This window comes from Panthera leo, chromosome B1, assembly GCF_018350215.1.
Source record: "Panthera leo isolate Ple1 chromosome B1, P.leo_Ple1_pat1.1, whole genome shotgun sequence".
Lineage (NCBI taxonomy): Eukaryota > Metazoa > Chordata > Mammalia > Carnivora > Felidae > Panthera > Panthera leo.
In genome coordinates this window covers 46,092,152-46,164,240 of record NC_056682.1, presented here as the reverse complement: position 1 = coordinate 46,164,240, position 72,089 = coordinate 46,092,152, and the positions used below count along the sequence as shown (strand labels likewise).

At 38.4% G+C, this 72,089-nt stretch overlaps 1 long non-coding RNA gene across 4 annotated transcripts; it reads right to left on the bottom strand.

The window, feature by feature from the left end:
* Nucleotides 1-16,748: 16,748 nt before the first annotated feature.
* On the bottom strand, nucleotides 16,749-44,460 carry LOC122216910. 4 transcript variants are annotated; one of them, XR_006201184.1, is made up of 6 exons: nucleotides 44,123-44,460; nucleotides 38,497-38,710; nucleotides 34,827-35,054; nucleotides 31,005-31,156; nucleotides 25,963-26,085; nucleotides 16,749-17,535 (listed from the first exon to the last, which is right to left on the bottom strand). It is a non-coding gene; the product is annotated as an uncharacterized LOC122216910 (long non-coding RNA). The 4 variants fall into 4 exon arrangements; XR_006201183.1 differs by lacking the exon at nucleotides 31,005-31,156; XR_006201185.1 differs by lacking the exon at nucleotides 34,827-35,054.
* Nucleotides 44,461-72,089: the final 27,629 nt, after the last annotated feature.

Here is a 72,089-nt window from a genome sequence, read left to right as displayed (position 1 = left end):
TGACATGATACTCTATATGGAAAACCCAAAAGATTCCACCAAAAAACTGCTAGAACTGATTCATGAATTCAGCAAAGTGGCAGGATATAAATCAATGCACAGAAATTGGTTGCATTCCTATACACCAACGATGAAGTGACAGAAAAAGAAATCAAGGAATTGACCCCTTTTAGTTGCACAAAAAAAACGTAAAATACCTAGGAATAAATCTAACCAAAGAAGTGAAAAATCTATACACCGAAAATTATAGAAAGCTTATGAAAGAAATTGAAGAAGACACACAAAAAAATGGAAATAGATTGCATACTCCTGGATAGGAAGAACAAATATTGTTAAAACGTCGATACTACCCAAAGCAATCTACATATTCAATGCAATCCCTATCAAAATAACATCAGCATTCTTCACAGAGTTAGAACAAATAATCCTAAAATAGTATGGATCCAGAAAAGACCCCAAATAGCCAAAGCGATCTTGAAAAAGAAAACCAAAGCAGGAGGCATCACAATCCCAGACTTCAAGCTATACTACAAAGCTGTGATCATCAAGGCCATATGGTACTGGCACAAGAACAGACACTCAGATCAATGGGACAGAATAGAGAACCCAGAAATGGACCCACAAATGTATGCCCAACTAGTCTTTGACAAAGTAGGAAAGAATATCCAATGGAAAAATGACAGTCTCTTCAGCAAGTGGTGCTGGGAAAACTGGACAGCGACATGCAGAAGAATGAACCTGGACCACTTTCTTACACCATACACTAAAATAAACTCAAAATGGATGAAAGACCTAAATGTAAGACAGGAAGCCATCAAAATCCTCGAGGAGAAAACAGGCAAAAACTTCTTTGATCTTGGCCGCAGCAACTTCTTAGTCAACGTGTCTCTAGAGGCAAGGGAAATAAAAGCAAAAATGAATTACTGGGACCTCATCAAAATAAAATGCCTCTGCACCGCAAAGGAAGCAATCAGCAAAACCAAAAGGCAACCAACAGAATGGGAGAAGATATTTTCAAATGACCTATCAGATAAAAGGTTAGTATCCAAAATGTATAAAGAACTTATAAACCTCAACACCCCCCAAAAAAATAATCCATTGAAGAAATGGGCAAAAGACACGAATAGACACTTCTCCAAAGAAGACATCCAGATGACCAACAGACACATGAAAAAATGCTTCACATCACTCATCATCAGGGAAATACATATCAAAACCACAATGAGATACCACCCCAGACCTGTCAGAATGGCTAACATTAACAACTCAGGCAACAGCAGATGTTGGCGAGGATGTGGAGAAAGAGCATCTCTTTTGCACTGCTGGTGGCAATGCAAGCCGATGCAGCCACTCTGAAAAACAGTATGGAGGTTCCTCAAAAAAATTAAAATAGAACTACCCTATGACCCAGCAATTGCACCACTAGGCATTTATCCACGGGATACAGGTGTGCTGTTTTGAAGGGACACATGCACCCCCATGTTTATAGCAGCACTATCAACAGTAGCCAAAGTACAGAAAGAGCCCAATGTCCATCGATGGATGAATGGGTAAAGAAGATGTGGTATATATATATATACAATGGAGTATTACTCAGCAATCAAAAAGAATGAAATCTTGCCATTTGCAACTACGTGGATAGAACTGGAGGGTATTATGCTAAGTGATATTAGTCAGGGAAAGACAAAAATCATATGACTTCACTCATATGAGGACTTTAAGAGACAAAACAGATGAACATAAGGGAAGGGCAGCAAAAAGAATATAAAAACAGGGAGGGGGACAAAACAGAAGAGACTCATAAATATGGAGAACAGACTGAGAGTTACTGGAGGGGTTGTGGGAGAGGGGATGGGCTAAATGGGTAAGGGGCACTATGGAATCTACTCCTGAAATCATTGTTTCACTATATGCTCACTAATTTGGATGTAAATTTTTAAAAATAAAAAACAAAATAAAAAAAATAGAAAACTAACATGCAAAAATCTGTTTCATTTCTATAGACTAAACAAATTTTCTGAAAAAGAAAAAAAATGATCTCATTTATAGTACCATTAAAAAATAAAATACTTAAGGACAAATTTAGCTAGAGAGGTGAAAAGTATCTACTATGAAAAGTACAAGGCAATGATAAAGGAAGACAGAAACAAATGGAAAGGTATCCAATGTTCATATATTGGAAGAATTAATATTGTTAAAATGTCAGCACTACTGAAAAACATCTATAGATTCAATACAATCCCTCCCAAGATTCCAACGGCATTTTTACTTCTGTAAAATGATAAAGCAGTCAAGAATACTCAATGGAGAAATGACCGTTTCTTTAATAAATGGTGCTTGGAAAATTGGATATTCACATGCAAAGGAATGAAACTGGACACATATACTACACCACTCATGAAAGTTAACTCAAAATAGATTAAAGAGCTAAATATAAGACCCAAAACTATGATACTTCTAGAAGAAAATATAGGAGCAAATCTCCTTAACACGAGTCTGGGTAATTATTTCCTGAATATGGCACTTAAAGCACAATAAATAAATAAATAAATAAATAAATAATAAATAAATAAGTGAGACTAGATTAAAAAGCTTCTGCACAGCAAAAGAAACCATCAACAAAGAGAAAAGAAAACCTATGAAGTGGGAAAAAATACTTGCAAATCATATATCTGATAAGGGGTTAATATCTGAAATACATAAAGAACTCATACAACTCAATAGCAAAAACCCAAATAACTCAATAAAAAATGGGCAAAGGACTTAAAAAGAAATTTCTCCAAAGAAGATATATGAAAAGCCAACAGTTGCATGAAAAAATGCTCAACATCACTAGTCATTAGGGAAATGCAAGTTAAAACCACAATGAGATATCACTTCATGCCTGTTAGATTTGCCATTGTCAATTAACAAGAGATAACAAATGCTCACATGGATATGGAAAAACGAAAATCTTCGTGCACTTTTGGTGGGATTGTAAATTGATATAGCCACTATGAACATTATGAAATATCCTCAAAAAATTAAAAATAGAACTACCATATGATCCAGCAATTCCACTTCTGGGAATATATCCAAAGGAAACAAAAACACTAATTTGAAAATATATCATATATTAATTATAATTATTATATATTATTATTAATTATTATCTATGCAACTTATTCCAAAGGTAAGTCCTGAAAGAACTTTTAAAAATTATTTTTATTATAGGTTTTTTTGCTTCAGTCATGCATAATTTTCTCTTATCTCTGTAAAGATCTTATATTCTTTAAAAAATTATTCTGCTCTCCACTTTGTCTTTTTTTCTCTGATTGTCCTTTTCCTGTTTGACTTGGTCTTTATCTTTCATGATGATGGTGCTCCTCATATGTTGTGAGATCTTAAATATGAATTAACACCATGGAGTTGGAAAGGATGTCTGTAAGTCAAATTCCCCTTTGTTCAACCTTAAAGTAATCGTACCTTTGACCTCACTTCCCCTCATGGCTGTCTGAGGGATCTGGGGTCTCCAATTCCTGAGGTGTCTCAGTGTTCTCTGCATGGGTCTGCTTGCTGCTTGCTGCTTTCTTTCTCTGTACTCGCCCAGGGTCCAGCTTTCTCCGCAATGCAAAGGCATTTCCCATCAGTGACCATTTTTCATCTTCCAGAAAACTATCGACCTCCCTTTTCTGGTGTCATTTCTCTTCCAAAATTTTTATTTTTGTGGGTTTATGACTTACTGGACTTCAGAAGGGAGAAGACAGTTTACCTTATTTAAGTAGAGGGTGTTATTGTTGTAAAGACTTACAAATATTTGGATTTAAAATCATGAAGTAATTTATTGTTGCAGAAAGATACTCCTCTGAGACTAGTGCTCAATGTTTAAACTTTTGAAGCTTGTAGATAGGGGCAATGTGATCATTCGATTAGTGGCAGAAATTTGCTGTTTGTGGTTTGAAAGGCATAATGGGAAATTTATCTTTAGGACAGTCTCTTCTTTATTCTGTGATAGAATCATTTTGGTTGGGTTTCTTATTCATGTAGTGTTTCATTTTGTTCTGTTTAGGGTAGTTCTACATGATTTTGAAGCAAACAAAGACACAAATGCTTTACTCATTCATTCATTCATTCATTCACAATTCAACCATTCCTTCATCTGTTAATTTTCTTATACAATAGCTATTATCAACCCCCTACTTAATGCCTTGCCTAAACCTCAGAGTAGGAGGCAGACATAATAGCTGTCCACATGTTGTTTTGTCTAACGATGTAAAAAGCTATGTCAAGAGGTTGGAGGATGGGGGTAGCTGTAAAGTAGTTGTTCTTCTCCAAGATTGGTGTCTTGACCAGCAGCATCAGCAACACCTGGGAATTTGTGAGAAATGTCAATTCTCAGGCTCTACCCCAAATAAACTGAATCATTAACTCAGCTGGTTTGAAAAAAGACCTTCAGATGACTCCAATGCACCGGAAGGGGTTAAAACCACTTCTCTTTAAAAAAAAAAGTTTTAATTAAAAAAATAAAGTCAGGTTCTGTATGGGAACCAGAAAATAAAGCTGTGGAGTGTTGTGGTTCTGCAAAAAGGGGAGAGGCCATGGAAGAAAGGGCTCTGAGATAATGGGATTTCCAGTGGTTTATTTATTTTTTTAATTTTTTATTAAAAAAATCTTTTCAGCGTTTATTTATTATTGAGAGACAGAGAGACACAGAGTGTGAGCAGGGGAGGGGGCAGAGAGAGGGGGAGACACAGAATCCAAAGCAGGCTCCAGGTTCCAAGCTGTTAGCACAGAGCCCGATGCGGGGCTCGAACTCACAAACTACAAGATCATGACCTGAGCCGAAGTTGGTTGCCTAACCAACTGAGCCACCTAGGCGCCCCTCCAGTGGTTTATTTTTTAAAATATGTTCATTCTATATTCAGACTTTCTTTTTTAAACAAGGACATGCTACTGTATGTCTTATTGAAGGTTTCCATGATTATTCTTTTGGTTTATTTTATGTATTTTGGAAACCATTTGCTGGATGGATATTGGAGTAAGATTCTTCTATTTTGGTATTTCTGTTAAAACCATAGGCATCCCTGGATGCCAACAGAAGGAGCACATCAGTTGTGAATATTGTCCCTACCACTATAAGCTTTGCTAGTTCCAGGGTAACCTTTGTCAATGCCACACCAGGGCCAATACTGCTCTCAATGTTCCATTGATATTTTATTAAATTCATCCTGTAGCTTTTATTTTTTCCTGGGATGTGAGTGTTAGTTAATAAGAACTGAATTTTCTTAGTAATAACTTAGTATTTTCAACTCTACCTACTCCTTTCAATAATGGCCTAGTATGTATGAATTGATTTTCCCATACCTTCTTTTCCTTTTGGTTATATTTTTATCAGAAGGCTTCTTCTGTGCGCCTATAAATAGATGCCTGGGGGACTTGTCCCCAGTCCTTTATTCATGTTCGGACTGCCTTTATGTTTAGATTAAAGCTGTCATTCTATTACACAGATTACTCAACTGGGTTTGTTAATTACATGCAATGACAGCAGCTACAGTTGATGCTTTTCATTTCTTTTATGCCTGGGGAGGCATTATTGCATAATGGAAAGAGCATTGGATTTCATGTCAGAGCTGGATCTGAAGTCTGATTCCAGCAAAGTCACATGGCTGAAGAAAAAACTTTTACCTCTTTTTGTCACATTTGCAAAATGTTGGTATCACCTTATCTCTAAGGATCTTCCATCGCTAACACCCTGTCATTCTATGATACAGAGGTTCACAATCTGTACATAAACATTTTTTTCTGGGGATTTCAGCCATGAATACCATTCTTATTTGGGAATCAGAAGTATGAGTGGGTTTGGAGGATTGGGAGCATGTTTGAAGGGGGAGATTTAAAGTCAGTTCTTTACCCACCCCCAAGTCCCAAAAGTTTTTCTAGAAATCCATTTCCTAAAAAATTACCAGTATAGAATATCAGGTTCTCACCATTAAGCTCATTGTTACGTGGATGAGTGTGGATTGCCCTGTTGCTTCTCTGGCATATTCGCATACACTTTCAACCATTAAGATTTTCTGAATCAGTACAACTCTCAATTTCCATTCCCTATTCTTGAGATGCAAATGATTTCTCATCATTTATGTCTGTAAACACATTCTTTTTTTTTTTTTTTAACGTGTATTTATTTTTGAGACAGAGAGAGACAGAGCATGAACTGGAGAGGGGCAGAGAGAGAGGGAGACACAGAATCGGAAGCAGGCTCCAGGCTCTGAGCCATCAGCCCAGAGCCTGACGCGGGGCTGGGACTCAACGGACCGCGAGATCATGACCTGAGCTGAAGTCGGACACTTAACCGACTGAGCCACCCAGGAGCCCCTGTAAACACATTCTTAAAAATATTAATTATGTGTATACTTGTCTTATCTCTCATACTACACAGCGGGTCCCATCCTAGAAATTGAGCCTTGATCATTTTGGAAACCCTTGTATTTAACACAATACCTGATACTAAGTATTTACTGAATAAATGGAAGATTCTTTTTTTAGTAAAAAGGTCGTTTGGGTGGTGGTCTGTAGACTGGTGCCTGTCTATGAATTTTTTGTTACCAATCCATAATGAAAAAAGTACAAAAATTGAGAATAAGTGATAGAAATTGTTATAAAAATTTGACATTGCTACATCATCAAAATATGCTGAATAGGGTATATAGTACATTTTGTATATTAACCAAGTATCCTACAGAGTTGCTAAAATAACTTATCATTTTTAGTTGTTTCATGGTAAACTTATGGGGATTCACTGATGGACATTAGCAAATAAAGAAAGATTGATTTCCTCCTTTGCAATCTGTGTGTTTTGTTTTTTTCACCATCTTAGATCTCTAGGATAACGTTGAATATAAATGACAAGATGGGGTATCATTCTCAATCTAGAGAAAAATAATTTAGGTTTTCACCATTCATTATCATGTTATCTATAGGTTTTACCATAAATGTCCTTTATCAGATTAAGGAGCACAAGTCCCTTGTATTCCAAGTTTACTGAGAATTAGTATTATGAATGGGTGTTGAATTTTGCTCTTTGCTTTTCCTTAAAATCATATGGTTGCTCTTTTTTGATTGTCAACATAATGAATCACATTGATTTTTTTTCAAATGTTAAACCAATTTTACATTCCTGGGATTTGCCCCAACTGGTCATGATGCATATATTGCTGGATTTGATTTGCTAAAAAGTACGTTAGGAATTTTTGTATCTGTATTTATGAGGGTTATTGATAGGTAGTTTCTCTTACTGCAGAATCTTAGAATTGGGATAATATTAGGTTTATAATATCAGTTAGGGAGGGTTGACCATCTCCTTCGTTCTACAATAGTTTTTGTAATTGGTGTTATTTCTTCCTTAAATGTTGCATAAAATTCACCAATGAAGCTATCTAGTTTGGAAGTTTTCTTTGTAGAATATTTTAGTCTGTGATTTCAGTTTTAAAAATTAAATGTAGAAGTGTTCATCTGTTTTTCTTTAGTAAACTTTTGGTAGCTTATGTCTTGTACAGAATTTTTTTATATATCATCAATGATACTTCCTTTTTCATAAGGTTATTCATAACAGTCTGTTACATTTTTAACATTTTTAGGACCTATAGTAATGGGTTCTCTTCCACTCCTGATTTTGATTATTAGTGTTATTCTTATTTTCTTGATTAGTCTGGCTAGTGTTCCCAATTGTGCTAATCTTTAAATAAAAACAATGTGATTTGATATGCATTATTGTGTTTATGTTTCCTATTCCATGGATTATGCTATTATTTTTATTATTTCTCTTCTTTGCTACTTGGTATAATTATTTTTGTTTTTTTTTTTGTGGTCGCTCTAGTACTTACAAAATACATCTTTAACGTATCGCAGTTTACTTTCATATCAAATTATGCTACTTCATGTATAATCAAGAACCTTAAAACAGTAAACTTCTATATGCTCCATGTTTTCATCTACATATATTCTAAATCCCATGATATATTATTATTTTTGTTATGCTATCAATTATATTTCAATGGGATTAAAATTTTTTAGAAACTTTTTTTTTCTATTTATCCATATTTCTGGTACTCTATTCCTTTGAGTAGATCCAAATTTACATCTGGTATTATTTTTCCTTTTGCCTGAAGAAATTTCCTTATAATTTTTTGTAGTGTAGATCTGCTAGAGATATATATTTTTCAGCTTATGAGTCTGAAAAGTCTTGATTTCACCTTTCTTTCTGAAAGATGTTTTTTTTCTGAGTATGGAATTCTGGGTAATTTTTTTTTCTTTTAGCTCTTAAAGGTGTTGCTGCATTGTCTTATAGCTTGCAGTTTCTCATGAGAAGTCTGGTAAAATTCTTCTTTTTGTTTCTTTGATTTATTTGTGTGTTTATTTATTTATTTATTAATACCTCTGAAAGACTTTCAGATTTTATATTTATTGTAGGTTTTCAGCAATTTGATTATGAGATACATTGATATGGTCTTTTTTTTTTTAACATTTATTTATTTATTATTGAGAGACAGAGAGAGACATAGTGTGAACAGGAGAGGGGCAGAGAGAGAGGAAGACACAGAATCTGAAACAGACTCCAGGCTCTGAGCTGTCAGCACAGAGCCTGACACTGGGCTCGAACTCACAAACCGCGAGATCATGACCTGAGCTGAAGTCAGACGCTTAACCGACTGAGCCACCCAGGCACCCAATTATGGTCTTGTTTTGTTTATTCTGTTTGGATTTTATTGAGATTTTTGGTTCAGTGGGTTGTAAGTGTTTATCAATTTTGAAAAAAGTGTTAAGCACTATTTTATCAATTTTTTTCCTGCCCTTCCCTTCTGTCCTCCTGAAATTCCAAATACGTATATCTTAGATCCTTTGAAATTGCCCAGCACGTTATTGCTCTTCTATTCATTTTGTTCATTCAGTCGTTTTTCTCCTGTGCTTCATTTTGGATAATTTTTATTGTTATGTCTTCAAATTCACTAACCTTTCCTTTGTAGTATACAAGCCACTGTTAATTACATTCAATGTGTTGGTTTTTTTTTTTTTATCTTTATAAACTCTAGAGATTTCATTTGGGGTTACTTTTACATACTCCATTTCTTTCCACATTATATTCATGTTTTCCTCGACTTTATTGGTCTTCTGAAACATACTTATGATAGCCACTTAGGCATCTTGTCTGCTAACTTCATTATCTATGCCATTTGGCGGTCTGCTTTGGTTGATTGGTTTTCAACTGGTTTTAGGTCATATTCTCATGCTTCTTGGTATACCTAGTAATTTTTATTGGATAATAGATATTTGGATAGATAGATATTTGGGAGCCATATTTTCTTGAATTTCTTTAAATAGTGTACGTTGTTCTGGCACTTGGTTAAGTTACTTAGGAGCAGGTAGATCCTTCTAAAGATTGCTTTTAAGTTTTTTTAGAGTAGCTCCAGAACATCTGTTAGTCTCGGGCTAATTTATATCCACTACTAAGGTGATAGTCATCTGAGCATTTGACCTGATGTTTATTATGTAGTTTTTTAAACTACTTCTGGCTAGTGGGAAGAAAAACTATTCACAGCCCTCTTTGGGAATTCTTTTTTGGTCTCTTTGTTCGGGTGGTTCTTTTTCCATCCTTGGGTAGTTTTCTGTCATTCATGTATAGACCGGTAATGAGCTGAAGATATGGAAGAACCCCTCTATAAACATTTGGATCTCTCTCAACATACAGTCACTTTTGTCGGTACTGCACCTCACACAATTCAGCATTGTTGACCTCCCTTTACTCTGTGTCCTCAACAGAGACTCATGGAAACTTCTAGGCTGTGTTTAGATTTTTCTCCCCTGAGGCTTACAAACTGTCACTGAGCATAAAGTGGGTCAATCATAGAACTCACCTCTCTTTGTTTCACAGTTGTCAGTTCTGTGCTGCCTCTTTAACAAAGCCTGAAAATGCAAAATATATTTTATGTATTTTTTCCAGTTTTCTTGTTGTTTAAGACCAAAGGATAAATATGGCTCTTGTTACCTCACTACAGCCATAAAAGAAATTCTTAAATAAAGTATAGATTTAAAAAGTGTGATATTTTAGAAAAACAAAATAATGACCTTCACCATTATAATAGCTAGTCCTTCACCATAGAATAGCATTGGTCAAAAAACTAAGTTAATGGAAATGTTCTATATTTGCGCTATCCTCTGCAATAACCATTAGCAGACTTGCGACTATTTCAAGACATATCGAGCAGTTGAAATGTGTCTAGTATGTCTCAGGAACAGAATTTTTAATTATATTTAATTCTAACACATTAAATAGTAACATGTGGCTATTGGCTACTCTATAAGAGTCAATTAGAAAAATTATAGGTAGTCTGGTACAGAAAGAATGTCAGCAAAAAGAACAAGGCTAGACCAAAGACAAGCGATGACTGTTTATCTTTTTAGGTAGAAACAAGTTGGGTAATGTGTGCTTATGGTTAATGCTTAAGAAGAAGATAGGACAATTAGAGAAGACATTATGACATAATATAGTCAGAGTAAAATCAACTAACGTTTCCCAAATACTTCGGAGAAGATAATGAAGGACTCATGTTAGCCATTGCTGCTAATATTATTTCCCTAGTGATCTGAGGTTTAGGTGAGAAATTGGAAAATAGATATTACAAATGAGTAGGAATATCTGTCTTAATTTCAGCTTCACTTCCATTTAGCTCTCATAGGAATTTTTAATCCCAAAAAGACAGGATGGTTTATAATGTCTCTGCTATGCCCTAAGGTATACAAGGAGGGATTAGTTGAATTGATCAAGAATAGCACCTCTTCCAGAATGTTAAGAGACCCGACACTTTTTCTAACATAGAGCAGAGAAGACAAGGGGTAGCTGCCATTGAACTTGCCTTCATATTTATCTACTGTCTAGAGTGATCATTCATAATGACTTCAATTTCTGGAAGTCGTTTTACTGATTCTCAAATTTTGAGAGGCGAGCATGTCAGGAACCCTTCTTTGTGCGAAATTCTCATGATAATTGATGGCTTAAAATGTACAGAAATCTTTATAAGTTGTACATGTCTGTAGTCACTTCAGAGTGAAAAGGTCTATTCTTCCCTTTGGATGTTGAATTACATTTGAGTGTCTATATGGAAGTTTTATTTCCAGATTATCATTTCAAGAAAGCCTTTTCATGATCGACCTAATTTTATGGGACAGACCATTAAAGGAAATAGAAGATAAATTACATTGTTTGCCATCTGTACCTACAGTGTAGCATATATAATTCGCTAAAACACACAAACTTCTATTAGTCATTGTCAGGATATCTAACAGCTTCGCTTGCTTATACCTAGCCCATCATAAATTTTAATCAGAAATATGGTGTAGTTGTGTATTTTTAAATACTTGTCTTTAACATAGAACAAGTTGGACAATAGATCAGTTACTGGGTTGTAAGAGAACATTAGAGACTCTAGGGTCATTCAAAGCAGGTCACAAGGGTAATGGTGGTAGGATGAAAACATTGCAATAAATTCATTCACAGAAGGAACATGTAAAAATCACAAGGAGCTCTTAAACCAGGAAAGCTGGGATGGTAGGTTTGGTGGAACTGGGCGGATGTATAGTAGAGATGGAGAATGAGGTCTTTCTCAGATCCCGTGGCACAGTGCCAGGAGCATGAGCTCAGACCGAGGGTCAATTCCTGGCTCTAATTCCTAGCTTTGGGTTACTGATTCTGTGACCTTGGGCTGGCATCTGAAAGATGGAAGCAATACTTTCTATCCCTCACAGTTTTGTAAAGATCAAATGAATTAAAGTTTGTGTAAGCACAGGCCTATAAATTCGGATTAGCGTTCAGATGTGGCTAGTGAGGGAGGGTAACTCATTCTAAGGCAAGGGAGAAACTTAGATGACAAATTTTGTTTACGGACATGACACAAGTGCTGGAGTGGAGATGTGTTGGGAACAATATATTTCCTATCAGAGCCCATCTGAGCCTGTTTGTGAGTCTTAGGAGATGGACCACAGTGAACAAAGAAAAGCCTAGTTTCCCTAGATAGATACTGAGAGTGAATGATGCTTTGTTGTAATGATATGTTGTGCTCATGCCAATGAAGAGTATTTCCCGGTTTTTGGATTCCTACTGGAATATGATGTGATATAGAAAAATATAGCATCTTGATTCATGACAGACACCAATGCATATGTGGCAACACCAAAAAGATGTCATGCTGTGGTGGCTTCACAGTCTGCATCATGTCAGCTGAGTTAGGAGAGATAAGATGATTTTCAATACCTGCAGTAAGAGAAGAGGAAAATGGTGGGGCATCACTCAGCAGCTGTGAATATGTTAATAGCAGAAGTGAGACATCCCACAGGATATCCAGTATTGAGATAGGAGCAGGGATTTTGAGGACATCTGGATTTACCATTATGGTGGGAAAAAGCACTTACTTTCTCCGGTCTCTCGATGTAGGTTGGTGAAGCTTGGAGAATGTGAGGCCATGAAGGGCATAGTAAGGACTACATAGTAAGAACCCAGTAACTGTTATGTCCTTTCTCTTTTCTCTTCTTCCTGGGAACAGAGACACTTACACATGGGTAGTAAAGATGGAGGCAAAGACATATTCTTCTAATTCCTGTTCTGCTGCTTAGGCTGCCCCCAAGATCTCCCTGCAGAGAAGTTGAAGTAGTTACTCTTGTCTGAGAACTTGCCAACTTGAAACAAATCAGCAAGCCAAGCAGAAGAAGTCTGGTAAGAACAGTAATGTGGAATTGGGAGTTTTGAGACTTTAATTCTTCTCCTGTCATTACCTAGTTGTACAACCTTGAGCAAGTTATTGAATCTCTCAGGACTCCATTTTCTTGACTGTAAAAGAGGGCAAAATGATCTCCAAAATCCCTTCTCTCCCTGACATTCTGTGAATTCCTCTGTGTTCTAAATTTTCTGATTCTATCAGGGCCTCCTCAATAAGTGCCAGAGCGAGTGAGCATGAAGGTTATGGTGGTCACAGAAAGCTTCTCAGTTTACATGGGAAATAAATGGAGTACAGGAGTACATTATGGAGACCAGTCTGAATGAAATTGAGTGGTCATTGGGGTATTAGTAAGAAGAGATAAGACTAAAAATATGGGCTGGGGTCCAAAGGTGATCCAGGACCAGCTAGAACTCTCTCTTCACCTTGATTTCCTTTATATTTATCTGAGTTGAGACTAGGGCTTGTCCCAAGGAATCCACTTACCACTGTGAGGCAAAGCAAGCAACAATTGTGTGTTTTACTTCTGTGGAGAGTAGATGGTTAACACTTCTACAGAATGACAATAATGGTCATAATTACCATTTGCTGAGTGCTTGCCTAAGCCAGTCACTAGTCCAAAATGCTTTGCATTCATTTTCTCATTTAATTCTGATAGAACCCTGTGAAGTTGGATTCATTGTATTACCCATTTTACAAATGACAAAACCACAGCTCAGAGATGTTTACTGTCAAAATTCACACAACTGGTAAGTAATGGAGCCAATATTTGAATCTCAGTCTGCTTTGACCCCCAATGCTGGGCTTTTATGTTGACTCCTCCAAGGCAGGGACTGTATAGCAACATGCTGGCTAGGCATACAGGGCAGAGCACATCAAAGTCTTTGGGCAGTTTAATGGTAAATGAATTAATCAAAAATAATTAAACATCGCGAGCATATTAAACACAAAATAAGTAGGACATGGTTGGATCTCCACATGAATTCCTCTTGATGAAGCACTTTCTGCTGTGACAGAAATAAAATAAAGTTTCTCGGTAATTTGAAGCATATACAGCAATTAATTCTACATTTATATGGTCTTTTTTTTAGAACAGTATTTTAATTTTTTAAAGTGCCATTTTAATATCTGTGCTGTAACTGATAATTATTTTGGGAAGGGGGCAGGAGCAAGAGGATTTCAGTAGCAGCACAAATAATTTTTAATGCAACAGCTGCAAGGCTTAAATTGACCATGTGCCAAGAGCCCTATAGTCTGTCAGAGAGAAGAGAGTCTACAGCCAGTGCTTCCCACTTCAAGGTCACTGGTTTGAACCTAATCAAAGTCAAATGTGGCTGAAGATCACCTCTCCTTGATAGCTCCTTGGTGGCCTCAGTAAATGAGATAGTGGACTTATCCAATTTCCTCCTGGGCAACTACCCAGGACTATTTCTGAAAGCTCTTATACAAATAGAAAGACCAACCTTGTCATAGACAACTCATCATTATGTGCCCTCAAGGTCTAGGCCGTGGCTAGTTCTGATTATCATTGTTGTTGCTGTTGTTATTATTATCTATCCACTGAGAGGCATCTAGCAGAATACCAGTGTGGGAAAAAAAATAAAAAATTAAAAACAAGCACATTAGCTCCAGGATGACTAGAGGTGAGGACAGGGACGAGTATGAAGTTCATTACTCCTATTCTACCCTTCTTCTAACCATACTTCAAAGTCCATCTCGAGACTCAGCCCACCCCAAAGCTGTTCAGGAGGACCATGCCCATGAAGCCCCATGAATTCCAACTGCCTCTGCTTGCCTATGGATACTCTTACGGATATTATCATTCATGGCTTCAAGTTATTTTATACTCTCATTTTGGATGCTCTAATGGGAAATAGCAGGCAGGACATTAAAATCTTCCACAAGTTCATTGACTCATGAACCTTGGGTTAATATAAGCTTTCAGATGTCCTAATTTGTGCAACACTAGTTTCCTCCAAGGAGTCCTTCCCTGAATGCTGTCCTAATCTATCAGGCTGCCTACAGCAGCCATACACGACCTGCATCCTTATTCCTAGAATATATAAAGCAACATAGAAGAAGTGGGTACAAATTCTCCCAAGCTACCTCCTGAATGATCTTACCCTGCTTACGCCCTATGATTCTTATGTTTTTTTTTTAGACAAGTAGAATATTAACTAGCTAATTAGCTAATTAGCTTAATATGTAGTGTAATCTCCTGTATACTTTCTCATAATACTACTGTTTTAATCACTTAATTCAGAATAGATGTTTGCTTTTAATTTATTAGGATTTTGGTTTTTCCTATGTTGCAAACTTTCTGTCTTAGATATGAATCCCTGGACCTGTGTGTTCAGTCAATTCCTGTGTTCTACCTGAACCAAAACCAAACAAACAAACAAACAAGCAAACAAACAGTAACAAACAAAAACCTCCCATGCTTCATTGTCTCTCCCATAGGTGACCCTTCAATCTGAAACAACATGTCCTTGTAGGAGGGACCTGGGCCTATGGAATGCAAGGGCAAGACTATCACAGCCATGAATGAGTTCACTTTGCTTAATAAATAAATATGTGTGGGATTGATTGAATTAATCAATGACCCTTCAGTGCTTGTAACCAATCCCCTCCATTCCTTCCCATTTGACTCCCTGGGCCCTGAGGAAATCTAAGGTCACTAAGAACTCCAATCTCACATGGTTACTGATTCAACCACCTGGTCATAGACTCAACTGCCACCTGTCTAACAATTACTTTAGTGATACAAACACAAGCTCTTAGTTGCTTGTATAGTACATATGATTTTGTATCTGTGCACCTGACTATAAGAAATGCCATACTGTTGGGGCACCTGGGTGGCTCAGTCAGTTAAATGTCTGACTATAGCTCAGGTCACGATCTCATGGTTCGTGAGTTAGAGCCTACATCAGGCTTTGGACCGTGGAAACTGCTTCGGATTCTGTGTCTCCCTCTCTCTCTCTCTCTCTCTCTGCCCCTCCCCTGCTCTCTCTCTCTCAGAAAATGAGTAAAACATTAAAAAAAAAAGAAATGTCATACTGTTTAATTTTTCTAAATCAAATTAGTTCCAAATTTGTGCCCATCCTAGTCATGGTTGGGAGAAATTTAAACTCAGTAATACCTTTGGAAACAGGTGGTTTATATGAATACCCAGAAACTGAAGAAATGTTCTCTAGTCTTCAGTCTACTGTGGTCATGTCTGATAGGTTCACTGTTCAAGTCCCTGTGATCCATTCACAATGCACATACCTGTTACTATTCCAGCTTGGGTGCAGGGGGATTAATGCAATTTAGGTCCTAAGTATCTGTTGTCCAACCTCAATAGACATACCAGGCAGGCCTAGGGTGCTGTGAGGGAATTAGCCAAAATTCTGTTTCCTTTCCAGTCTTTATAACTCTCTTCTTTTCCTAGGACCAGACATTCTGTCTTTAACTGTCCAAGTATTTCCTCTCTATTCTTCTTTTTGGGGAAGACCTTGCCAGGTAATGTGACCATGTAGTATGCCATCCAGATCAGGACACTTCTAAGGGTGAAAGGAAGCATTAGTAATAACAACGCTGAGAAAATGGGCATAACTGGTGTGTATGATTATCCTATGTGTAGGCCTTCCTAAGTGAGTCTCTAGAAACATAATGTTGATTTATTTTTTCTAAACTCTCTTTTTTAAATGTTTTTAACCTTTTAATTTATTTTTGAGAGACAGAGACAGAGCATGAGCAGGAGAGGGGCAGAGAGAGAGGGAAACACAGAAACCAAAGCAGGCTCCAGACTCTGAGCTGTCAGCACAGAGCCTGACATGGGGCTTGAACTCACAAACCGAGAGATCATGACCTGAGCCAAAGTGGGCTGCTCAACCGACTGAGCCACCCAGGCACCCCTGGTTTGTTTTTTCTACACTTGATCTTAGCCAAAAGGCCGAGAAGCAATTGATTTATTTTTTCTAGAGGTGCCAACAGAGAAAGTAGATGCAGCATTGGTTAGCCTTTTCTGTCAACTTCTTTTATTATATTTGTGTATTGTAGATCAAAAACCAATCTTCTTTCTGGGAAGGTATTTCTCCCTGGCAGTGTGTGTGTGAAAACACAGAGAGAGACTCTAAATGTCCTCCTGATCACCACAATCTACCAAAACTACCTTAGAGGATATTAGGATAAAATGTCTCAGAACAGATTACCAAATGGGTATAAGCCTAGAACGTCGATTTGTCATGTCCAATGGCTGCCATTTCCCTTTGCTTCATGCTATGAACAGAGAATTAGAGCTTGTGCTGTGCAGTGAAGCCGCTATTTAAATACAAGTCTAGATACAGCTCAGCTGAGGTGCTCCTGTGATTCAGAGCTTTCCGACGCAGGAGATGCAGAAGGCCTCTATCTCCAAAAGCCATTAAGGGACAGTTGCAGGCACTCAAGCTTTCACTTTAACAGCAAAAAACCTCCATCTCAGGAGCTTAAATCCGTCTCCAAGGTGAACCTAGGAAGGTGGCAGAAGTGTAGCTATTATTATAGCAATTTGTTTCCTACAAACAGTAGCCCCCAGGTAGAGAAGTGTGAGTAAACTTGCTTTTTTCCTCCTAGATTATTTTTTTTTCCCGAGTCCCGGTGGTGCCACCTCTGAGTGGGCAGAGCAGCCTTTTCCTGCCCTCCTGTCATACCGAGGACAGCTCAACATCTATTGCTTGCTGCTGGAGCCTAGACTCTCCCCGATGGACAATTAGACATTTTGAGAGCAGAGAAGGTCAATCCTCACTCAAAAGACACAGGAAACCCAATTATCCTACAAAGAGAACAGAAGTAAAAGTCAGCACCCAGATCCCTTTCTTCCACAGGTTTACAGAGGGACACTTTCTGACTCTCTCTGGTGACATTTTTGAGGTGAAGAGTTGGTTCTGTTGCTTTTGTGAATCTAGATTTTATTATTTTCTTAATCTTTTTGGGGTCTGACAGTATGGCTATATTTCTTTTGTTCATAGGCTGAAAAAAATCAGATAGTCTCCCATATTGACTGAGAGATGAAAAATATATTCTGTTTTTGCTTTCAATATCCAGGCCTCCCCCAAATCGTATTTTTCTCAAATTCTTATGTGGGGCTTGCTTACTTTTTTTTTTTTCCTTCTCATCTCTAACAGAGGAAAAAAAAGGTAAAGTACATTAAGAGGAAAGTTTTACTCATTTGTAATTAAATATATTCAAGAGGAATTTTCCACGTTTCAAAGAAAAAATGTTCAATCTGAGCTAGGGGTGGGGGGCAGTGCTGGGCTTTATTTCCCTAGCCTGTAACAAGGAGTATGAAAAATATTGATTTGCTCCTGAGAGATGCTGGAGCAACTTAATTAAAGTTGTTTAAGTACTTTGGAATCTTTTGATGGAAAGGAGCATATAAACGTGTAATGTGCTTTAATTTAATTTGAACTTTTCAGAAACCAGAAGGAAGCCTTGTCACACCCCATCCCATTTCAAAACAATATGCTGACAATGATATCTTTTCAATACCCACGTATATTTGGTTGTGATAAATATAGTCCCTGACCTTTAACAGATGTAAAAGTGAAAACACAGACAAATTGGACATGCTATGATGGCTATCGCCTGTTTTATAGAGCCTCTCAGCATATTGATTAGCCCGAAGACACTTCTGAGAGCTGGTATATGACTCTTAATAAATCCACTCCACTGGGGAGGAGTGTGTGTGCTTCTAAGACCCTACAAAGATAAGTCACAGGAAACAAAGACTAGAATAGTCAATAAACCTAACTTTGTGACAAGAAGCTAGCAGGGAGCTCTTCATGACTTTCATGTGGGGTAGCCAATCTCCCCCACCCCCCCGCTCAGTTGTCTGCACTTTATACAGCACATATGTTTCCCTAATAAGAGGTTCTGAAGGGATCCCCTTAGCTAATGCCTCCGGGAACACACTGGTCTTCTGTCAACAAAGTCAGTACAAAATTCAGCTGGTAAGACCGTGAATTCTATCATCCTTGTCAAGGATCTCACTGACCTACTTTTCCCTCTTACAGCCTCCCTGAGTTCTCTCCCTGGCATGTATCTGCTCAATCAAGTTGTTGTTGAAGTTCTATGTTTTAACCTTTCCCCATGGGACACTTGCCCACATTTCCTTTCATTCCAGGCTTTCTTTCCTGCAAGCCAGGCCCTGACTATGACTTCTTGGTTGGGTGATAGTAGCAAGCTGTGATTGGTGCTTTAGCAAGGGTGGCCTACTTCTTGGGAGACACCCTGTATTATGTGCTATCAGGCAAAAATGGAGTAAGGGATTTGTCAGGGAAAAGGAAGATTTACTTGAGTACCTCTTGACATTGAATTGACCTGGGAGAAGCTATAGTATCTGGAGTTAAACACTGGCCTGGAGACAGAATAAGGGAAGTGAATTCCACCATTAGGAGTCCTTTCCTTCCTTGGCCTCTCTCCTAATGAATGGAAACACCCTTCCGTCCTTCCTTCCTTCCTTCCTTCCTTCCTTCCTTCCTTCCATCCATTTGTTACCATTGTTGTCTAAGCACAACAACCTTTGAATAATTCTTTTTTCTATTTATATATTTTAAATGTAAATTATATATATTTAAGGTGTACAACATGATGATTAGATCTATATATTGAAATGATTGCTATAATCAAGTTAATTAACATATCTCTTTACATAATTACCATGTTTTTTGATGATTAAGCACGAGAAATCTACTCTTCTAGCATATTCCCATTGTTCAAAACAGGATTGGTAACTATAATCGTCACACTTATGTTAGATGTCTAGAATTATTCATCCTACATGCCTGTAACTTTGTATCCTCTGATTAATATCTCTTCCTCCTCCCACCACTCTTCCACTTTGTGCTTCTATGAGTTTGACTTTTTTTTTTTTTTAGATTCCACAAGTGAGATAATACAGCGTTTGCCTTTCTCTGTCTGGTTTATTTCACTTATAATGTCTTCTAGATGCATTCATGTTGTTACAAATGGCAGAATTTCCTTCTTTGTCATGGCTGATTAATATTCCATTGCATATAGGTAGATGTCACATCTTAATGCATTCAACCATTGACAGACACTTGGGTTGTTTCCTTATCTTGGCTACTGTGAGTAATGCTGAATATGGGAATGTAGATATCCCTTCAAGATTCTGATATCATTTCCTTGGGATATATACATAGAATTGGGATGGTTGGCTCATATATAGCTTTAGTTTTAGTTTTTTCAAGACCCTCCATACTGTTTTCTATAGTAGCCACTATGTAAATACCATGTTTTACCAATTTACACTCCCAATTTACATTCCCAATTTACAAAACACCAATGTAAATACCAATTTACATTCCCACCAAGAGTACACAAGGGGTCCTTTTTTTCCATATCCTCACCAATATTTGTTATCTCTAGTCTACTCATAATAGCCATTCTAACAGGCACTGAGTGATATCCTATTATGGTTTTGATTTCAATTTCCCTGATGATTTGTGATGTTGAGCATCTTTTCATATATCTCTTGGTCATATATCTTCTTTTTTTTAAAAAAAAAATAATGTTTATTTTTGAGAGACACAGAGAGACAGAGCATGAGGGGGAAAGGAACAGAGAGAGAGGGAGACACAAAATCCAAAGCAGGCTCCAGGCTCTGAGCTGTCAGCACAGAGCCCAATGCAGGGCTCAAACTCACAAACCACAAGATCATGACCTGAGCTGAAGTTGCTTAACTGACTGAGCCACCCAGGAGCCCCTGTTTGTATGTCTTCTTGTGAAAAATGTCTATTTCCATCCTTTGCTAATTTTGTAATTAAGTATATGTTCTCTTATTATTGAGTTATTTGAGTTTTTTTATATATTTTGGATATTAACCTCTTATCAGATAGATGGTTTACAAATATTTTCTCCCATTTCATGGATTGTATCTTCACTCTGTTGATTATTTTCTATGCTGTGCAGAAACTTTTCAGATTGATACTGTTTTGTCTATTTTTGCTTTTGCCACCTGTGCTTTTGGAGTCATATCCAAAATATCATTGCCCAAATCAATGTCAAGAAGATTTTTCCCTGTTTTCTTTTAACAGTATTACAGTTTCAAGGTCTTATATTTAAGGCTTTAATCCATCTTAATTTGATTTTTATATATGGAGTGAGATAAGTGTCCAATTTTATTCTTCTACATGTGGAAAACCAGTTTTCCCATCACAACTTATTGAAGAGGCTGCCCTTTCTCTATTGTATGTTCTTGGCACCTTTGCCAAAGATCAATTAAACATAAATGTGTGATTTATTTCTGGGATCACTATTCCGTTCCATTGATTTACATGTCTGATTTTATGCCAGTACCATGCTACTTTGGTTACTATAGTTTTGTAGTATATTTTAAAATCAGGTATTGTGAGGTCTCCTACTTTGTTCTTTTTGCTTATGATTGCTTTGGTTACTTGTAGTCTTTGGTGGTTTCATATGAATTTTAGGATGTTTTTTAATTGTGTGAAAAATGCCATTGTAATTTTGATAGCTGCATTGAATAAGTAGATCACTTTAGGTAGAGTGGACATTTTAATAATATTAATTCTTCTGATCTATGAACATGGGATATCCTTTCATTTATTTGTATCTTCTTCAATTTCTTTCATCAGTGTTTTATAGTTTTCAGTATATGGATTTTTCACTTCCTGGTTACATTTATTGTTATGCATTTAATTTTATTTTTGATGCTATTGTAAATAGGATTTTTTTCTTAATTTCTTTTGGAGTAGTGTATTATTATTACATAGCAATACAACTGGTTTTTATATGTTGACTTTGTATGCTGCTATTTACTGATTTTCTTTATGAGTTTTATGAGTTTTTTGTGGACTCTAGGGCTTTTAAAATATAATATCATGTTATCTGCAAATAGAAGAAATTTCTGTTTTTGTTTGTTTGTTTGTTTGTTTGTTTTTGCCTAATTTCTAGGTCCAGGACTTCTATTTTGAATGAAAGTGGTGAGAGTGGTCATGCTTGTCTTATTCCTGACCTGAGAAAAAAAGATTTCAGGTTTTCATTGTTGAATATATTGAGAGCTGTGGGCTTGTCATGTATGGCCTTATTACTTTGAGGTTTGTTCTCTCTATACCCAGTTTGTTGAGAGTTTTTATTATGAAAGGATGTTGAATTTTGTCAAATGCTTTTTCTGCATTTATTGAGATGATCATTATTATGTTCTTTGTCTGTTACCATATTGATGTCATTTATCACATTTCTTGATTTGTACATGTAGAACCATTCTTACATCCCAGGGATAAATCCCATCTGACCATTATATGTGATTCTTTTAATATGCTGTTGAATTTGGCTTGTTGATATTTTGTTGAGAATTTTTTCATCCATGTTCATCAGAGATATTGGCCTATATATGTTTTTCCTTGTAGTGTTCTTGGTGTCTGTCTTTGGTATCAGAGTAATCCTGGCCTTGTAAAATGAGTTTGGGAGTGTTCCTTCATCTCCAATTTTTGTAAGTGTTTGAGAAGGATTGGCATTAATTTTTCTTTAAGAGTTTGGTAGAGTTCACCAGTGAAGCCATGAAGTCTTGGCTTTTTTATATTGGGAGAGCTTTGATTACTGATTCATTCTCCTCACTGGTTGGTTATTCATCTGTTCAGATTTTGTAGTTTTCTTGATTGTGCATTGCTAAGTTGTATGTCTCTAGGAACTTGCAATCTTTGCTCTGTTATTGAATTTGTTGGCATGGCAAATGTTCAGAGTAATCTCTTATGATCCTTTTATTTATTTATTTTTTTGTTGTCATCTATAATGTTTCTTCTTTCACTTATAATTTGATTTATTTGAAACTTCTTTTTTCTTAGTTAAGCTAGCTAAAGAATTGTCCATTTTGATTATCTTTTCAGAAAGCCAACTCATTTTCACTGATTTTTTTCTATTTTTCTAGTCTCCATTTCACTTATTTCTGTTCTGATCTTTATTTCCTTCCTTCTGCTAACATTAGGTTTAGTTTGTTCTTTTTTCCCCCCTAATTTCTTGAGTTATCTGGAATCCTTCATTTAATTAACATAGGCATTTATTGCTATGAATTTCCTTCTTGAAACTGCTTTTGCTGCATCCCATAGGTTTTGGTACATATGTTGTGTTTCACTTTCATTTGTTTCAAGATTTTTAAATTTTCCTTGATTTCTTCTTTTACCTATTGGTTGTTCAGGAGTGTGTTGATTAGTATTTGTAAATTTGTAAATATATTTGTAAATTTTCCAACTTTCCTCCTGTTATTGATTTCTAGTTTCATACCATTGTGGTCAGAAAAAATACTTGATATGATTTCAATCATAAAATTGTTAAGAGTTGTTTTGTGGTCTAACATGTGATCTACTATGGAGAATGTCCCATGTGCATTTGAAAAGAATGTGTATTCTATTGCTGTAGGATGGAATATTTCACATATGTCTGTTAGGTCCAATTCTGCTCTTTCCTCACTGATTTTATTTCTGGATGATGATTCCATTGTTGAAAGTTGGGTATTGAAGTCCCCTACTCTTACTCTATTGCTTCTATTTCTCTCTTCAGTTCTGATTGTATTTGCTTTATGTACTTTGCACTACATATACTGTGTACTTTATATAGGTACTGTATACAGTAGGTGCACATATATTTACAATTATTACATCCTCTGAATGAATTGACCGCTTTGTGATTAATTACATAGCTACATTTTTTGGTCTCTTGTGACAGTTTCTATTTTGTGTGATATAAGCACACCTTCCCTTACTCTCTTTGTTTACCATTTACATGAGATATGTTTTTCTATCCCTTCACTTTCAGCCTGCATGCAGCCAATCTATGTATTTTGTAGAAAATGTTGGGGTGCCTGGGTAGTTCTGTTGGTTAAGCATCCAACTTCGGCTCAGGTCATGATCTCGTGGTTTGTGGATTCGAGCCCCACATCGGGCTCTGTGCTGACAGCTCAGAGCCTGGAGCCTGTTTTGGATTCTGTGTCTCCTCCTTTCTCTCTGCCTCCTCGTCCCTGCCCATGCTCATGCTCTGTCTCTCAATAATAAATAAACATTAAAAAAAAGAAAAAATAAGAAAATGTAATCCATTTACATTTAAAGAAAATATTGATATATGAGGATTTACTCTTGCCATTTAAAAAATTGTTTTCAGACTACTTTGTAGTTCCTGTGTTTCTTTCCTCTTTTCTTCTTTTGTGATTTGATGATTTATTTGTTGTGATATGATTAGATTCCTTCATTTTTTGTATCTACTACAGGTGTCTTTATATTTGTGGTTACCATCAGATGCACTTAAAACATCTTATTATAAAAGTTAATTTTAATCTGATAACAACTTAACTTTGACTACATGCAAAATCTCTACCGTTGAGCTTCTCCTCTTCTCACATTTCATGTTATTGATGTCACCGTTTATATCTTGTATATATATGGTGTCACCATTAGCAAATTATTATAGTTATAGTTATTTTTTATGCTTTTTCCTTTTAACTTTTATGACAGAGTTAAAAGTGATTTATATACCACCAGGACATTCTGGTGGTATATAAAATATTCTGAATTTTACTACATTCTTACTTTTATAGTGAATTTTATACTTCCATGTGTTTTCACATTGGTAGCATTGGTAGCATTTTCACATTGGTAGCACTTGAAGAACTCTGAGAAGCATTTCTTATAAGGCAGTTGTTAGTGGTAATAAACTCCTGCAGGTTTTGTTTGTCTAAGAGAATATTTATCTCTCCTCCATTTTTGAAGGACAACTTTAAATGGTATAGTATTCTTGGTTGGTAGTTTTTTTCCCCCGCTTGCAGCCCTTTGAATATACCATCCTACTTTCTCCTGTCCTGCAAAGCTTCTGTTGGGAAATTCATTGATAGTTTTATGGGGATTACCCTGTATATGATACTATTTTTCTCTTGCTTCTTTTAAAATTCTCTGTCTTTGACTTCTGAGGCTTTATAATGTGTCTCTGTAAAGATCTCTTTATATTTAATCTATTTGGGCTCCTTGGGCTTCATGGATCTGAATGTTCATTTCCCTCCCTCCAGAGAAAGTTTTCTGTTATTTACAAATAAGATTTCTCTTTCTCTGTTTCTTTTGGACTACCATAATGTGTGTGTGTGGGGGTGTGTGGGGGTGTGTATTTAATAGTATTTGTAAAGTTACATAAGCCTGATGCTAAAGCAGACTGGTAGCCTGGGTCTGTGGGAGCCAACCTGGCATCTGGGTCTGTGAGGGCTGACCTGGTGTTCACACAGGCTTGGACTGTGGGGATGGTTCTGGATCTTGGGTCTATTGGTACTGGACTGGAACCTAAGATTATGAGTGCTGACCTGGAGCTTGGAGGAATCCTGGTGTTAGGGTGAACTAGGATCCTACATCTCTGTTATCCAGAATGGAGACTGGGTCTGTGGGAGCTGGCTTTGGCACTGGGGCAGGCTGGGAGCCTGGGATAACAAGGACCAGTTTGGAAGCTGGGGCTACAGGTGCCATTTTGGAGATTGGGCCCATGAGTCTGGCCAGGTTCTGGGGGAGAATGGGGGCCTGGGTCCACTGGAGCTGGTCTGGCACTATGTTGAGCTTGGAGCCTGGAGCTTTGGGTGCTGATTTAAGGCCTGGAACTGTGGGAGCCCTTGGCACTGAGGCATACCTGGAAGCTAGATCCACAGGTCCTCAGACCACAGGGGCTGGCCTGGTGCTGACATTCACAGGAGTGGGTCTGGTTCAGGGTTTGCATTGAAGTAAGGTGCTCATATTACTCTCCTTTTCAAGTGTGGATAGTTACTCAAATTAATATTTCTGCTAGAGGAAGGACACTGGAAACACATATCCTGTGATCTTGCTGACATCAATTTTTTTTTCTACTGCTCTGTAGTCTGGGTTTATACCAACAATGGGTATAATAGTGAAGAGCAGCTTGGGCCAGGCAGAGAGAAAGTGAACAAGGAATTCTTTGGGGTTATTCAAGGTCCAATCTGTCCAGAAGGCTTTCCATAGGGCTTGCTCGGTGGGATGACTTGGTGAGTGATGGGTGGCCTCATCCAGAATCCAAAGGAGGTTAAGACAAAGACCTACAGACAGAAGCTATAGCAGAGAGACCTGCAGGAATACTGCTGAAGCATGGAGAGGCCATAAGGCCCACACAGAGCCAAGGAGAGAGAAGCCACATTTCTATGAGCCACAGAGGTTAAATAAAGGCACTAGAAGAATGTACATACCTCAGCTAGCAGATGGTGCACACCCAGGTGCCCATGGGAAGCCAGAGGTTCCCCTTTTGTCCAATGTCACACAGTTATGAAGGTTCTCCCCATACCACAGATGCCAACTGTAGAGCCAGGGGGCTGGGGAAGAAATGAAAATGTCGAGTAATTATCACAGAGAATATATAGTTGTACCTAGAGAAACTGTTTACATTAGTGGGACTTCGTATATTTTAAATAAAGTTGGACTGAACCAAATCTTTCAGCTCCTGTTACTTATTCATTAGGGGCTGAAATAGAGGTCAAGGAGTTTTGGACAAATGAAGAAAACCTGAGGAAATTTGTTAGTTTGTTACAATGGGAATTTTTCTGTTTTTAATAATAAAGATGAGGCTGTATATAGGTTTCTGGAAAATTCTTTTAAATAAATTAGGATTGAATCTTTTTTTTTTTTTTTTTGAGAAAGAGAGAGAGAGTGCAAGCAGGGGAGAGGGGCAGAGGGAGAGAGAGAACCCCAAGCAGGCTCCATTCCCAGCATGAAGCTCTACATGGGCTTAATACCACAACCATGAGATCATGACCTGAGCCCAAATCAAAGTCAGCTGCTTAACCCACTGAGCCAGCCAATAGCCACATGGTTGAATCCTTTTATGCCTAGCTTGTTTTGAATGTTTACAGAGAATGAGAGTTGAATTAAAAATATATATATGTATATACATATACATATACATATCTTCTATTGTTTTTCTCTTTTATAAGTTTATGTGGTGAGATGTATCATTAGATCGCCTAATGTCAAATTATCCTACATTCCTATGATGAAGACTTTTTCTAAATACCAATGAACTTTGTTTCTTAATGAATTGATCCAAAGCCATCTACTCTTTTCTTCTAGAAGTCCTCAAAGTTGCTATTGGCACACTTTCTTGACTTTAAATGCTGGTAGAATTTGTTTTTCTTTTATATATTTTTGGTCATTTCTAGAAATTTTCAGTAGAAATGAAGCTAGGTATATTTACAGAATCTTGATCAGATCCCATCTATTTTAATACGTAAATAACTCCCCCCCCCAAGTACCTAGTAATATTGGCATTCCAAGAGGCCACACCACGATCATCTAGGTAACTGATATTTATTGATGTGTTTTCTTGCTTATAATTTCTTCCTGGAAAACTCCATCCTTCTCCTTCCCCACCAATACAACAGAAGAGATGGGTCTTCATAACATGATTCACTGACCTCAGCTTTTGTGAGATTATTGCATTTGAGGTAAATAGCTGACCCTTGAGGTTTTTTCCTAATTCTCTTCCTCTTGAAAAATTAATCAGCACTTGGTTCGTGGTTATCTTTGGAGACAGGAGATCAGGTAGACTCTGGGTCCACAATGGCCATTGTTGGGTCATGTATGCTGGTAAGCAAACCAAGCTTCACAGAAAAGAGAAGTCCTAGAAAGCAGTGGAGATGTCCCCCTAACCTATTGTGATCCTTTTGGAATAGGATAAACAGTTCATTATAAAGAACCCTACCTTGGAGTTGCCTGGATGGCTCAGTTGGTTGTCTGATTCTTGATTTCAGCTTAGGACATGATCTCACGGTTTGTAGGTTCGAGCCCTGTGTCAGAGCGTGCTTGGGATTCACTGTCTCCCTTTCTCTTTACCCCTCCCCTGCTCTCTCTGTCTCTCTCAAAATTAAATAAATAAACATTGAAAAAAAAAAGAACCCTACCTTGCCTTTCTTAGATAAGATCTACCTCTGGCTTTCCTCAATGACTCTTTTGTTTTATAAAATCCCAAGTTTTCTCCACTTTCCTTAAGATGTTCCTCATTAATGAGTGTTTTTTCTATGACAATATCCTGAATAAAATCACCTTAGTTGTCCAGTGCATTTTGTCTTTCACATAGAAAAACAGAACAAATGCATGGACAAAAATGCCCCTGCAAGTGATTTGATAAAATCAGGGAGATAAGGAGACAGGGAGAGAAACTTCCTTCATCCTTGACAGCTTCCAGAGTCTTCCAAAGTCCAGTCCTCTTTCCATATTGGGGCCTGTCTGTGTTTTCTGCTTTGGGATCCTGTGATTTCTGTGTCCTTATAACTGGCTTACACTTAAGCCAATTTGAAACAATTTTTGTCTCTTGTGACCAAATCGCCCCTTGCTAAGAATCCATAGCTATGCACATTCCTGGTGCACTGTGTCTGTAAAAATATGAGTGTAACAGGAAAAACAATGAAAACAAAAAAAGGTAGAATAGCTGGATTAAATTCTAATTCTTATGCTTTGTGACAAAAAGTAAAATCAGCCTGGAAAACTGTATTCATTATGTTGTTTTACAATTGTCCCCGTTCCTGACCAATTGTTTATAAAGTACCATGACTCTGTTAATGACAAAGGCTATACCTCTTTATGGTTTTATTTAAAGGGCTTAGAATACACCTAGCACATAATGGCCTCTTAGAAGCCTTGGCAGAGCAATCAGTGACTGAAGTGGTATAAAGGATTATGTGCTCATTTTTGTTGTGCCTTAAGCCACCTACGTGACCTTGAATATGTCGCTTTATATCTCTCAGCTTTTCTACATGTCTGTTCACCTGTAGGGATCAAGACAAATACGAGGTAAAGGACCCCAAACAAACACTTTGAAAACTTAGTGCCATAGAAACATGGGTAAAAATTATTGGCGTAAAAACGTGCCAGGTCTTTAGGCAATTTTTTCTATTATAAGACAAGGAGAACCTTAATCCAATATATAGCCAAACTGGAATTTGGGGAAGAAAATAAGACTTCATATGATGGTCCTAGTTTTCTTGTTCAGCATTGACTATACAGAGGTTTTACTCATGGTAGCAGAGGCTCTCTTTCCATGGAAAAATGCCTGGTCCCACATGTAAATGGCAGCCAATATGAGAGAGGACATTCTTGGGCTGCACCCCTATTTGAGACTTACTAGATATTTGCAGGGCATAGGAATGAATACGTAGGTTGGCTGTTGTATGACATTGTTGGGTCAATAAACAAACACAAATCTGGGGGAAGATTCTGTCAGGAAATACGCTCAGTTCTGATGGACATCGATGCAAACCATTAATTAAAAAAATGTGAACTGTGGCAAGGAAAGGAAGTGAGTACCTTATTTACAAAAAAAAACAAAAACAAAAACCTAAACATTCATTGCTGTTAAAGCCATAATTAAATTTTTCTGCAGAATAGTTCCATTTTCCTCACAGTTAATGTCGTAACTAAATAGAACAATTGCTGTCTCTTGGGATTTAAAATCTGTGAACTATATTAGGCTTACCTTGAGTTAAAAAAAATAAAATGAAAGTCTAAAAAATCGGGAACTTTCAGATGAGCAAAAGAATTTTATTTTACTTGTATGTGGTCTGGTAATTTGATTTTAAAAACAAAGAAATCAGATATTTGGAGAAAAAAGTAGGCAATTATCAGTAGTAAATATATGTACAGACATTTCTATTATTGTGTACTATGGAGCAAATATGTTTGTAAATTGGATTTATCTTGAACCTCATCCACTTACATTTATGTTCCTCTATTTATTGGGTATAGACTGCTTAGGACATGCTGTGCTATATGCCCAGAATACAAAAATATGTAAGGTGTTTAGAGTATGTGAATTCTAGTATACAAATCCGGGTGAATAAGAAATGGAACACTTTTTAAAAAATGCTTATTTATTTTTGAGATAGAGAGAAAGAAAGAGAGAGTGGGGGGGGGCAGAGAGAGGGGGATGGGGCACAGAGGATCTGAAGTGGGCTCTGTGCTGACATCACACAGCCCGATGCGGGGCTCCAACTCACAAACTGCAAGATCATGATCAGAGCTGAAGTCAGACACTTACCCGACTGAGCCACCCAGGTGCCCCAAGAAATGGGCATTTTTAACTATCTCTGAATCAATGTAATTTCTCTCTTGAGTCCTATTCCTGCTATGTCGGTGAGAGGTTCAAGGTCAGCACATCTGGGGTTCCTCATTTTCCTGTACCTGGAGGTCAGGCCGTATGCCATTCCAGGGCATCCAGGAGCCCCTATTTATTAGATATCTGTGGTGATGAGATATATCTCTCCCATTTGCATGGTATCTTTAGGTTCTTCTTCCTCCTGCCTGGAAGGGAAGAATCTTACAAGGTTGGGTACTCTGTGCCTAAGTGCTTGTCTGTGCTGCTAGGCTTTTTCGGGAATCTGCTCCTGCAACTCCGTGAGCCACAGACCTCTTTCTCCCTACAGTCCAGGGGAACACTTCTTATAGTCTGTAGAAATATTTCTCTCCCTACTTCCCCCTCCCATTTGCTTCCCACAAACTCTATAAGGTATTATGTGGGGTTAGGCTATTGGAAACAACAGCCACGATGTAGGCTACCTCTGCTTCTTGGCCCATCCATGCCTCCCCAAAGGCAACAATAGTGAGTCCCCTCTTTTCTACACCCATGGTCTTTAGATCAGCACAGTGCTTCAGGAACTGTTATAACTACTTCCTAATTTCCTTCATCCCTTCCTCTCTTCCCCCCTTCTTCCCTTCCTCCCTTCCTTCCTTCCTTCCTCCCTTCCTTCTCTTCTACTCTAAAACATTCCATACATGGCCACCAACTTACACTTCCTAAGGTTAGCTCTAATCTTGTGATCTCCCGTTCAAAAATCTTCCTTTCCTATTTTCCCATTGCCAATAAAATTAAGTCCTCATATCCCACGTACTTGAAACCTTCCAGGTTAATCCTAACATAACTGCTAAAGTTTTCTCTCCCTTGTGTCTCTTTTGTGTCCTTTATGCTCCAGCCGATCTGCAAAACAACTTAACACATATGCTTCCCCCTTTTCTGTCTTGGTTCATGATGTTTCTTCTGCACGAAAGGCCGTCTTTTCCCTTGTGGCCTTCTTGCCACACTGATTTCTACATGACCACGTTCAATCTGGGCAGTAAGCATGCTTATCTTACTCGGTAGTTTCCAGATGAAATGGTGATGTTCTGAAGCTAGCAGGTATTATTTAGTATTATTACTATTTTAGCTGATCTAAATAGGATGACGTATAGAAACGAGGGAACTCACTCTTGTTGTCTCCAGGGAGGTGTGGCTGGGCCAAGAAGTAGAGGCAGCCTACCTCTTGGCTTTTGTGTCCAATAGCCTAACCCCACAGATTTCAAGGGCCAGATGCCATGGGTTTCTTCAGGAAGCCTTTCCCTATTCTCAGAGACCACTAGCTGCAGGAAAAGAAATAACAAAACCAGAAACCAAGATTCATTTATGGCTGGTACCAAACGAGCAGAACGGAAAGTTAGTCCAGGAAAAAAAAAGTAAACATGTAAGGAGAAACCATTATCACATAACAGATACCAGGATGTGAATTGACTCAGTAAATTGATTTGGAACCTGAGTGAGGAGTTACACAAGACTGAGTGGTGACTGAGCCCATCAGGGCCTGTATCTCTTTTGTGACACTAAAATTAATAATAAAACAAGGTCATTATTTATCTGTCGTGTCTCCACTACTGGATGATAGCCTCTCAAGACGGGGCTCTCACCTCCTTCACCTTGGCATCTACTAAAGCACCTGGCACAGGACCCTGCACATAATTCCTGGAACATCCATTTTAAAAATGGAAGCATCTGGGCATCGGGACCCAGGATGATGTCCAGACCATGAAAGCATTAACACAACAGTGAATTCAAAGACTGACAAGTCTAGTTCAATAAACATGCTTATTGTACTTGGTAGAGTCTCCAGATGAAATGGTGAAGTGCCGAAGCTATTAGATATTATTTATCAATACAGGGAAATGCCAATGAGCGAGTCCTAGCATGTCTTTTTTCAGTTCTGAGTGTACCTGAGACTGCAGATGTTAAAGTCAAGCCTGAAGGGCCCAACTCTGGCATATCACCCAATGCCTGGAGGTGTAATTGGCATGAAGCGGGAATTTTCCATGAGACCTAAGACATCCCAACACTAAGGATGAATACAGTCATTATATTTACTTTCGTGAAAGAAGAACCAAAGGGAAAAAATAGTACTGCTATAAAATACTGAGGCTACATTAAATGGAAAAACCTTCCCCATCAGCTAACCTGTGAGCAATCTTGATTTGCTTCATAAATGAGACATCTGGGATGGATCTGGGCAGAAGCAACATGGTAAAGGGACTCACTTTGTCAACTAAAAAGCATGTATTTATGGGGCGCCTGCGTGGCTCAGTCGTTTGAGCATCCAACTTTGGCTCAGGTCATGATCTCACGGTTGCTGGGTTTGAGCCTCACATGGAGCTCTGTGCTGACAGCTTGGAGCCTGGAACCTGCTTCAGATTCTGTGTCTCCCTCTCTCTGCCCCTCGTCCCTCTGTGCTCTGTCTCTTTGTCTCAAAATTAACAAAAACATTTAAAGAAATTTAAATATACATATATATATATTTTTTTTTTTTTGTCTGTTTTCAATTTTCCTTCATTTATCTGTTGGCCCTTTCCCTTACAGGGACACTCTACCTCTCCACAAAAGGAGACCTGGAGGGGGAGCATGGGTGGCTCAGTTGGTTAAGGGTCTGACTTCAGCACAGGTCACGACCTCCGCGTTAGTGGGTTCAAGCCCCACGTCGGGCTCTGTGCGGACCGCTCAGAGCCTGGAGCCTGCTTCGGATTCTGTCTCCCTCTTTCTCTGACCCTCCCCCACTCACGCTTTGCCTCTCTCTGTCTCTGAAAAATGAATAAAACTTAAAAAAAATTAAAAAAAAAAAAGGACACGTGGGCCCAAACCATTCAGTCACGTGGTACTTCTAGCAGGTCTTCTTTGTGCTCCAGAGTCCTCCCAAGGAGGTCTTTGAAAGCACCTTTCTAGAAATGTCTCCTTCCTCACACGGGACCCTGAGATGCACTGGGATTTAAATTTACTTTCATTCTGTCCTCTTTTGGTAAAACCTTTTCTCCTCGCTTGGGAATGAAATGTTGCAACGTTCTTGGACATCATGGATCCCAACAGTTTCCATAGATCATTAGCCCATCGGACCAAATTGAGTAATGAGCGCTTCAATCCTGGAATAGTATCCCCTCTGCTTTATCACCTGCCCCCCTGCCTGAAAGATTTAGGGGGAATGGAGACGCTTGGAAAAAAGGGTGGGCCAGCGATACATTGTTTGCTTTCCTGCCTTCTCTTGGGCTAAATGCTACGCTGATGGTAACACTTGCAGGATCTCCACATTCAGCCAGGTAAGTTGCACATACAAGATCTGATATTCAACTTGCAGGGAAGGAGCCTGGATCTTCCTCGCTCTTTTTTTCTCCCTGTGCATTTGCTGAAATGGGAAGTGTCATAACCAGCTTGTCTGTTTACTTTCAGCTCGTTGTTTTGGGAAGAATAAAGAGGAAACTGACTGGCATTCAGAAACAGCAGTCAGGAAAAGCACACATCTTTCTTCTTCTTATATATCAACTTGTTTAATCAGAGCATTTGTACTTTGATGTATTATTATTATTTCTCTCTATGGGAATTGATTTGTAATGTTACCTAATCAGTGTGGTTCCAATTTTAATCTCAGAGCTGAGTAATAAATATGACATTAATTTCCATAAACCATATATATTTGAAAGCTTCATTTACATAGTGAGCAATTTAGGCCTATAAATTCTAATGTGTTTCTATTCTTTTTGGGTTACTGTTTGCATAACCTTTTTATAGCTCTGGCAAACCATAACGCTGCCCACTACTGACAAATTTCTTGCTGTTGCCCAGTGCATAAAAATGTGTTTTAAGTAACTCTCTAACACTCTCTCCGTAATTTTTCTTCTTTCTCACTCACCAGTGAGGGTAATTCCCTTTTAGGAGCTGAAAAATTCCATTTATTTTCCCTACCAATTTCAGAATCTCATGGGGCAGTTTTCTCTGGGCTCGTATAGGGTTCTGGTAGAGCTGGTTCCAGGATGGCCCCATCGATCGCAGGCAGAGCAACTTGACTTTCACAGAAGCACAGACTCAGGGTGAGTAATAGCACCTTGTCTCTACGAGGCTGGCTGGAGCATGAGATCCAGGGTCACCGGGCACCCCTAGCATGGACACTGAGCACTTTTCAAGGTTTGTAAAAATGGATTGGAGATGTTAGAATGGATCATCTCATTTCATAGTAATATACACCCATGAAAGAGAAAGATGGCGAGCAGAGACAGACAGAGACAGAGTCAGAGACAGGGAGACAGACACAGAGGTAGAGAGAGAGAGACAGGGAGACAGAGAGACAGAGACAGAGACATAGGGTGTGAGAGGAGAAAATATATTCAGCTCCTGACCGTTCATCTCTAGTAATTTCTACATGCTGAAAGCTTCAAACAGTTATTATTATTATTATTATTATTATGATTGCTTTTTATAGACAACTACATCCAGCCTAATCTAGTAGCATCATAAGTATGGATAGCACCTTGTAGCGCACTTTTGTGTATATTATCACACTTGATCTTTACAATATTTCCATGAGGTGTTACTATATTCATGCTAAAGATAAGGAATCTAAGGACCAAGCATCTTTACTATTATATTGACACAAAGAGAATATTTATTGGGTTTATCTGGCTAAAGGAAGAACTAAAATACACACCTTTTCACACACAAATAGTCATGAAGACATTGACACCTTGTAAGAAGACCACAGTAAATATTTCCCGGGCCCCCCAGAGCCTCCTGAGCCTGGGGGCAGTTGAATTCCAGCCTAACCAGAGGTGCACTGGCTCACCCCCCAACTGTGTTCTCCTGGGATTCCACCTACACGGCCTTCCCTGAATCTAGTCCAGTGGGTACTGAACCGAAACCATTAGCTACTGTTCCATCAACAAGGTGAAATAAATCAGGGGTCTCAGCTCCGAACCTAAAAACAAGAGTTTATGTCACCCTTCCTACCTCTCTGTTCAGCAGTCTTAGTGATCAGAGATTAATTGGTACACGAGAAAGGTGTTCACTGCTCTCCCTGGAACCAGGCAGACGGTTGGACGCTGGACAGACTGCTGGCTCTGTGTTGTGGCCACAGCAGAGGTGGCGCAGCTCAGAGGAGAAACAAAGGGCTTAAGGTGCGGATGCTTCAGTTCCGCCCACAGCACCACCCGCTGACTCCGTGTTTCTCCGGATGAGCTGAGGGAGGGAAGCAGGGGGTTGGAGTCAGCACACCTGGGTTACAATCTGTGCTGCCCCACTTAGCAGCAGTGGGAGACAGCGAGTGTGGCCTCAGCCTCTGCGAGGAGACTTATTGGGTATTAAGTGTGTACTAGTTTTCTACTGCTGCATAACAAATTGCCACCAATTTAATACCTGTTTATTATCTCGCAGTGTCTGCAGATCAAGAATCCTGGGGCTCCTGGGTGGCTCAGTCAGTTATGCATAGACTCTTACTTTCAGCTCAGGTCATAGTCTCACAAGCTCATGAGTTCAAGCCCTGCACAGAGCCTGTTTAGGATTCTGTCTCTCTCTTTCTCTTCCTTTCCCCTGCTCTCTCTCGCTCTCTCTCTCTCTCTCTCTCTCTCAAAAATAAATAAATAAACATAAAAAAAAAAATCCAGACACAGAATGGTTGGAAACTCTGCTCAGGGTTTCACGGGACTGAAACCAAGGTGTTGGCGAGGACTGTGGTTTTCATCTGGCACTTACGATCTTCTTCCAAGCTGTGGGCAGAATTCATTTCCTTACAGTTGTAGCATAGGGGGTCCTCATTTTCTTGCCAGCTTTTGGTTAGGAACTGCTTTCAGCAGCTAGAAGCCGCCTGTAGTACCTCACCGTGTGGTTCCCACGGGCAGTTCGCGAGATGGATGTTTGCGTTTGTCCAGGCCAGAAGGAACACATTTCCCTGATTTCCTCTTTTGCTACCAGTCAGAGAAACGTCTGTGCTTTTAATTGGTTCCTGTGTTTAGATCACGCCCACCTATGTTGAGGCTAACTGTGCCATCCAACATAACCTTATCGTGGGAGTGAAATCTATCATATTCAGGCCCAGGATTATGCACAGCATGTACATCACCGACAGGAAATCTTGGGGACACCTTAGAATGCAACCTATCATGAAGTGATAACAGTTTATGTGAAAATCACTCAGTTCTAGGCAAATACTTGGCATTCCATAGATAGTAATTCTTCATAAGATGGGGCTAAGACTTGATAGATTTTTAAGGGTACGATAATTCTGGTAACCATTTTGTGCATTTGTCTCCCGTGAAGAGAAAACTTCCACGTAAATTACAGATTTTTTTTTTTAATCAACCATACTGCCTTACTTACCACCAAGCACGTAATACGTACTTAATGAAAACTTGTTTAAATGACATGTGGTATGGAGCATTGGATTATTTTTTCATAATAAGGAATTGTCTTGACTTTGAAGACTGTGCACCATGATTTAACACTTTCTCAGGGCATCCATATACATACTTAAGGTTTTAACCAATATGCATTTATTAACAACTCACAAATTTTTATTCACAGACTTTCCCACTGTCAGCTCTTAGACTTCTATCTACAGCTACATACTGGTCATTGCCACTAGTGTGTTACCTAAACATCCCAAATTAAACATATTGCAAATAATTTCCTCTTTTTATAAGTTCTGTCTCAATAGATGTACCACATCCTCTCCAATCTCCAAAGCCAGAGACCTGAGAATCATTCATCTCAGACTCTCCTCAATCTTAACTCCTTTATCTAATGACTAAATCATGGCAATCCTGTCTCCTGAGTACTTTATTCTTTCTTTTCTCTGTCTGTGCTAACCATGCCCTTATTTGCTACCTGTGCTTCTACAATAGTGGATTCTTTTTTTTTTTTAACGTTTTTTAAATTTATTTTTGAGACAGGGAGAGACAGAGCATGAACAGGGGAGGGTCAGAAAGAGGGAGACACAGAATCGGAAACAGGCTCCAGGCTCTGAGCTGTCAGCACAGAACCCAATGCGGGGCTCGAACTCACGGACCGCGAGATCATGACCTGAGCCGAAGTTGGCCGCTTAACCGACTGAGCCACCCAGGCGCCCCTACAATACTGGATTCTTAATCAGATTTCCTGTTCTTGGGCTCTCCAATCCATTCTATACTCTATTGTCCAAGTTATTCTTCAAAGGTACAAATCTGATTCTGTCTCTTTCCAGTTTTCAGTGACTCTGAGTTGATGGCTAAGAAAAAATCTGGCTGTGCAGCTTCTATTTACACTGCCTGGATATACATGGATCTTCATACAGCGGGAAAAGTTTTCTGTTAAAAATATTTCTTGAAGCATAATTTACAGAGGATGAAACACAGGTATGGTATATGTTTTGATGAGTTTGGGTGAATATATATATTTGCGAAGCCACCATCCAATTAAGACACAAAATACCAAAGTCATCTTTGTAGAACATAAACCATGTTATGGACTTGACATAACTCTCAAAAGTTTCCCATCACAGAATGAAATTCAATTTCCCCTCTCACTGTACAATTGCAGAAGGGGACCCTGCCCACTTCTCGAACCTTCCTCCCATGACCCAGCTCCTTCCTCACTCATACAGCTCATGCCTTGTGGTCTTTCCTAGTTGTCTCAAATATCCCAAACTCATCCCTGCCTCTGCCTAGAGCATTCTCATGGCTTTTCCACTTCCTTCCTCAGGTCTGTCAAATGCTACTTCTTCGGAGCTCTATAAACCCTTGTTTATTTTATTTTGTTTTGTTTTATTTTATTATTAATTAATTAATTAATTAATTATAAACAGTACAAATAATTTTAGATGTTTTATATATTTTTTGAGAGTGTGATTGGGGAAGGGGCAGAGAAAGACAGGAGGACATAGGATCTGAAGCAGACTCTGTGCTGACAGGCTGACAGCAGCAAGCCTGATGCGGGGCTCAAACTCATGAAATGTGAGATTAGGAGCCAAAAGTGAGCCCACAAAAGTGTCCCACTGAGCCAAAGTGGGACAGTCAACAAACTGAGCCACCCAGGTGCCCCAATAAACTCTTGTTTAAATGACTCATGCTTTGGGGAGCTTTCTTGATCATCCTATTTATTTTTATTTTTTTAGGGGGTGAGGGGCAGAGAGAGAAGGAGTGAGAATCCACACTGAGCATGGAACCCGGCCTGGGGCTCCATCCCACAACCCTGGGTTTATGGCCTGAGCTGAAATCAAGAGTTGGACGCTCAACCAACTGAGCCACCCAGGGGCCCTGGTTGATCATCCCATTTAAAACAGCATCCCCCTCTCAGGCCTTCCTCTTACAGGTACCACCATCTGACACAACTATATACATGTGTTTGTTGATGCATTTACACTGAAACGTAAAAGGACTCTGGATGTCTTGTTGACTGCCATATTGCCAGTGTTTCAAATGGTGTCTGAGAATAGGCTCTCAATTAATATTTGTGAATGGAGGGGATGGAATCTAAAGTCTACAATGTGATATGATCTGGCCCTTGCCTTATTTCTTGCTTATGTTTTCCATGTCCCACAAGCTTCAGTCAGTTTTAACTACTTTCAGTCCCCTAAGGACGCCAGATTCCCCTTCACCCTTGAGCACATATCCTTACTGTCCCCGGGGTGTCGCTTCCTTTTTTGTACCTTTCAAGTGCTGTCCTTTCTCGTTTTGAGTTTCTTCCTCTGAGAAGCTCCCTACTCCATGCTTCCTCCTTCACATGCCTTTTCTCCTTTGGAGAGCTCCTAGCATGTCCAGAAAACAGTTATATTTCAGCAGTATTTTCCTGCCAATTCTTGGATCCTTTGAGGATATTGATATTTCTTCTCATCCTCGTATCAGTAGTACTCAGCCAGCGTACTGTATGATGTGAGCACAATCATTTTTTTAATTTTTGTTAAAAAAAGATAACAGGAAATAAAAGAGGAAAGAGAGAGAAGAGGTAGGTAAGAAGAGAGAAAGAAAAGGGAAAAGCTGGAAAGGAAAAATAAAATAGATGTTTAGATAATGAAATGTAAAGATTTGAATTCAGTCCCTCAAATGCTGGGTCCAAGGACCCAGCAAAATGTTCTAGAGTTAATTCATGCTTATCTTCAGTTATAAAATCTAAGGCTTATTTACATCTAGGATTTCCAAATTTTTCTTCCTTGTTGTGTGTGTGTGTGTGTGTGTGTGTGTGTGTGTGTGTGTGTGTGTAAGAGAGAAAAAGAAAGAGAGAGAGAGAGAGAGAAGCTTTGTTTCTGAAGAGAAAGAAGATTATATAGAAGATACATTAAGTAGTGGTTTGCATATAAACCCACAACAGGTTTATATACTAGCAAATGGTAGCATTACACACGGAACCAATTTCTTAATATTTTAATGTAATTCTTGAGGAACACATTCACAACATAGTCAAGTGTGAAAAGAGTTGTCTTAGTATGATGTATGACACCCAATAAAACCTCTGATTTGTCATTGCACTCTGGTTCCTTCCTTGACCAATCTTTCCTTTTGAAGCTGAACAGGCGAAGATGAAGAAAGAGAGAGAGAGAGAGAGAGAGAGAGAGAGAGAGAGAGAGAGATTCAGGAGTAGTTGTATTAATCATGTTTTTTTTTTTTAATTTTCTATATTTTATGATGCTTGGACATCTTGGTGCCTTGCAGGCTGGGAGAGACTGCCCCTCCCCAGGGCTGGTTAATTCCAAGACAGAAAGCGACTCTCCTGGGAGCATAGTTTTCCTATGTAAACCAATTAATCCAAAGCCCACTCCTTAATACCTCCTTTATGTAACTCTCAAGGAATCAATGTTTCTCCTGCCCTTGATCACCCCAAAGTCAGGTGCTGCATAATCAGAGACCACCCTATAGCTCAGAGCCTGCTGAAATTAAACTGTCCAATCCTGAACGTGTTCAAGCTTGCTCATCCGATCTCCCCCGTTCTTTCCCTAGAAACCACAACAGAGCTCTGGAAAACAGTTTCTCCTTCGCTTTTTCTGACTCCTGACCAAACTCTGTTTCCCCACATAGACCTGCATGGTGTGGCATATTCCCTTCTCTTGGGAACTATGAGTTATAAAGCTTCTTTAAATGGCATTGATGTCTCTGTGTCATCACCTCCGTACATTAAAGTCAGTTCTAGTAATTAAATTCCAGATACAATCACAACAATGATTCAATGTAGATAAAAATAAGAACTAGTCGAGAATCTTGAACAATTGGATTAATTCTAATCATCAGCACTCTTCATGGCCCTTTCCCCCCAAGAATTGCCTGTACTTACAATCACACTAGAAAAATCAAGAATTTCCTGTAATATTGAGCACAGTAGAATGCAAGGAGCTATGAGGAAAATAAATGGAGGAATCCCTGGGAAGCACGGCAGTACATGTTCACATCACTCTCTGGAACAATATTTGGGACAAAAATCCATTTAACTTATTCTCAACCATCACGGTTGTTTTCCTGAATCATAAAATCCCTATTATGAAATAAACCCTGACATCAACATGATTAGTATGATCAAAAACCTTAACAGCAGCATGCAGGCTTTAAATTGCAGTTTTTTTTTAGGCCACAATTATAGATTCCATGATTTCCCCTACCTACTAAGTAATTGGATATTATTTCAATGCAGCACCGATTGTTGGCAGTACTTTTTTCCATGTGTGTAAAAGAAACATAGGTTTAAAGCCATGACACAAGGTTTTGGGGAGCTCAGTGGTAATGTATTAAGCAATCATTTTGTGGATTAATTTTGGATTCAATTAAAAAGAAACCAAACCTATGTGTAGTTTCTGCTTATGAAGTTATATACTCCTATTTACGTATAACTTTATTTGAGCCTTTATATGTATGGGCACATCTCTATAATTGTTTTATTAAAATTTTTTTAATGTTTATTTATTTTTTGAGAGAGAAAGAGAGAGAGAGAAGACAGCGCACAAGCAGGGAAAGGGCAGAGAGAGAGGGAGACACAGAATCCAAAGCAGGCTCCAGGCTCTGAGCTGTCAGCACAGAGCCCGACACGGGACTCGAACTCACCAGCCATGAGATCATGACCTGAGCTGAATTCAGAGGCTTAACTGACTAGACCACCCAAGAGCCTCTAACTCTTTTTAAGTTTGTTTATTTATTTATTTTGAGAGAGACAGAGACTGCGTGAATTGGGGAGGAGCAGAGAAAGAGGGAGACAGAATCCCAAGCAGGCTCCATGCTACCAGTGCAGAGCCCAGCGTGGGGCTTGAACTCACAAAATCCCAAGATCATTACCTGAATTGAAACCAAGAGTTGGACGCTTAACTGACTGAGTCACTCATGCACCCCTTGGCACATCTATAGGTACATGACTAATTCGTTCTATAATTTGGATATGTTTTTAGAGAGAGCTTTCTATTGTAAATTAAAAGCTTTGTAGTGAATCTCTCCATTTACATGGACTTATTTGGACCACATTGTATAAATTTCATAAAATAAAATAAATATTCATCAATAGCCTGTGTTAAATGGGTTGCTGCCAGAGGATACTCTCTGGGCATTAGTGTAGAGACAGAGGCTTGGAATTCAGGTCTTTGTACCTGGCTTGGTCTTATTCCTGAGGGTAAAGGAGGTTGCAGCCAATGACCAGACAAAGACAATAACGTGCTCAGAATTTCCGTTCACAATGAAATCCATCGACTTTACCCCCCAGTTTGGATTTCAGCGTTGCCAGTATTTAATTATGAGTGAACTTGAGTCTATCACTTGACCTCTATAATCTGTATTTTCATCATCTGTAAAGGGAGAGCTTGAAATTAATGATCTTTTTCACCTGCCAACCTAACAAAAGTATAAAGTGTAAAGAGTTGCGTAACATAAAAATCTAGATTGCACATGTAAACAGAGACGGAAGGTAATAGTACCAATTACTGTGTTATTCATACACATTCATTCACTAATTCATCCACTAAGTCACTCTTTTATTGCACACACTCTTGTTAAGTGTCTATTAGATAGGAAGGAAAAATCAGATGGACTTCTTGGTTCGGAAATGACCTCTCTCTATCTCCCTGTCAAGAGGGTCATTAAAGAAATACTGTTTTAATCTTTGCCATGGCCAGATTATTTGCTTTAAATCCTGGCTCCTCAGATAACATACATAAAGAAATTGTTGAATAACTAGTCATCTTGGTGAGATTAGAAAAGCTGTAACTGATGTTAAAAATCATCTTTTGAGTTTTTGTCATTCAACTTGGGAAGTGTGACCATGAAAACTAAAGAGAAGACATGTTTCACAATTTGTTTTTATGTAGAATTGGTTTTGTGGTAAAGATAGTTGAACAGTCAAATCAGATTCCAAGCTAAATGATCATTTTTGTTTTACAGTTTCAAAGACAGACTTCATTGTCAGTGGTCTGAAATGGAGATGCTCTCATAGAGGCTGTTAATATGAAGTAAGTGATCATGCTTAAAATAGTAATAATGATGACAATAATAATAAATATCCTGCTCCCTGATACACCACAGTTCAAAATCAGTTCAAAGATGCAGCCATCGAACTAATGAATAGGACGAGGAAAGAGGACTAAAAACATCTTATTTATAGATCACAAACAGAACTTCAGGAGCCCCATTCTCATTCACTGAGAGAAAATATCCCTTAGTGAACCTCTTTAATGATTAAAAATCAAAGCTGAAATAACATGACACCAACCTTGTTGCTTTGTCCATTCTTTTGGGACTCATTCTTCTATCATATTCCTTGGCTGTTTACACACACACACACACACACACACACACAATAAAGCAAGGTGCAAATCAAGCAGAGAGTGGCCTGACTGTTGCCCATTAACATATGACAAAGGCCTGTAACACAATGCCCAGTGGGAAGAAGTCTAAGCTAACAGACTCACTAAATATTCACTGTGCTCCAAAATCCTGATTATCAGGACAAGAGCTAGAATAGCTAATGCACAAGCAGGCTCAATTAACCCTAATTAGCTCAGAGTCAGACTACAAAAGACTTAATTAGCAGTTATTAGGTGCCGCTCAGAAACGGAGCGTAAATTATGGTTGGTAGCAAGCTGTGTTTAAGGGTCTCCTGGCTAAGTGACACCAAAAAAAAAAAAAAAAAAAAAAAAAAAGGAAATAAATGTTCCTCCATTGGGGATTAAGTGTAAAATAATAATACGGGTCTTGACTTAAGTTTCATTTATTCAGAGTGTATCATTGATTTAATTTTTTTCTGCATGACTCAGATGCTTTAAGAGAAGGGTTTGAAAGTTTAATTCTAATGGTGTGATGGCTATGCTCTACCATGAAGAGGCTGGGACCAGCTCTGATTGGTCCAAACTTGACTCCTGGCTGCTCATGAAACTGGCAACCTTTCAGTCAGCACAAACTCTCCTCCTTTTTTCCTTGTCTCATTTATTCACCAACACATTTCCAGCAGGAGCTGAAAGTTAAGGACCCCTCTGACATTACAGTAAAATTATTTTCATCAAAAATACATAGTGACCAGAGTAAGATTTAAAAAAAAAAAACAACAACAAACAGACGTAGGGGCTCCTGGGTGGCTCAAGGGGTTGAGCGTCGGACTCTTCATTGTTGCTCAGGTCAACCCAGGTCCTGGGATCCGGCCCTGCTAGGAACAGAGTATGATTAAGATTCTCTCTTCCCCTCTCCCCTGCTTGTGCTCTCTCTCTCTATCTCAAACTAAAAAAGAAAAAAAGAGGTAAAGGAATATAATATACCCCTCCCCACCAGTCTTGTTCTCTCCCTGTCTCCCTTTTTTTTTAGAATAAACATGACTGTCAGAGAGGTAGAAAATTATAATATTTTTCTTACGTTTTATAATATCTTGCACAAAATATGGGCTTGACATGAGTGAGGCCAGGAATTTGTTTTAGAACACTATAGGATTCTTATATTTAATGCATATTTGATTATCTTTATTTAACATGACTATAAATGTTACGGCTCATTAAACTATTCAGCCTTGTCATAAATTACTTCATAGAAGAATGCTGTTTATAGGTGTATGTAAACCCAGAAAAGCTGTATTTTAAGAGTCTACTTTAACCAACCATTAATTTCATGCAGTAACTGGTTTCCTCTTAAAAAGAAATAATGCCAGAGGACCACTTAGGAAGAATGGAGGTGTATTAGTTTTCTATTGCTGTGTAACAAATTACCACAAACTGAATATCTTAAAGCAATGCCCCTTTATTAGCTCACAGTTCTGTATGTCAGAAGCCCAGGCTGATTTGGCTGAACTCTTGGAAGGTCAAAATCAAAGTCAGACTGAGCTTTTACCTGCAGACTGTTGAGAAAGAATTTTTTTCCAACATCATTCCGGTTGTTTCCGGAATCCAGGTGCTTGTGGCTATAGGTCTGGTGCCTTGGTTTCCTTTCAGACTGTTAGGCAAGGCTGTTCTTTGCTCCCAGAGGCCTCCGTCCTGACCCCCTGACATTCCTTCTTGTTTGGTTCCTACTATCTACAATTTAGCAACATTACACTAAGTCCTTCTCACACTTTGAAAGTCTCTGATTTCTCCTTCTGCTCCTAGCTAGAGAAAACTCACTGCTTTTAAAAGTCCCATGACAGGGGTGCCTGGGTGGCTCAGTTGGCAAAGTGTCCGACCTCAACTCAGGTCATGATCTCACAGTTCATAGGTCGACTTTGGCTCAGATTATGATCTCACAGTTCATGGGTCAGGCTCTGTGCTGACAGCTCAAAGCCTGGAACCTGCTTCAGTTTCTGTGTCTCTCTCCCTCTCTGCCTCTCCCCTGCTCACCCTCTGTCTCTCTCTCTCTTGAAAAATAAATTAATTAATTAATTAAAACAAAGTCCCATGAGATTAGATTGGGCCCACTTAAATGATCCCCCTTTGGATTAACTCAAGGTGAACTGATTAGCATCTTTAATTTTCTCTCAAAATCCTTTTTACCAGGTAGCATAACTTAATCAGAGGCACAATATCTCACTAGATTCATAGGAATTAGGGCTCAACCTTCCCTGCATCCACACCCAGGCCCCCACGAGGAGCAGAGGGTGGCAATGGTCACTGTACAGATGCAGGAGAGAGAAGCCAGCACGGTACCCAAGTGCCAAGGGGTGGGAAAGAAGGAGACTGAGCACATATCCTAGAGACTTCAGGGACAGTGGGAGGGGGTACTGCATGTGGGCTGGGTCTCCAGGCCTCCAGAACATTCTCCATTGTTCTGTCCCACTGGTCTTTAGAATCAAAGATAAGATTATGAAGAATTTTAAGATGACAATTGCAGAATATTAAACCCCAGTGGGGGGGGGGTCTTCCTTCTGAACACTAGGAGGTTATGCTAACCACATATGCAGGAAGCTGGCCCTGGAAATAAGCAATATATAAGTGTTTGCTGTTATTTTTTTAGTGATAGTAGGAGTATTTTGCAGGTATCAGACACTTAAGTAGACAAAATACTTAGTTGTTTCAAGATACTTGTCTAATTATTATTTTGTACAAATGTACCTATGAAATCAGGCCTGATATAGAGGCATCTTATATTCAATGAGGCTACTCCAAAGGACTGTCTACAAGAACTCCAAACCATTGATTTAAAGTATTTCTGCTCATGGAGGAAGCGGTATTGACGTTTTATACAGAATATGCAAAGCTCCCTTCTTTATTTACTTTTTCTGTTGTTCTGGGTATGGTCCTAACCCCCCAAGCCTAACATCTGGCTTGTTTCACCATCACCGAATTAATTAAAAAATAAATCAACTTGAACTTACATTCACTTTAGGTCTTTCTTTTTTCTTTCTTTCTTTTTTTTTTTTTTAGCTTATCACACAATTCATTTCAAATTTTATTCTATTAAGAATAAGTTATGAAAATTGCACACAGTTTTCCCCTTCTTTTCTTCCTTTTCTGTCAAAACTACTGTAGATGGTATGAGCTTAATCCCAAGGAAACTAATAAAGTGAATTGTTCACACAATTACATATTATTTTCCTGTTATGTACAATTCTCTCTGGGCACCCAATGCTCAGTGATTGACTGATCTATGAAACCAGAATCCTGTCTGATTTTAAGCTTTGAGTATTCCACCACCTCTAAAATTTTTGACAAGTCTGTTTAAAGAATGGTGTGATTCAATCATAAGACCGCTCAAAAAAACTGCAACATATGCTTTGTTCTGTGTGGGGAAAATTTTTCCATCATCCACCAAAGGAGGAAGGGAGAATAAAACACAATAGAATTTTATCAGAGTGGTAAACTGAAGCAAAGATGATACATACTGGAGAGAGATGGACCTGGGCTCTTGGCTAATATAAAATGAGGAATCAGAGGGCAACAGTGACGGCAGACAGTGGGTCTAATTATCTCCAGAGGGGGGCATTAAGATGTTCTGACTCCAGCTGTCAAGCAGCCGTAAACTTCTCCAGGCTAGTGTTTTGAGTTTTCAGAGTGCAACACCAGACCTCAATTTCACTAAAAGACCAGAGTGTCAATGCAGAGCCAAGCCAATCCCAGTCTTCAGTGCTGGGAGAATTGCTTACACAAATCTTGTTACCTTGCCAGATGCATGGCTTGGCTCTAAAACCTGAAATACTTGTAGTGGTACCTTTGAGACTTCCAAACAGTAAGCAGGTTCTGGTTCTAATACTTGTGAGATGGTTGATCAACACCATTGAATTTGATTCTAACATTTATCGAGCACTTTATATGGGAAAGACATTATGTTGAGGAGACAGCATCATGTGGTAATTCACAGGGGACTTTTCCACTTGTGTTACCTGGGACAAGTAACCTAATCTCTCTACGCAAGGTATTTTCCATGTGTTTTATGGCAAGAATAATGATCTAGATAGAGATGGTCTTATTTTGTGTTTCCTTGGACGCAGGCTCCCAAATAAAGATTGAGTACAAATAGTTTACTTGCAAGATGACCTCAGATGGTAAGGGAGCAAGGGAGGAAGGGAAGAAAAGACAATCAATGAAAGATAGGCTAAGAAGCAAGTTATCATTGTGGTACCTGAAGCAAAGACAGACTCTCAAAGGATGGTTCATGGCTGACCAGTGTCAGCATCACCCAGGCACTGGTGAGACATACAAATTCTTGGGGCACCTGGGTGGCTTGGTTGGATAAGTGTCCAACTCTTGGATTTGGCTCAGGTCATGATGTGGTGGTTTCATGGGTTTGAGCCCAGCATCAAGCTCTGTGCTGACAGTGCAGAGCCTGCTTGGGATTCTCTTTTTCTCCCTCTCTCTCTGCCGCTCACACTGTCTCTGACTCTCAAAATAGATAAATAAACTTAAAAACCAATAAAAGAAAAAAATGCAAACTCTCAGGTCCCACTCCAAATCTACTGAATCAAAAGATCTGCATGTGGGACCAGCAACCTGGTCTAACAAAGCCTGTCGGTGATTTTGATGCTCCCTCAAGTTAGGGAACTGTGGCAGCAGATGGATGGAGGACAACTGTCTCAGAGTTATTTTATCTGGGGGTGGGTAGAAGGTAGCTGGGAAATTTATATACCAGTTCCCATCAGTTATTACTGAGGACTGTTGGGGAAGAGGGTTTTGGAAATAAATAGTGATTCTCTGGCACTTTCACCTGTAGTACCAGTGGGCTGAGTGGATTCTGGAGCAAACTCTTGACAACTAGATGCTGATTCTGGCATCTAGAGGTCCTAGGAGGATGAAATTTCCAAGCCCAAGAACATATGGGTGGGACACCAATAGCTATTGTCATGGTGTCTTAAGGACTGAGAAAATGCACTAAAGGGCACAAAACAGTGCCCATCACCAACACCCATGTACATTAAAATCTTTGGGTAGGTAATCCAAGATTAACAAACTATCATCCCTGCCCTCAGAGAATAGACAGTTTACAAAGGGAGCTAGGATGCAGACTCATAAGTAGAGTGTAAGGCAAGATGCAATAAACATCAGAAGTGATTGAGGGGTGGGAGGGGAAGGCATAACCAGATTTGAGGAGGAAAAAAAGATGCACCTACCTCTGTGGTATCTGAGACAGAAGGGGTAGACTGGCAGGCTGAGATGAAACAAGAGGGGTGATTGAAGTGTGGAGAGCACAGACAGCTGTATCAGCTGCCCATCATCACTGGAATTCAAGTGTCTATTACATTGGGATGCCTGAGCTGTGTGTATTCGTTAACAAAATGGGGGTAACTTCCATGACTAACAAATTTGAAATGTATGGGTGCTAAAGTTGAGTATATCTTGGCCATGTCCAATCTCCGACAATCTCACCAGTGATTTTATGGGAAAGAATTAAGGTTTAAAGGTTTGAAAAACACAAGGTAAGATGTTTCAGGCAGCGGCACAAATGAGCTGCTTTCCTGAGACTTGATGGAAATAAGAAAGGACTGAGTTAATTTTTTTCAGTAGCGTTATTACCATTACTACATAACTTTTGTAGTCCTAGGAGGCACTGTCAATATGTACCATGCAAATTTTGCACATATAAGTTGAAAAAAAAATCAGTTCTGAGGAGGAGGGTGGGATAGAGAGAAGAGATAAGTTGAGTAGAACAAATCCTGTATTTTTGAGGATTTTGTAACTAGAATCTCAGAGCTCATAGCAAAATGTATTCCCCTACTCTGCTCCCCTACATCATAGATTTCCTTGGTGCCCACCCCTTCTAAAGCCACTGCTATGGACTGAATGCTTGTGGCCCCCTGCCAAATGCAATTATTGAAGCCCTAATCCCCCAGCGTGAAGGTTTTTGGAGGGGGGGGAGTTGTGGGGGGAGTTGGGACGTGAGGGTGGAGACCTCATAAATGGGATTAGTTCTCTCATAGGAGGTTTGCACCTATGCAAGGCTTGCATTCAGACCAGAAAAAGGATTCTCACCAGACAGCAAATCTACTGGCACCTTGATCTTGGACTTCTCAGTTGCCAGTAGTGAGAAATAAATGTTTGTTATTTAAGCCTCAGTCGATGGTATTTTGCTCTAGCAGCTCAAGCAGACTGACACAGCCATCAGCGTCTTAGGGTTTCAATTCTTCTTCATACGTACTAACTGTATTTGCCTCCCTGATGCCTCCCTCTCTTTTCCCATCTGTAGCCTCAGTGGAAAAATGGTCCATAATTAAGCATATATTGGAGTTCTCCTACTTTTTAATGAAGAGTGCTTCTTTTTCTTAATTTCCTTTTTTCCTTTTCCTGAATCCTTCAGAATACTAGTGAAAATAGTCTGGAGAGAGGAAAGAAGAGATACTAATGAGGTGCTTAAGGAAGAAGGTTTTGAGAGGAGAGAAGAAGACTTCACTGCCCACTGGGATACCCTCACCACTGTGTTTCCATCACACTGTGGAAAGCAGAGTGTGTGTGTACGTGTGTGTGTCGCACGTAATATGAAATCTATTAGTAGAATGTGGTAGAATTTGTTCAAGTAGTTGGAGACCTCTTGAAGGATTTCCTATTTCAAAATTTTAAATGTTGAAATGTTTAGCAGAGGTGTGGCTATGTGATGCCTGAGGTATTGCACAGCACATGTCTACACTGTATTATTTCTTGGCAGGAGGCTTTCCAGCACTGTATGAAACAAATTCTCCAAATCATGGACAGATAAACATTCTTGTGTTATAAACTGAGAGACCGAGTTCTAGGAATATTTTAGAGGATGTTGCAAAACACCTTCTTCATCTCCATGCTCAAGATTAAACATTATGCCAAGATTCTTTTTTAAGTGTATATAAAGTAGGTAAATGTGAATGGTTTGGCTCACTGAGTTAATATTTTATGAAGGGTTGAATAATTGCATGTGACTTTGTAAATTATTTCACCAAAGTTTTTGCTAAGGGAGGACTTTACCACAGATAAAACATCAGGGTGTTAAGAGTATTTGTTACCTAAGTCAAGCCAAGAGGTGAGCTATGAGTAGTGAGTCTGGTGGTAATCACAGGTCTATTACAGGATTAAAATCAATGTTTTTTTTTTTTTGTTTTTTTTTTTTGTTTTTTTTGCAAAGAAATCAGAGTTTTTCATATATTGGGTAAAATTTGAGAATAGGGTATAGAGCTCAGCAGGCAAATCAGAGATTAAGGATAAAGCAATCAAAGTATATCAACAATCCTAGGGGCACCTGGCTGGCTCAGTTGGCGGAGTGTGTGACTCTTGATCTCAGGGTTGTGAGTTCGAGTCCCATGTTGGGTATAGAGATTACGAAAAATAAAATCTTAAGAAAGTATATATATATGTGTGTGTGTGTGTGTGTGTGTATAAACATATATCTCAGTAATCTTGTAAGTATCTCAGTCTATAAAAAAATGCAGCATTTTTCTTTTTTTCTTTTTTTTAATTTTTTTTTGTTTTTTTTTAAATGCAGCATTTTTCAAATGTACCATGCATTCATTCCATTTCTTCATTTGGTAAATATTTATTGAAGATGTTCTATTATACAAAAATAGACCCTGTGTAAGATACAAAAGGACATTAATAAATGACCTTTGCCAGAGACCACCAAAATGGCAACACAGACCCCAACAAATATCAACAATCAGACAGCAATCCATGACCAGACACGGCTCTGGAAGAACTCTGGAGTCTACTCATGAATTTTTGGCAACAGAATAGAACAAAAAACCTGAGAATAACCACACAAGAAGAAGTGAGACAGCTTAATTTTGCCTGCAACATCCCATTCCCCGAGACAGCATTTCTCAGTACAAGAGGCAACTTTTCAGCTAGCAGGAGTACCTCTTGCCAGAGAAGGAAAAACTTGGAGATCAGCCAGGTTGCCTAGCCCTTTGAGGACTAAGGTCCTGCTTTGGTTTTACCTCAACCAAATTTGCAAAGCTCAGATGTATAGAGAGACTAGTAATAAGGAAGAAAAGCAAGGGCCACCACTAGCAGAGAGGCAGTGGAAATGATTGTGGTTCACAGCGATCTGTTCTGCACCCAAACCCAGCAGATTCCACCACTGAAGGAATCAAACAGACAGCACAGCCATCTTGGGCCCCATGCAGATTTCACCAGCTTCCATTCCACAGGTGTTCATGGTTGCTAATGCTAGTTGCTGAAGCCTCTCTTCACTCCCTCCCCACCCCTGTCCCTGCCAGAAACTGCCAGAGCCCAGAAACTGCAACCAGCTCAGGCCTCTGTAGCTGTGGGAATACAAGATGCCAGCCCAGACCTCTGCAGTTGACCCTCTCTGCCACATGCATGCTTAGGTCTCGCCCCTCTTGCTGTTCACAGGTATGCAACTGCTCTATCTTGTGGTGCACATACCAAGGGGGAAACTGTGTAGCTATGGGAGAACCCACCAATAGCCAGAGCCCCTGCAGCGGCTTGTGGGCCTGGATCAGACCTTGTCTTCTGTCACTGGCCTGCCCCTCCGTGTTCACCCACAGCTAGCCTCTCCAGCTGTACTTTTGCACACCACCAGCCCGACCCCATCACTTGCCTCCTCTGCAGTGCATATGCTTAGGAGGAGATTGTGTGGCTCTAGAACAGCATGCTGGCATCCAGGAATCTTAAGTCACCAATGAACCCATACTTGGCTCCAGTCCTGGAGGCCAACTGCCTGCCTTCCCTGGGCCCCACCACGATGTATGTGTCTGCTGAGTGTGCTCACACCACTGGCTCCAGCTACCAGTGCTACCTGTCCTGGTCCTGAACTTGGAGGTGCCGCTGTGGAACCCAACAGCACTTGCAGTCCTGTTAAGACCACTACCACCCCCCAATCAATACTGGCAAAGGACCACACAGTTATTGATGCCATGGGCTCAAACAGCCTGAGCCAAAGAGACATCTTACCCCCACCTCAATGCAGTGCCAGCACATGTCCCCATACTTGGTGCCCTGCACCACTAGACCCAAGGTCAGAGCAAGTTCCACTGTGCCCCCCTTGCAGGTGAAAATTTTCCCTTGTTGAAGTTAGCCCATAAAGTCTAGAAGAGGGGTCTTTTTCTTTAAATGTGCAAATCTTGGGGCCCCTGGGTGGCTCAGCCGGTTGAGCATCCGACTTCAGCCCAGGTCATGATCTCACAGTTCATGAGTTTGAGCCTGGTGTTGGGCTCTGTGCTGACAGCTTAGAGCCTGGAACCTGCTTTGGATTCTGTGTCTCCCTCTCTCTGCCCCTTCCCCGCTCATGCTCTCTCTCTGCCTCTCAAAAATGAATAAACGCTAAAAAAATTTAATGTGCAAATCTACAGGAATTACAAGGAATCAGAAACATGACTCCACCAGAGGAATATAGAAAACCTTCAGTACCTGGCCCCGAAGAAATTGAGATACAATTATTTCCTGACAAGGAATTCAAAATAATTGTTTTAAAGATGCTTAGGGAGCTAAAAGAGAACACAGATTAAAAAAAAAAAACAATATCAGGAAAGAAAATACAGGAACATAATGAGAAATTCAACAAAAATATAGAAAACATAAAAAAAGAATGAAACATGAATTTTGGAGCTGAAGAACACAATGATTGAAGTGAAGAATTCAATAGAGCTTCAATAGTAGACTTGTTCAAGCAGAAGAAAGAATCAGTGAGTGAGAAAATGGATAGATTGAAATTATGCAATCAGAAGAACAAAGAGAATGAAAAGGAACCAAGAAAGCCTGCATGACTTATGGGGCACCATTGAGAGGAACAACGTATGCATCATTGGAGTCCCAGGAGAAAAGATGAAAACAGGGATAGAAAAATCATATTTAAAGAAATAATGGCTGACCTCTTTCTAAACTTGTGGAGCTACTTGAACATCCAAATTCATGAAGCTAGTAAGTGCCCCAAAGTTTCAATCCAAAATGAATTTCTCCAAGACCCACTAAAATGAAACTCTCTAAAACCAAAGACAAAGAGAGAATTTTTAAAGGATCAAGAGAAGAAAAAAAATCTCTCCTATAAAAGAACTTCCATAAGGCTTTCCATGCTTTTCTCATAGACTTTGCAGGCCCAGATAGAATGGGATGATGCATTCGAAGTGTCTAGAGGAAGGAAAATGTCATCCAATGATACTTTATCCAACAATGATGTCTTTCAGAAGTGAAGATGAGATAAAGACTTTTCCTAATAAACAAAAGTTGGGGAATTTATCACCATGGGAACTGCCTTACTAGAAATGATGAGCGGAATTCTTCAAGCTGAAATAAAAGGATGCTAGTTGGCAACATGAAAACATATGAAACTATATAAAACAATAGCAAAGTCAGGCATATGTCAGATTCCGAATACTTCATACTGTATTATGATGGTATGTTAACTACTTAACTCTAGGATAAAGGTTAAAGGTAAAATTATTAAAAATAACTGCAGCTAAGTCTATCAACAGTAGCCAAATTATGGAAAGAGGGCAAAAGTTCATTGACTGATGAATGGATAAAGAAGACGTGGTATATATATATAGAATGGAATACTACATGTCGATCAAAAAGGATGAAATTTTGCCATTTGCAACAATGTGAGTGGAACCAGAGTGTACTATGCTAAGCGAAAAAAGTCAGAGAAAGATAAATATCCCATGATTTTACTGATATGTGGAATTTAAGAAACACAACAGATACAGGGGAAGGAAAGGAAAATATAATAAAAATAAAATAAATATAATAAAAATAAAATAAAATATAATAAAAACAGAGAGGGAGGCAAACCATAAGAGACTCTTAAATACAGAGAATAAATTGGGGGTTGCTGGAGGGGTAGGGGAGGGGCGATGGGTTAAAGGGGTGATGGGCATTAAGGAGGACACTTGTTGGGATGAGCACTGAGTGTTGTTAGTGCCAAATCACTGGGTTCTACTCCTAAAAGCAAAACTACCCTGTATGTTAACTAACTTGAATTTAAATAAATGAACTAAAAAAAATACAGCTACAACAATTTGTTAATAGATACAGAATATTAAAAAAAGTAAACTTTCAAAAACTTCAAAAACATAAAAGAGAAGGAGTAAAAAGGTAGAGTTGTATGCAATTGAAGTTAAAATTGTTAACAGTGTAAACTAGACATACTTATATATAAATATAAGTATATATTGCAATGTTTTATGTGAGCCTCATGTTAACCACAAAGCAGAAACCTATGTAGATTTACAAAAGGCATAGAAAGAGAATCAAAACATAATACTATAATATCATCAATTCACAAAAGAAGGGGTGAGAGTGGAAGAAAAGAATAAGAAAATTAGAAAAAAGCCAGAAAATAACTGATAAGATGACATTAGTAAATATTTACCTATTAATAATTACTCTAACTATACATATATTGAATTGTCCAATCAAAAGATATAGATGGCTGGATGGATTAAAAACGAAACCAAAATAAACAAAACAAGACTTACTTCAGTTTTAAGGATGCATATAGACTCAAAGTGAGGGAAAAAGATATTCCATTCAAGTGGAAACCAAAAGATGGCAGGAGCAGCTATAATTATATCAGACAAAATAGACTTTAATAAGAGAAAAGACGGTCATTTATATAATGATAATCATTATATCATTATATCATCAGGAAAAATACAACAATCATAAAAGCATATGTACCCAACTTTCAAGTACCTAAATATATTGGGCAAATACTAATAGATCTGAAGGGATAAATAGACAAAAATACAGTAATAGTAGGGGACTTCAGCATTCCATTTCCAACAATGTATAGATCATCCAATAAGGAAACATTGGAGTTAAACTATACTTCAGAATATATGAAACTAAAAGACATAGACAGAACATTCCATACAACAGAAGCAGGATACACATTGTATTCAAGTGAAATATTTTTCAGGATTGATCATACAATAGGTATAGAACAAGTCTTAACAAATTTAAGAATATTGAAATTATACCAACTATTTATTCTGACCACAATGGCATGAAACTAGAAATTAATAACAGGAAGAAAGCTAAAAAATTCACAAACACATGGAAATTAAGCATCACACTTCTCAACACCAATAGGTCAAAAAGAAGTGAAAGGAGAAATTAAAAAAAATATTTTGGACAAACAAAAATGGAAACATAACATATCAAAAGCTATGGGATACTGGAAAAGAAGTTGTAAGAGATGATAAACACCACAAATAAGTAAAAAGATCTCAAATAGAAACCTAACTTTACACTTTAAGGAACTACACAAAGAGAATAATGTAAGCTCAGGGTTAGCAGAGGGAAAGAAATAACAAAGATCACCACAACAGAAATAAATGAAATACAGACCAGAAGAACAATAGAAAAAATTAACAAAATTAAAAAAAATTAAAAGCTGGTGTATTTAAAAGATAAAATTGTTGACTTTTAACTGTACTAAGAAAAAAAGAGAGGAGTCAAATAGAATAGATAAATAGTCAATAGAATAAATAAAAAGAAGTCATTACAACTGAAACCACAGAAATACAAAAAATCACAAGAGACTACTATCAACCAATACATACCAAAAAATTGGACAACCTAGAAGAAATGGATACATTTCTAGAAAAATACAACCTACCAAGACTGAATCATGAAGAAATAAAAAGCCTGAACAGACCAATAATAACTAGGGAGATTGAATCAGTAACCAAAAACCTTTCAACACAGAAAAGCTCAGGACCAGATGGCTTCCCTGGTGAAATTTATCAGATTTTTAAAGAGGAATCAATGTCATCCTTCTCAAACCCTTCCAAAAAAATTGAAGAAGAGGGAACATTCCCAAACTTATTTTACACTCTCATCATTATCCTGATACCAAAGTCAGCTAAGGACACTACAGGAAAACTATAGACCGATATCCCTAATGAACGCAAATGTAAAACTTCTCAGCAAAATATTAGGAAACCTGATTCAAAACACATTAGAAGGATCATGAACCATGATCAAATGAATTTATCTCTGGGATTCAAGGATGGTTCTACATATGCAAATCAATAAATGTCATATACCACATTAATAGATTGAAGAAAAAAATCCTATGATCATCTCAATAGAAGCAGAAAAAGCATTTGACAAAATACAACACACACTCACGATAAAAATGCTCAGCAAATTGGGTATGGGAGGAACATACTTCAACACAATAAAAAGTATGTATGACACATGCACACCTACCATTATACTGAATAATGAAAGATTGAAAGCTTTTCCTCTAAGATTAGGAACAAAGCAAGAGTGCCCCCCCTCTTGCCACGCTTACTCAACATAGGACTGGAAGTCCTAGGCGGGGCAATTACACATGAAACAGAAATAAAACTCCTCTAAATTGGAAAGGAAGATGTGAAATTGTCTCTTTGCAGATATATGATCTTATATATAGTAAATGCTAAAGACTCCATCAAAAGATGTTAGAACTAATAGATAAATTTGGTAAAGTTGCAGGATACAAAATCAACATACAGAAATAGTTGTGTTTCTTTACACGAACAATGAAATATCTGAAAAAGAAACATGGCAACCTTATTCACAGTAGCATCTAAAACAATAAAATATGGAGGAATAAATTTAACCAAGGACACAAAAGATTTGTGCACTGACATCTATATGCCTAAAGCGATCTTCAGTTTCAATGAAATCCCTATGAAATGCCAGTGGTATTATTCACGGAAATAGAAGAAAAACATCGTAAAATTTGTATTAACTCTGGATAACCAAAGCAATTCTGAAAAAGAAGAACAAAGCTGGAGGTACTCTTCTTGATTTCAAACTATATTAAAAAAAACTATAGTAATCAAAATAGTATGGAACTGGCATAAAAACAAACCTGTAGAATACATTGAGAGTCCAGAAATAAATCCTGTCGTATATGGTTAACTAATATTTGACAAGGGAGCCTAGAATACTCAGTGGGAAACAGATAGTTTCTTAAGCAAATGATGTTGAGAAAGCTGGATAACCTAATGCAGGAGAATGAAATTGGATTCCTATCTTCCACCACTCACAAAAACTAATTCGAAATGGATTAAAGACTTAAATATAAAAATTGAAACTGTGAAACTTGAGTAATAAGACATAGGGATAAGTTTTTCTTGATGTTGGTCTTGGCCGTGATTTTTTAGACATGATAACAAAAGCACAGGCGACAAAAGCAAAAATTAGTAAGTGGCACGACATCAAACTAAAAAGCTTCTGCACCGCAAATGAAAAAAATCCCGTAAAATGAAAACAAAGAAACCAATCTATGGAATGGAATAAAATATTTTCAAATCATCTATCTGATAAGTGGTTAGTATTTAAAATATATAAAGAACTCATAAAAATCAATAGCAAAAAAAAGAAAATCTGATTTACAAATGGGCAGAGGAACTAAGTAGACATTTTTCCAAAGAAGATATACAAATAGCCAACAAATACACAAAAAGGTGAACATCCTTAATCATCACAGAATGCGGATCAAGGGCATAGTGAGGTATCACCTCACACCTGCTATAATGGCTATTATCAAAAAGGCAAGAGATAACAAGTGCTAGCAAAGACGTGCAGAAAATGGAAACTGTGCACTTAGTATACTGTTGGTGGGAAACTGGTACAGCCACTATGGAAAATAGTATGGAGGTTCCTCAAAGGAAAAAAAAAAGTATTATTACCATATGAACCAGCAATCCACTTGTGGGTATATATTTAGAGGAATTGAGATCAGGATCTTGATGAGATATCTGCACTCCCATGTTTCTTGTAGCCTTATTCACAGTAGCCAAGATATGGAAACAACTTAAGTGTCCAACAACTTATGGTTGAATGGATAAAGAAAGATGATAGATGGGGCACCTGGGTGGCTCAGTCGGTTAAGCGGGCGACTTCGGCTCAGGTCATGATCTCGCGGTCCGTGAGTTCGAGCCCCGCGTCGGGCTCTGTGCTGACCACTCAGAGCCTGGAGCCTGTTTCCGATTCTGTGTCTCCCTCTCTCTGACCCTCCCCTCTTCATGCTCTGTCTCTCCCTGTCTCAGAAATAAATTTAAAAAAAAGTTTAAAAAATTAAAAAAAAAAGAAATGATAGATAGATGATAGATGATAGATAGATTAGATATAGATATAGATATAGATATAGATATAGACATAGACGTAGACATAGATATAGATCATTCCATTTGTAACAACATGGATGGACCTTGAGGGCATTATGCTAACTGAAATATATCAGAGAAAGGCATACACTGTATGTTCTCATTTGTATGTGAAGTCTAAAAAACTGAAGTCATACAAACTTAGAGCGCTAGTCACCAGAGGCTATGGGTGGGGGGAAATGGAAATACTTTGGTCAAAGGGTACAAACTTCCAGTTATAAAATGAATAAATTCTGGGATCTAATGTACAGCATAGTGATTATAGTTAATAATACTTTATTATATATGTAAAAGTTGCTAAAAGACTAGATACTAAATGTTCTCACCACAAAACAGAAATGGCAATTAGGCAATGTGATAAAGGTGTTAGGTAATGCTATGGTGGTAATCACCTTACCATATATGAGTATATCAAATCAAAATGGTGTACACATTTAACTTCTACAATGTCAGGTATATCTCACTAAAGCTTGAATAAGAAATGATTTTGCCTGTAAATACACAATGCCCATTTAGTTGCATATAGGGGAAAGCTAGCATGTATGCTACGTGATAAATGGTAAGTACATCTCGTCTACTATATATCAGAGGAGGGAGGTAAAGATGAAAGAAAACACTTTAATATAAAAGTTTTTGCAGGGTCAGGAATATGACAAATACTAGGCTGTCTTATGCTAACTAGAAGGGTTTCCCAGGGGTCACAGGGAAAGCCCCTGTCTGAAAGGTGCAATATGTGTCTACCTGGCTCCCTGAACAGGCAGTTGTGTGAGAATTGTGCCAGACTTCATGATACAAGTCTTCATAGCCTTACGAAAGTAGCACCAGTCACTTTCCTTAGGCCGTATTAGAAACTGTTTCACTTAATGTACAGTGTAACTCAAGTTACAAAATTTTTCAACAGGGTACAAGTTTTATCCTGTTTGTCTTTTCAGGGACACTCATAAAGATATTCCCTTTGCTGGTGTAGACATTTCCACCTCAACTGAAATAGGCAGTATGCACACTGCCTGCCATGCAAATTTAGTTTTTATACTTACACCAAGAGCACTTAGAGTCCACATTTAAGCAGCACTAATGTGTTGCTAAATCTAACAAAAGGAAAGGAGTTATACATAGACCTGACCCTTCTCCTTTAGCTCATTATATTATATTTAGGCGCCGTGACTTATGCTCAACATATGGGATAGACACCTTTACACCCTGACCTATTGTTATAGTCATCTACTGCTATGTAGCAAACTACCCCATTTGTAGTGACTTAAAACAACAATGTATTATTGTTGCTCACTGTTTTCTGAGGGACAGAGCTCACCTGGACCTTTCTTGCCTGAGGTCATTCACATGATTTCAGTCCTATGGTAGATGGTAGAAGGACCCTAACTAAAGGCCCCGCTGGGCTGAATGTCCATGATAGCTTTTTAATTCACAAGTGTTGTCCCTCACCTGGGAAGCCCAGAAGAGTTGGGGTTGACTGGGTATTGCTCTGTACTCATAGTCTCTCTATTCAGCCAGATAGTTTGGACTTACTTACAGCATGAAGGTTTCATTATAGACTTCTTAGATGGTGGCTGGTTTTCCCTTGAGCACATATTCTAAGAGACCAATGTAGAAACTTCATGGTTTTTTAGGACTTATTCTTGAAATTAACACAATGTCACTTTGTGAAAGTCACTTTGCGAAAGATGTGAAAATCTATCTTTGAAGAATAGTGACCACATTTGTCATGAATAACTTATTGAAGTTTGATGATGCCTAGCTCTGGTAGACTTTTGTTATACTCAAATCAATCCGAGAGTGAGAAAGTATTAAGCATTCACTTTTAGAAGAGTACCTAGAATGGTCATTTAAAATCTGCATCAGAGCTTATAACATTTAACAAATTATTTAATTAATGATTATTAATTTCCTGTGCCAGAGACTGTGCTGGATACTGGTGAATACTTGCAGGTAATTGGGGTAGACACATGAGGAGACTAAAGCTCAGAAGACTTGTGTAGGAGCAAGAGTGGCTACTCCAAAGGCAGCAGGATCCGGTGCCCAACAATGCAGGTGCAGTGGGAATACTTACTGACATAGGAAATTAGACAAAGACAAATAAAACAAAGTCTTGCACTGCATTTTTATAATTAAGACATAAGGTATATGCTATAATGTGCTCCGTAGACTGACACTGAAAACTTGAGAGGTGGATTTCTAATGTGTAGTAAAAAAAAATCGCCAAAATTGTCTCTTAAAATATACCTCAACCCAACACACATTTACCAAATGTCATGCTAAATGACAGGAGTTCTCAAATGTTAGAGAGCCTCAGAATCACCTGGAGGGCTGGTTAACATGGATTGCTGGGCTCCATCCCCAGAGTTTCTGATTCAGGATGTCTAAGGTAGGACCCAAGCATTTGCATTTCTATCAAGTAGTGATTTGTTTAAGGGACTAGGCTTCGAGAACCACTATGGTGTAGAACAGTGGTTCAAAGCACAGATGTGGAGTCATAAACCACACAGGGGTGGATCTTAGACATGTTACTTAATCTTTCTAGCTTGTTTTCCTAATCTTTATAATGAAAATAATTAACAATAGCTACCCCATTGGATTGTTGAGTCGATGGGATGATATATAGCAAGAGTTCAATAAATATTAACCATACCAATAATTATAATTCTATAAAAGACATAATTCAATTCTCATATATCAATTCTTATAGATCACATATATTCTCATATGTTGTATGCTTTATGTAATGGTATATCTGTTTTCCCTGCAATCATTTTCCAGATTTCCTGCAATCATCTTCCAACTACATAGCCAACCACTGTGAGCCTTGTGCTTTTCCCTGTCCCCTTCAGAAGACAAGAAACAATAGAGCTTTCTTAGCATCCATTTTTCTCCCTTGTATGCAGTATATAAAATCTAGCAACCAGTATTTAAAATAAGCTACAGACTCAAAAATAAATCTTACTGTTTTCAAGTTAAACACTTCCCGGGATTGATATTAAAGGAGAATTAAGTTTGCATTAGTTGAGCTTTGCAGGATGCCCTGATAATGCCTCAGCAATCAAAATGTAATTATAAAGTAAGGATGTTTCAACTGCAGAAGTTTTTTTTTCTATTCAGTGTGAGCTATAACAGTCAAGCATATAGTTACATTAAGGTTAAGATAACAAACTAAGTTCCAGACCACTTATCAAGCTACATGGTCAAATACAGGGCATTGTTTAACAACAAAGAGACCAATAATAAATGAATCACAATATATTTCTTTGACTGTTAAAGGTCATAACCCTTACTTCTCTAATAACATGATCATGTTGCCCTTCTTTTTACTTTGCCATTGTTTCATCCATTGGGCCACACTCTTTCTTTCTGTGCCTCAGTTTATTTATCCAAACTAGATCAATATTTTTCAACATATTGTTTATAGAATACTAGCCAAGCGTGACGCTCAGTAGGAAGAATTTTCTGTAGTCAGAAAAGTTCTGGAAGCTTTTAAGCTCTGCCTTCTTCAAGAAGCAAGATACATAATAGCATTTGAAAGATTCTGAGAATCCCTATTGTAAAGAAACCAGTTTTCCATCTATCATAGACCATGGATATTCCGTAGCAACTGAATCTCCAAAGGGTATGCTTCTTTGGGGAATGCTGCCTCAAGTCCTAATTGCCTCATACTTAGTGGGTTGTACACATTCATGAACTGTCAATCAAGGATTCTTTATCCTGCAAAACTATCCTTCAAAAATGAGGCAAAAAAAAAAAAAAAAAAAAAAGGAATTCCTAGGTAACCAAAACCCAAGAGAATTTTTTGCTAGCACATCTGTCCTACAAAGACACCCTTTAGGCTGAAAGGAAATGACAACTAAGTATGAAATCAGATATACAAGAAGGAATAGAGAGCAGGGAAATGATAAATATGTGGGTATATATAAAATACCCTTACTGTATATATTTTGGTTTCTCTTAATTTCTTAAAAATACCCATAAGATTGTTTAATTTTGTTCCCCATAAGATTGTTTAAAGCAATGATTATAACACTTTCACTGTGCTTAGAGCATATGTGGATGTAATATACATGACAGTATTAGCACCAAAGAAGGGGAATGGAGCTATATTTTACTAGAAGTACGTCAGTCAAATTGGAAACAGACAGCGATAAATTAAGGTGGGAGGTGGGGAAAATTGGGAGATGTTGACCAAAGGATATAAAGTTAGAGTTTTTTAGGATGAATAAGTCTAGACATGGAATGTACATTAATGTTCAATATAGTATAATAACTGTATTGAATTCTAGAAATCTGTGAACACAGTAGATCTTAGGTGTTCCCACCACACACACACAAAATTGCAACTATGTGAGGTGATGGGGGATGTTAATTAGCTTGACTGTAGTGATTATTCACTGTGTATATGTATATTAAAACATCATTCTGTACACCTGAAATATATACAATTTTTAGCAAAAGAAAATGCACGTTGTAACCCCAAGTGTAAACCTTTTTGAAAGTTAAAAAAAATCAAAGCTAAAATCTGAACAGAGTAATTTAAAATTTTTTACTAAAAAATACTGGTTTAATACCAAAAAAGGCAGTAGTGACAATAAAAATACATGAGAGATATAGAAAACAAATAGAAAAATGACAGATATATAAGTCTAACTGCATCAATAATTATATTAAATATCAGTGCACTAAAGACACCAATCCAAAAGCACAAATCATCAGTCTGGACAAGAAAAAGCAAGATTTAATTATATGCACTGTAGAACAGACATAGTTTAGATTCAAAGACATAGGTGGGTTGAAAATTAAAGAATGGAAAAAGATACACCAGGCAAATAACAGCCAGAAGAGAGCTAAAGTACTTCTTTGAAGAGGGTAATAGAAAAGTTTTATTTAAAAATATGTATTTATAAAATGTTAGAAAGTATTTTTTTGGCAAATATTTAAACATCTTCAAAATCTAGATGTCCTTTTAAAATGTACAAGGGGATACAATATTTTTTTAATGTTGTTAAGGGCTGTGGAAGTAAAAATATTTGGAGTCTGATCTTTTACAGACAAATAAATTAAGTTTCATGGGGTTCTGACTTACCCAAAATTACCCAGCTTATAGCAAAGTCAATATTAGAAACTGTACTCTTTTTCTTGGTCCTGTATTTCTTGCCCATTTTAGAGAGCCACCATAGAATAATGATTAAGTCCACGGAGTTTGGAGCTACATTTTAAAAATTCTAACTCCAAACCTTGTTGGCTTTGTGACTGTAGAGTTTTCTCAACCTCCCTGTGCCTCAATGACCCTGTCTGTAAAATGGGGATAATAATGGTGTATATCCCACAAGAATTTTGTGAGGAATACTTGTGTGGAATACTTGGATCAACACCTGGTACAAAGCAAATACTCCATAAATGTGAGTTATTTTTGTTCGGGGCTTCAGAATGTTCCAATAAATGTGCTACAGATAAATCACTATCGCATCTGCCAGCACATTTCCACAATGCTGAACAGATTTTCAAGCTCCTGACTCAGATGTTGAATCTACATCTGGACATCAAGCCATTTTAGCAGTCAGCATTAGAGAGATTGAATTGCAAAAAGGCAGCACTGAAGGGAAAACCTTGCTAACAAGATAATTTGTGCTGAACTCAGCAGTTTTGTCTGTTAGTGCTGATAAAGGGGAGACAGTGCAAAATGGGAGATGTGGGACACTCCCAGGAAAGTCTGTATGATGCACATAATTTATTGCTGTCTTGGACGACTAGAAATGGCCAGATGGCAACTCACTGACCCCAGAAATTCTCTTCATAAAGAACAACTTATTTTCTAGCCCTCTGCTCTCTATTTTTCTTCCTGAACTCCATGTGCCTGGCTCTCACAGACACAAGCTGGGTTCTCTTGCCTCTGTGCCTTTGTTCATTTGGGTCACTGATTCTAGAATGTCTCCTACCCACTTGGTACTTTTCCTCTCCTATTTTTTGCAGCATGTTTAATAGAGTGCAGTTCATTTGTCTGAGCACTTAGTATGCCCTGAATACTAGGATGAGCACTGAGGATACAAATTTATACATGTTTAGAATAAACATGTGAGAGAGTGCACTCATCACACTTAGTTATGATTGTCTGCAATAGAAGTAGGTGCAGGTGTTCTGAGAGCACGGACAAGGTGTCTCATTCAGGCTGGAGATATGGGCAACCACCTGCTGAATGGTTTAGTGGGTTGCAGTTAACTCTATAAAAAAAAAGAGAAGAAACAAAGGCAATAATACATGCACAGGTCAGAGCGGACAGTGTGGCAGGTTCATTATGGCTGGAGAATAGGACACTTGGTGGGCAAGTGAGTAAAAATGAAGCTGAAAGTTACAAGTGGGTCAGATCATGAAGGAATTGAAAATGACAAATGCCTTGCATTTATCATTTAGATTTGACTGCGACCATCATGGGAAGCTACCAAAGGATTCGAAGCAGTACAAAAATTTGAACAGATTTGCACTTCAGAAAGACCACTTGGACAGAAGTATGAAGAATGGATGGATTAAAAGAGTGAGGGCAAAATTGAGTGATTAATTTAGTTGGGGGCTATTGGAACACATCAGTAGGGAAAACGAGGACCCAACTTAAAGCGGTGATGGTGCGTAAGAGAAAAAAGGATCAATCTGAGGGTCACCCAGGCAAGAAATCAGTTTTTCCTGAAATCTAATTGGATATATGAGATGTAGAGAGGGTGAGATAGGATGACTCATGAATTGGCTTTGGTGCCTGCAGAGATGGTCTTCTACACCTAAGAAGACAAAGAAGAAATGGGATAAGGTGATAAGACTGTATTTGAACATGTTAACTTTAAGATTCATTTATGTATTCACTTAAAAATATTTGCAGACACCTCACCTACTAGATGCCGGACACTACTCTTAGTTCTGGATGTATGTAGTGAATGAAACAAATTCCTGCCTTTGGGGAGCTCACATCCAGTGGGGTATCTATGGATCTCCCAGTGAGTGATTGAATTGATGTTGGAGCTTACATGAAATGTGTAGTCCAGAAATGTTGATCCAAGGGAGAACAGCTTATAGGTAACAGTTGAAACTATATAACTATAGTTATATAGGCTATAGAGGCTATAACTCTAAGTTTCTGTACTGGGAAAAAAAAGTTTTACTACACACACAAAAAAGATGTAACTTAGCAGAAACATTAGTAGGGGTATTTAGGCTAATGTGGGTCAAAAATTAATACAACCCTCCAAAAAAGCTAATGCTGATAGATACTGCATTAGTGGCTATACAGCCCTGGAATTCAGGAGGTGATAAGAGTGCTCTGTACCTTCAAAAGGCTGCAAGCCACGCTTTAAGTGGGAGATAAACAGACTATACGGCATTTAGGGAAGAGTGACTGTGAGCTAGAAGAATTCAAACTGTGTCTAATGAGGAATGGTTAGATCAAATGGACATAGTGAGCCTGTAGAAGGTGATCATGGCAATTGTCTTCGTATAATTAATTTTGTTACAGCCATAAAGAGGGTAGCCAGTATTGATGGGAGGAAGTTACAGAGAAAGTTTCAATAAGATCTTTGCCATCCCCTGCATGTCCTCAGATACTTTCAGTGGTGTGCCAGTTAGTCTCATACAGAGAAACATAACCAATAGGGGGTGTGTGTGTGTGTGTGTGTGTGTGTGTGTGTGTGTGTGTCTCCTGTGATAAAGAGGCTGGCAAGTCCCAAGGTCTGCAGGGTGAATTAGCAAGCGGGAGTCCTAGGAGAGATAATGGTATAATTCCAGTCCAAAGGTCAGCAGGTACAAAATCCAAAAAGAGCTGATGTTTCAGTTTGAGTCTAAAGGCAGGTAAAATTCTGATGCCCTAGTTTGAAGACCATCAGGCAGAAGGAATTTTCTCTTAATTAGGGGAGAATCAGCCCTTTTGTTCTATGCAGGCCTTCAACTAATTAGATGTGGCCCACCCACATTAGGGGAGGTAATCTGCTTTACTCGTCTACTGAATTAAACATTAATCTCATCCCCCCACCAAAATTCTAACAGAAATTTTTGAGCCTGAGTGGCTCAGTCGGTTGGAAGTCTGACTTCAAGTCAGGTCATGATCTTGCAGCTTGTTGAGTTCGAGCCCCGTGTCAGGCTCTGTGCTGACAGCTCAGAGCCTCGAGTCTGCTCCGGATTCTGTGTCTCCCTCTCTCTGTGTCCCTCCCCTGCTTGCACTCTGTCTCTCTCTCTCTCAAAAATAAAGATTAAAAATTTTTTGAAAAACCCAGAATAATGGTAGACCAAATATCTGGACACCCTGTGGCATAATCAAGTTGACACATAAAATTAATCATTATAAGTAAGAATTATTCCTACCTGGAGATTGGTAGATCTCCACCAAGGAAAAGACCAAATGGTCAAGATTTTTAGAACAACTAAACAAATTCATTTGGAGGTGTTTATTCAAAGACTTCGTTCAAACAACCTCTAGATTCTTAAAAATCAAGGAAAGTCTCACCAGGCTCACGGGTCTCTGTTATCCTCAAAGCATGATGAAGCCCGGGTGGCCATGCGGTTGATCCGAGTTAGAAATGGCACGCTGCATTCCACAGTCTTGCCCAACCCATTTCCTGAACCAAGAATATCAGCCAAAGGCAAACTCTCCTCTCATCCGTTCAAAGTTCTACTTGCCTAGTTTGGGTCTCTCCTACTGTTTCTTCTCAACAACCAAACCCAACAAACAGAAGAAAAGAGAATGTGAGCAGGTATTTTTAATTGGAGGATTTTGATCTGATCCAAAGCACTGTAACTCGGCAAGCTCTGACGGTGCCCTCATTTCCACTTAATCTTCATTTCTCCATTTCTCGTCAGCTGTGCGTGCAGATGCCGAAATCTTATTTGTTTATCATGGGGCCAAGAAGATTTATGGCTGGGTGCGTGTTCGGCTGCCTTGCCCGCTCTCCTGGCACAGCCTCTGAGCCGCACAGCACGGGGGACACTTCAACACGCTTAATAGGGAAGTCGTTCCCACATGTTCCCTGTACTTCTCATCTGGTTATTTTTCAGCTTGTGCTTTGGTTGAAGTTAAGGTAATTACAAAGTTATTATTTGTCATTTCCATTATCTTTGGGGTCAAAAAGACATCTGTTGAAAGTTAGCATCATCTGTCACTGATGCCAGCTGGTGGTCAGCACCTGAGTGGACGTAAAAAATGAGGAAGGCGCTGGGTGTACATGCTGCTGCTGTGTGTGTGTGTGTATGTGTGTGTGTGTGTGTGTATACAACAGAACCCAACCCTGATGTGAAATCTCAGAAAGTCTGTGCCTTCTTGCAACACCAGTAATGCTGAGCTAAAAGGAAGCATGAGTCCTGTCCATGATATTCTCAGGGTTTTCAAGTTATCGATGGGGAGAAAAGTAGGGGTATCAATGGAAGTATTCTGAATTTCCTTCCTGCTGGGCTATTTATTTCCTTCCCTAACATACTGCACATGGTTTTCTTTGCAAAGTGAAAATGAGAAAATGGTCTAGGATTTGAAATGCTTCATTGTTCAATGAAAAAATAGTGATGTATATGATCAGTGTTGCAAACATTAATGTTTGCAAGTTCAGAGTTATCAGCTGATCCTTTCTGATCACAGTTAGCAAACTTTTTCAGAAAAGTGTCAGATAGGAAAATGTTTTAGGCTATACGGGCCATACAATATCTATCGTAACTACTAAAAGCTGCTGAGGTAGCACCAAAACATCCATAGGCAATGTGCAAATGAAGGACCATGGCTATGTTCCAATAAAACTTTATTTACAAAACCACGCATTGGGCCAGATTTGGCTGATGGGCCATAGTTTGCCAACTCCTGCATTCATTGGCATGCCACTAAATGCATGGAGTAGAGGCTTGAGATGGGATTGCAGAGTCAGAAGGAAGAAGAGGAAAGGAGTCCTATACCAAATTGTGTGCTTCCCTCAGCACTGAGCCCATCACTCTATCCCAAATGTTCTCTGAGCAACATATTTACCCCCACTCCCTTTCCAAAACTTCTATCTATGGAGGCCAACCAACCTTCCTTTAGCATTATGTTCTACAGATCTAATTTTGTCTTGCATGCTCTGAAGAGATAAAATTTTGGTACATTTCTTCTTAGTTCCATGGCAATATGGGTGATGCTCAAAATTCTCTAGGGCTGAGCATTTGGATACTCAGAATATGACTACAATTTCAGCATCAGCCATGGATGGTTCTTGTTCGCAAGTCACATCATTTACCAAAAAGAAAACAGTCAATTGTGGGATGTGTTAATATCCTGCTCCTTTGTTAGATGGGAAGAATTTCACTTAATCTTCAAAGAGGAAAATGAAATCTTTAAAGATCAGTGAAGTTAGTCCAAATGTCAGTTCAGAGAATGAAAATACACCAAACCAAAGACCACAGCTTAGCCTTTAGTGTGCTGAGCGCTCACTGGGCTTTAGAATATGGGAGATTGACTTTAAGTTCAGTTTCACTAATGCCTTTCCCTTTTCTCATAGGTTCATTTCAATTTGATAAGTTTAGGGGATCTTGTTATGTTCTTCTGGATTTGTTCTACCAAAGAAGTTCTTAACAGAAATAGGAAGCCAGGACCAACTTGAACTTTCAGATGGAAATTAAACTAAAACCAAAGCAGTGTACTTGGATTCTAAAAATTATGAGGCAAGAATTGAAAGAAGTGGTAAAATTTGCTAAAATCAAGAATAAAGTTAAGCATGGCCCACTTTCAGTGTCTGTGTTTCTTGTTTTTGTGTTTGTTTTTTCGGTGAGAAATCAGTACTCAGGAACCTTCTCTTCCTCTGAGGATAGAAAGCAGGTAGCGTGAGAGACCTGTGGTCAGATGCAATGTCCTTTAAACAAAACACACCAGCCAGTGTGGACACATGCTGATCAGATTTTCCAGGTATATGGAGTGGCTGAAGGTTTATGCAGACAAGCTGGAAAAGTTCCTTCAATGTCTTCATGGACATCTGCTACTGTCAAACTCAGCCGCTCGTTAAGAAGGTTGTGGACAGACTTGAAAGGGCTATAAAAGTAACAACGATCCTCGTCCATTTGGGATTGGGGATAAATTGCTTTGGATAGTATATAAATGTGTTCAATTTATAAGAATCAGGAAAAAAGAAGAAATATGTGTATTTGGGGGTCTAAAAATCCCTTAACAAGCTGTTTGAAGATATTGCCTTTAACATCAATTAGCTTTATTTAGTACAAACCCATATAGAATGACTTATTATTTAAAAAGTCTTAACTCTTATCTTTGACCATATTCCTTCAGATAGTGCTCTAATAAATTACATACATAGACAGATATTGAGAAGCCAATATAAACGTAAGTAAAAGTGCAATTATTCTTACTACCGAGTGAGAGGCTTTGCCTGCAGTAAACATTTGGTACTAGCAACTGGCTGATTACTACAGGACGAGTAATTGGTATAAATGTCATATATTTGCATTAATTGAAATCACACATAAAAATGCAGATTTAAAATAAAATTCAAGCTGATAAAAAAGTAAAAAACTCTGACATTTTGGAATTGGAACAATGTGCATACATTTCAAAAGTATATCGAATTCTTTTTTTTTTTTTTTGTATGCCAAAATTAAAATTGCCAGAAATCGCTGCTAAAAGATGTGTATTTAAAATATAGTCCCCATTTTAAGAAAAAAACAAGAAATGAAGCCTGAATGTTTACGCTCTTCGCTACTGAGAACAATCTGACCAATAGGTGTAGCATTCAGGAAAATGCGACCTCAGTAACACTTATTACTTATAAGACAAATAAGAAAGGAAGCCTTCATGTAGTATGGGCTCACTTGCTATTTTACAGGGCTTATTACCAAAAGTGTAGACAGACATGAGGAGATAGTCGTTAAAAGCTTTCTTCGCTAGGGGCACTTGGGGGGGCCCAGGTGGTTATGTGACCAACTCTTGATTTTGGTTCAGGTCATGATCTCACAGTTTATGAGTTCAAGCCCCCCCCCCCCCTCAATCTCTGCACTCAGAGTGTGGACCCTGTTTAGGATTCTCTCTCTCCCCATCTCTCTCTGTCCGTCCCTCACTTATATGTGTGCAAATGACCTCTCCCTCTCTCTCAATATAAATACACTTAAAAAATAAACCTTTTTTTATTTTTTAAAATTTACATCCAAATTAGTGAGCATATAGTGAAACAATGATTTCAGGAGTAGATTCTTTAGTGCCCCTTGCCCCTTTAGCCCATTCCCCCTCCCACACCCCCTCCAGTAACCCTCTGTTTGTTCTCCATATTTATGAGTCTCTTCTGTTTTGTCCCCCTCCCTGTTTTTATATTCTTTTTGCTTCCCTTCCCTTATGTTCATCTGTTTTGTCTCTTAAAGTCCTCATATGAGTGAAGTCATAAGATTTTTGTCTTTCTCTGACTAATTTCACTTAGCATAATACCCTCCAGTTCCATCCACGTGGTTGCAAATGGCAAGATTTCATTCTTTTTGATTGTTGAGTAACACTCCATTGTATATATCTACCACATCTTCTTTATCCATTCATCCATCGATGGACATTTGGGCTCTTTCCATACTTTGGCTATTATTGATAGTGCTGCTATAAACATTGGGGTGCATGTGTCCCTTTGACATAGCACACCTGTATCCCGTGGATAAATGCCTAGTAGTGGAATTGCTGAGTCATAGGGTAGTTCTATTTTTAGTTTTTTGAGGAAAATCCGTACTGTTTTCCAGAGTGGCTGCACCAGCTTGCATTGCCACCAACAATGCAAAAAGAGATCCTCTTTCTCCACATCCTCATCAACATCAGTTGTTGCCTGAGTTGTTAATGTTAGCCATCTTGCCAGGTGTCAGGTGGTATCTCATTGTGGTTTTGATTTGTAGTTCCCAGATGATGAGTGATGTGGAGCATTTTTTCATGCGTCACTTGGCCATCTGGATGTCGTCCTTGGAGAAGTGTCTATTAGTGTCTTTTGCCAATTTCTTCACTGGATTATTTGTTTTGTGGGTGTTGAGTTTGATAAGTTCTTTATACATTTTGGATACTAACCTTTTATCTGATAGGTCATTTACAAATATCTTCTCCCATTCTGTTGGCTGCCTTTTAGTTTTGCTGATTGCTTCCTTTGCGGTCAGAAACGTTTTATTTTGATGAGGTCCCCATAATTCATTTTTGCATTTGTTTCCCTTGCCTCTGGAGATGTGTTGACTAAGAAGTTGCTGCGGCCAAGATCAAAAAGGTTTTTGCCTGCTTTCTCCTCAAGGATTTTGATGGCTTCCTGTCTTACATTAAGGTATTTCGTCCATTTTGAGTTTATTTTTTGTGTATGGTGTAAGAAAGTGGTCCAGGTTCATTCTTCACATGTTACTGTCCAGTTTTCCCAGCACCACTTGCTGAAGAGACTATCTTTATTCCATTGGATATTCTTTCCTGCTTTGTCAAAGATTAGTTGGCCATATGTTTGTGGGTCCATTTCCAGGTTCTCTTTTCTGTCCCATTGGTCTGAATGTCTGTTCTTGTGCCTGTACTGTACTGCCTTGATGATTACAGCTTTGTAGTATAGCTTGAAGTCTGGGATTGTGATGCCTCCTGCTTTGGTTGTCTTTTTCAAATTGCTTTGGCTATTCAGGGTCTTTTCTGGTTCCATACAATTTTAGGATTATTTGTTCTAGCTCTGTGAAGAATGCTGGTGTTACTTTGATAGGGATTGCATTGAGTATGTAGATTGTTTTGGGTAGTATCGACATTTTAACAATATTTGTTCTTCCTATCCAGGAGCATGGAATCTTTTTCCATTTTTTTGTGTCTTCTTCAATTTCTCTCATAAACTTTCTATAGTTTCAGTGTATAGATATTTCACCTCTTTGGTTAGATTTATTCCTAGGTATTTTATGGTTTTTTGTGCAACTATAAACAGGATCGATTCCTTGATTTCTCTTTCTGTCTCTTCATTGTTGGTGTATAGGAATGCAACCGATTTCTGTGCATTGATTTTATATCCTGCCACTTTGCTGAATTCATGAATCAGTTCTAGCAGTTTTTTGGTGGAATCTTTTGGGTTTTCCATATACAGTATCATGTCATCTGCAAAAAGTGAAAGTTTGAACTCTTCCTGGCCCAATTTAGATGCCTTTTATTTCTTTGTGTTGTCTGATTGCAGAGGCTAAGACTTCCCAATACTATGTTGAATAACAGTGGTGAGAATGGACATCCCTGTCTTGTTCCTGACCTTAGGGGGAAAGCTCTGTTTGTCCCCATTGAGGATGATATTAGTGTTGGGTCATTCATATACGGCTTTTATGATCTCGAGGTATGTTCCTTCTATC